This window comes from Syzygium oleosum, unplaced genomic scaffold (assembly GCF_021117445.2).
Source record: "Syzygium oleosum isolate NSW1041296 unplaced genomic scaffold, Sole_v2.1 Sole_v2.15, whole genome shotgun sequence".
NCBI classification, from domain to species: Eukaryota; Viridiplantae; Streptophyta; class Magnoliopsida; order Myrtales; family Myrtaceae; genus Syzygium; species Syzygium oleosum.
Genome location: NW_026607499.1, coordinates 1,222,865 through 1,294,953, shown reverse-complemented (window position 1 = coordinate 1,294,953; position 72,089 = coordinate 1,222,865). Strand labels below are relative to the sequence as shown.

The window sequence follows — 72,089 nt, the reverse complement described above, 5'->3', positions numbered from 1 at the left end:
TTGGACTTGCTGGGGAGTTGAGGACGATGGACGAGTCGATTTATACCGTGGTGTGTCTTGATTGCCAAGAAAATTTTGGAATGCGATGCGCTAAGTTTTGCGGTTGACCTTGCAAAATTTTGAGTTATTCTATATCTTTGTTTAACAAACCAAAAGATAAGTGTTCGGGAAGTCTTAAAATTTATCCTAAAAATGTAATTGAATCCTAAAACTTTTAAAAGTGCAATTGAGTCATAAGACTTGTCACAAAAATACAATTGAATCCTGAAACTTATAAAAAATACAATTAAATCCTAGAACTTGTCAATATGATGTAATCGAGTTCTAAACTAATCAAGTTTGTGTAATTAAGTCCTAAAAATTGTTAGTATTTTCCATTTATCAAGTTAGACGAAGTTAATTGAAGGATTTGATTACACCAACTTGACTAGTTTTAGGACTTGATTGCACCTTTTTAAAAATTTTAGGACTCAATTGCACTTGACTAATAAGTTTTAGGACTTAATTACATCATTTTGAAAGTTTTAGGACTCAATTGCACTTTCGTAATAAATTTTAAGATTTTCAATGCACTTATCCCAAAATAAAAATATCACCAAAACCTTAATCATCAATGCGCCAAAATTGTGAAATTTTTTATAACAGCAGGTATTGATTTAGATAATACGAGAGTTTGTTTTTCTCATCATAGTTTTGGATTCAAATCTTATTGGGAATACTTTTAAAAGTAAAATCTTGAATCCACCATATTGAAGTGGGGGAGTGCATCCTTGAGATCGCCCATAGAAGTGAACCGGTCAATGTGTGTGAAAATTGGACCGGACGCCATATCACCGCTTAAGCAAAAAAAGAAAAGTTGCTCAGCCACTGTTCCTTTGCCCCCGATGGAAAAGGATTCCAGGGTACTCAAAATCAAGAGCGAGAAGAAAATATTTGTGAAACTATTTAGCTACAAAGAAAAATATTCACAATGCAAGAGTAAGAAATGCTTTGAATGACAATGAAACTAGAATGAGAAGAAAATTATATGCCGAACCACATTGAGTTGCTTTAGTGACTAAAAAAATAAAAATTTATATATGATTTTGCAAAAACATTGCAAATTCCATTATGCATAGTGCTAAAATATACATGCTTAGGTAGGTTTCATCTCTGTAAAATTTTGAAAGAATTAATGATAATGGAAGGAAGATGTCAATGAACAAAGACTATTATCATTTAATTATCATTGATAAAGCAATAAGGAAAATAATCGTCACGAGTAATATAATTTCACACATCTATTTCCTCCAGATAATTCCATAATTGAAATTGTTAGTGAAGCCAGAATTATTGGCGATTTCAAATATGGTTGCATGTAACAATTCATATCATGTTATCCCATTCGAAACGGGACGAATGCGATTCAACATTTGTAGATAGTTAGACGAGCATCAATGGGGAACAAATGGGCCGACGTCCGAATCAAACTCTTAGTCCGCTCCCTTTCAATTCTCTTACAATTCTCTTTCAAGTGGTTCCAAGTGTTCCGGTTGATGTTCAAGATCAATTCCAGGAGTTTGCTTGCCGAATTCTTCTTCTTGCATCCACTTTTCAACATCCCAAGTGTCTCGCCAATTTTCATCAGAAGATTGCAGGAATTTGAGTATGGTGGAACCCATGTTCTCTCTCCATTGCTCGAATGGTGGTAGTCCCAATTGAGCCATCAGCCACTTCTCATACTCAAACTATCAAGCACATGAAAATAAGGTCAACTTCTTATTATATGGGGAAAAAAAGTTCAAGGAGCCTCATTTTGTAGTTAATAAGGGGGTCTCAGCCAATATAGTTGAACAGATTTTTGGGGATAATACTATTTTTGAGATCTGTTGCGGATTTTTCCTAATGTTTAGGAGAAATTACTACATACAAGTGCAATATACATACTAAAATGAATATGGATTGTTGTAAATTGTCGGTCCCATGTAGATTTTACCAGATCTGATAGGTCCTACTTGATAGGATCGTCCAAATTGAGTTTAGTATGCATATTAGGTTCATGGAATATTGACTCGTTTTTTTTAGACTGTAATTCTTATACGTAACAAAATAAGTTTAACTGGGGAAAGAATAGGTTTACTGCCGAGTTAAGAAAATAATTTGCACACTACAATCGACATATAGAAGAATTCCGTTACAAAATAAACTCCAAATACATATATCATTTATCTAATGGCGAATGTATGTATGTGTATATATAATGAACCTAATAATAATCCACAAAACATTTTGTCTTTTTAATTTGTTGAGGTGGCCAATTTGCTGAAAAAGTCTACGCACCATGAATTGAGGAATGACCAGTTAGTTCCAACCTTTTCAATTTCAAGCCTGAGTGTAATGCTTGGGCCATCCAAGCCCTACGATGCGCTGGTAATGTTCTTGAACGGAAGACATCATCTCTTCTTCACTTGGCAACACCAATTCTCCAGATAACACCTTGGCCACCCACTTCGACTGTAACTCGCTAATTTGCGTCGCAACTGTCTGATCATGGTCAAGATCGATAGAGAGAATGTGAAAATAGGGATTTAAACCAAAGAATTAGTGAACCCAAACCCACGCTAGCACATGTAATTGCTTCCATAGTTCTAAACTCATGTTCTCATGAGATGTCTAAGCCATAAGTACGGCATAAAACATCCAAACTAAGTGTTTTCTTTCCCTAATCTTTCTTTGTATTTTCCCCTATTGTCAAAGATTAATTCCTACATCTGTGAACTTAGACACTAGTTAATGGAGAAATAGTTGTTTGCTTGGCTCAAAACATGTACTATGTTAAATTATGACTTGAGTTTGAACGGTTTATGGAATTCGATTTAATTGGATAAATATCCAAGTTTAATCGCATTAAGGAAAATTCAAGAAAGGAGCTTCTTTTTCGGAGGAAAGCAGAAAAATATTTCTGGCACTGTAGGACAAAAAGATGGGCACACATATTCTACAATTTATGTATTTCTTTTATGGGGTAAAAATGTCTTTGTAGGAGGGAAGGATTTTATTTTATTTTTGGTAGGTGTGGCTTGCGGAAGTCATACTAAAGAAAAGAGGAAATCCTCCGTGGGCCCCTCTTGCATCTTGGTATAGCCGCACGGTGAAGGATAAAATAAAATCAAGGGTTTCTTTGCCAATGGTAGCCGAACAGTAAGAGCTTTTCTTTCTTTGAAGCCGCCGCACGAACAGCAGAGCCGCACAGTAGACTCCAAAGGGGCGAATGCGAATAAAGGGAGGAACGGCATAGTAACCTCTCCTTGATCGCGTGCGGTGGAGTCGAAGATTTTTGCTTGGATTATTTGTTGCTGGCTCTCCCCGTGGATGTAGGTACCGATATTCGGATCGAACCACGTAAATCTTAGGTGTCCTTTATCGTTCCTCGTTTATTTCTCTGGTATTTTCAAATTGACTTAATTTGCAAGATCCTGTCGTTTCCGCGTTATATTTCCAACAATTGGTATCAGAGCTTGAAGATAGGATTTTCTGGATTGTGATTTGGGGCTTTTGTTTGTCTGATTATTATCTGGAAATTCTGCTATTGCAATTATGTCTGGAGCGAAAGTTGAGATTGAGAAGTTTAACGGGAGGAACAACTTTGGGTTATGGAGCGTCAAGATGCGTGCGCTATTGACAACCCAAGGTTTAGCCAAGGCATTAGACGGCGAAGATGGGTTACCCATTGCAATGAAAGCGGCTGATAAAGCAGAGCTATTGGAGAAAGCAAAGAGTATAATCCTGCTGAATTTATCGGATGAAGTGTTAATAGAGGTGGTTGAGGAAAAAGATGCCGCAGCATTGTGGGCAAAATTACAGGCACTCTATGTAACGAAGGGTCTGAATAATCGCTTGTACATGTTGAAGAGGATGTTTCAATTTCGATATACTGAAAGTACATCGATCAAATCACATCTAGATGAATTTAATAAACTCATGATGGATTTGAAGAATATCAGTAAGATACTTGATGATGAAGAACAAGGCATGATGTTGTTGGCTTCTTTGCCTGAATCATAGGAGCACTTTACTGATTCACTACTTCGGGGGCGTACTACGATTACCTCAGAAGAGGTAAAGTCTGCATTATTTTCTAAAGAGTGGCAGAGAAAGTTGTGAGATGATAGTCTAGCGCAGGAGGTAGCGTGGGGACCAGTGATTCGAGGTAGATAACAACATCGAGGGTCTAGTAGCAGTAGAGGTAAAAGCAGGTCAAAGTCACGCAATAGAAAGTCTAAAGGACGCGTGAAGTGCTTTGAGTGTCACGAGGAGGGGCACATCAGGAGAGATTGTCCGAAGCGAAGAAATAGAGGTGACAAGCAGAATGCCACAAGCAGTGTGGCAAACGTTGCTGAGGAGAGCACTAGTGATGCAGAGGCCGTCTTGTGTGTGACTACTGGTTCGTTAGGAGACGAATGGGTGCTAGATTCGGGGTGTTCTTATCATATGACGCCTCATAGGAACTGGTTTACTACTTACCAGACTGCAGATGGTGAGTTCTGATGGGGAATAATGCAACCTGCAATGTTATGGGGATAGGAACAGTTCAGATTCGGATGCACGATGGGGTGGTACGCACACTGACAGACGTGAGGCATGATATCGGGTGTAAGTACACCACTGAAGGTGGAGTGCTGAAGGTCTCTTGAGGTGCCATGACAGTGATGAAGGGGAAGAAAGTGAGTTCTCTCTATCATCTACTGGGAGAGACCGTGACCGGAGCTGCTGCAGTTTCATCAGGTGAGTCAGATTCTGACTTGACTCAGTTATGGCATATGCGTTTGGGGCACATGAGTGAGGCAGATATGATGACGTTGAGTGATAGGGGGTTGTTGAAGGGTCAGAAGACAGGAAAGCTGGACTTATGTGAGCACTGCATCTTTGGGAAGCAGGGCCGGATTAAGTTTACAACAGCTGTTCATTCAACCAAGTGACCGGTTAAGTACATTCATTAAGACGTCTGGGGCCCATCTCCGGTTCTTTCGAAAGGAGGTGCCCGATATATGTTGACATTTATCGATGACTACTCTAGAAAGGTATGGGTTTACTTTCTGAAGCACAAATCTGATGTGTTTGATCGGTTCAAGAAGTTTAAGGCATTGATTGAGAAGCAGTCAGATAAACAGATCAAGTGTCTGAGAACTGATAACGGCATGGAGTTTTGTGGTAAAGATTTTACCGAGTTTTGCGAGAAAGAAGGGATTGTGAGACACCGCATAGTGCCCGGGACACCACAGCAGAATGGCGTTGCAGAACGAAAGAATAGAACTTTACTAGAGCGAGCTCGGAGCATGCTTTCGCATGCAGGAATAGGCAAGGAATTTTGAGCCGAAGTAGTGAACATGGCATGTTACTTGATTAATCGATCTCCATCATCTGCTATAGAGTGGAAGACTCCTGAGGAAGTATGGTCGGAGAAACCTGTTGATTACTCTGGATTACAAGTATTCGGATGTCCTGCATATGCTCATGCGAGTGATGGTAAGCTTGAGCCGAGGGCGAAGAAGTGCATATTTCTGGGTTATGCACATAGGGTGAAAGGTTATCGGCTGTGGTGCATTGATCCCAAATCACCCAATTTTCTAATTAGTAAAGACGTGATCTTCGACGAGACTACAATGCTTCAAAGGAGGAGTCTTGAGACACAATTAGCAGAGCAGACAAATCATGATGTCAGTAGTGAGATGGAGATTCAGGTGGAGACTCCGGAGACCTCGAAGGTAACAGAAGTTGAGATTACAAATGAGGCCGCAGTTCCTGAAGTCGGTGATAATGAACAATTAGCAGAGCAGCAGCACACTATAGCCGCGGATAGACGGAGAAGGCAAATTAAACCACTGGTACGTTATGGTTATACAGATATTGCTTATGCATTGACTATAGGTGACGAGGTGGAGACAGATGAGCCTTCGTCTTACTCTGAGGCGATGGCTAGTTCTGAGTCGTCACAGTGGCTAGGGGCTATAAGTGAAGAGATGGAATCACTCCATCGAAATCAGACATGGGAGTTGGTCAAAGTACCTACGAGCCAGAAGATTGTCGGTAGCAAGTGGGTCTTTAAACGGAAGGAGGACATTCCCGGTGTCGAGGGAGCGAGATATAAGGCGAGACTTGTGGCGAAGGGGTATACACAGCGGGAGGACATTGACTACAACGAGGTGTTCTCTCCTGTGGTAAGATATACTTCTATTCGTGTTTTACTTGCCTTAGTTGCTGCACAGGATCTCGAGCTGGAGCAGTTAGATGTGAAAACAACGTTTCTTCACGGTGAGTTGGAGCAGCGGATTTACATGAGGCAACCAGAGGGATTTGCTATTTCGGGTAAGGAAGATTATGTTTGTTTATTGAAGAAATCGTTATATGGGCTGAAACAGTCTCCTAGGCAGTGGTATAAGCATTTCGATTCTTTCATGGCTAGTCAGAACTATTATAAAAGTTAGATGGATATCTGTGTTTACTATAGGAGATTGGAGGATGGGTCTTTGATATATCTGTTATTATATGTTGATGATATGTTAATAGCAGCTAAGAATATGTCTGATATTGTTGTGCTGAAGAGGCAATTGAGTGCTGAATTTGAGATGAAAGATTTAGGTGCTGCAAAGAAAATATTGGGTATGGAGATTTTGCGTGACAGAACTGTAGGAATTTTACATCTTTCTCAGAAGAAATATATTGAGAAGATTGTTGCACGATTTAATATGCAGTCAGTGAAATCTGTAAGTACACCTTTAGCGACGCACTTTAAACTTTCAGATAAGTTATCACCGCAGACTGAGGAGGAGGAGGAGCATATGTCCCATGTTCCTTATTCTAGTGCAGTGGGTAGTATTATGTATGCTATGGTATGCACTAGGCCTGATATTTCACAAGCAGTAAGTGTAGTTAGCCGTTATATGAAGCGACCTGGTAAAGCTCATTGGGAAGCTGTGAAGTGGATCCTTAGATATTTGAAGGGGACAGCAGACGTTGGAATTGTGTACCAAAGGGACAGTAATGGCAGTGAGACCACTGGTTATGTGGATTCGGATCACGCAGGTGACTTGGATGAACGCAAGTCTTTAGCAGGGTACGTATTTACGTTATCAGGTGGTGCAGTTAGTTGGAAGGCATCCTTACAGGATCACATTGCCTTGTCGTCGACTGAGGCAGAGTACATGGCACTGACCTTTATAGCAAAAGAGGCAATATGGCTAAAAGGTTTGCTCTCGGACTTTGGGTTAGATCAGAATAGTGTTGATATACACTGTGATAACCAAGGTGCGATATATCTGGCATATAATCCGGTTTATCACGAGCGAACGAAGCATATCGACATCAGGTACCACTTCATCCGAGATGTCTTAGCGAAGGGTATGGTTGTTGTTAAAAAGATTGCAACATCAGAAAACCCAGCGGATATGATGACAAAGTCTGTTCCTTTGGTGAAGCTCAAGCTCTGCTTGAGCACAATTGGCGTCTGTGGAGGATGAGCGCCCGTTGGGGCATTGGGAGAGCTATAGTATGAATGATGAGTACTATAATTTGGCTACAAACATCGAGCCAAGGTGAAGAATTATTAAATTATGACTCGAGTTTGAACCGTTTATGGAATTCGATTTGATTGGATAAATATCCAAGTTTAATCGCATTAAGGAAAATTCAAGAAAGGAGCTTCTGTTTCGGAGAAAAGCAGAAAAATATTTCTGGCACTACAGGACAAAAAGATGGGCACACATATTCTACAATTTATGTATTTCTTTTATGGGGTAAAAATGTCTTTGTAGGAGGGAAGGATTTTATTTTATTTTTGGTGGGTGTGGCTTGCAGAAGTCATACGACAGAAAAGAGGAAATCCTCTGGGGCCCCTCTCGCATCCTGGTATAGCCACACGGTGAAGGATAAAATAAAATCAAGGGTTTCTTTGCCAATGGTAGCCGAACAGTAAGAGTTTTTCTTTCTTTGAAGCCGCCGCACAAACAGCAGAGCCGCACAGTGGACTCCGAGGGGGCGAACGCGAATAAAGGGAGGAACGGCACAGTAACCTCTCCTTGATCGCGTGCGGAGGAGTTGAAGATTTTTGCTTGGATTATTTGTTGCTAGCTCTCCCCGTGGATGTAGGTACCGATATTTGGATCGAATCACGTAAATCTCTGGTGTCTTTTATCGTTCCTCGTTTATTTCTCTGGTATTTTCGCACTGACTTAATTTGCAAGATCCTGTCGTTTCCGCGTTATATTTCCAACATACTAAGTGTTAGCTTTTGTTACAGTATATCAGTTGACTTTCTCCTTGCAAAACCTTAATCTCTAGTTAGTCTACATGATGGGAGAAAAAATGAACAAATTTCATAAGAAAATTTACCAGAGAGGGTATGCCAATGAAAGAGAGCTGAGGAGCTAGGCTTGGTGGGAAAACATGTTTATATAAAGGCCCCACTCGGTTGTTATGCACACTCACAAGTCCCTTCGTCTTCAGAAATGGAAAATGGTAACTATATCTGCAACATGTATATCAAGCAAGGTACATATATCATCAGACATCAAGTTATTTGTGGAATTTTGAAAAATAAATGCTCAAGTAACTGCAGAAAACTATAAGTTTTTTGATACCCAGTGCAATGGATGATAACATCTGCATATATGGACGATCCATCTTGAAACACTAATATACCATCGTCTTCAGCATGTGCTATCTACCAAAAGACAAAACAAGCTGATGTTTGAGAAAGGGAATTATATCTTTTAAGGCTGCGAGTTGCAATTAGAAAGCAGTGATGAAGTTAAATGGAAGGTACCATGGCATGTTGGAAGACCCCAGCAGGTTTTCTAAACTTCACAGCTTGGGCATATGTTTGTCTCGAGGCTTGATGAACTTCTCTGGCAAAAGGTAAGATGTCTTTGGCCATTTCGGTTGCGCTAATCCCTTTCCTTATGACCAACACAATCTGTCGAGCAGAATAGCGAAAAACATAACAAGAGTGAGCTATAAGTTGAAGGCACACGCGATATTGTCGGTCAGGAAAAACGGCTTGCGATGTGATTAATGAGTAAAGACCCAACTCAAAAAATCACCACTTAAGTACTCTTTTAAAGACTCGATCCATGTATTTATAAGGCCGAAGTAGGAAACCCTCAACTAGGTGTTTGTTTCAAGGATGAATTAAGCCCGTAGCCATCCTGACGAAGGCGCTGAGTAGTCGTCGGGGCGAGAAAATATAGAAAAACTACAATCCTTGTAGGTTTCTAGCGAGAACGGTAAGGGGCAGTGATGCGAAATTTATTAGTGGTGCGTTTCTGGACCAATTGGACAAACAGAAGTCCAAACAGAAAGCGAAACGGTGATGCGATGCAATTAGATGGTTTTTTTTCTATTATTTTAGTATATTTTTATGAGTTAATTTTAAGGGTCGTTTTTGTAATTTTGCTATTAGATGCTTATTAACTTTCTTTTATGATTAGATTTCCTATTATGATTAGGTTTTCAATTCAGATTAGGTAACTTTCCTATTATGATTAGGTTTTCAATTCAGATTAGGTAACTTTCTTATTATGATTATATTTCCTATTGTAATTAGGTTTAACCCCTATAAAAGGGTGTTTAGGGTTTGTTTTGAAGGATAACATTATTATCATCAATATTGAATTTCGAGATTTTTCTCTCTAAGCAAGGTTTTGCTTGAATTATTCACTGAACGCTGCGTCAGGTGGTATCAAAGCCTATGGCAACCGGTAGTGGTCTTCGTGACGATGCTCAGGAGACTGGAGCCCATACGTCAAATTTCACGCGTCTTCCTAATCTGCATTACACGTGAGAGAAAGTGTTGAAGTACGCCAAGTTAGGGTTTATATACTCTTTATATATATATCATTCGCGCGTCAAGTAAGAGGCAGGCGATTACTTTCTTAAATTGTTCACGTTTTGGTCAATCTTTATACACCATTTTGATTGACGACGTGGTCGAATCCTTATGAAGATTACTGGCGTATATATGCACCATTAACATAAAGTTCTCAGCAATTTCTTTCAAATTCATTCAAATTCGCAGGTTCTTTGCTTTTCTTTCTACCTCATAGATCGCATACATCAGATTTCCTAAGTCCGCCAGCATCGGTTTCGCTTTTGTCATGTTATGGTCCATAGTGTACACCTAAATGAAGGTCAAGGCCCACCATCGACTGCTTTTGGTTTGTCCCTATATGTTTTTGAATTTTGATAAGCTTGGATAAATTGCCTTTAAAACTTTAAGGTGTAATCTATATTAAATAAAGCTCACATGCAAATGATGATGGATATAAATTATTAAACCAAATCGGTATTCGTTGAATTTTATTTGTAATCTTATTAAATTGTCGATCATGATTGAGATGAGGTGGATCGACCGACGCAACGTGCACAGATTGGATTTAGCCAATTAATTATTAAACTTTTTTAGACTTTCCCCAGTAAATTAACGCGCCGATGCCATACGCAAGAAAGAAATCTCCTATAAGCGAGAACGAGTTGAAGTACAGACCCAGTAAACCCTCCCGATCCGGGTCCCGAAACCATGGCGAAACTGCAGGTAAAGGCGGCGGTGATCGGAGCCGGCATGTCGGGTCTCGTTGCAGCCAGGGAGCTCCGCCGCGAGGGGCACCAAGTGGTGGTGTTCGAGAGCAGCAGTGATGTTGGCGGCACGTGGCTGTACGACCCTCGGGTCGAATTCGACCCACTGGGATTGGATCCGGGCCGTGATGTTGTCCATGCCAGCATGTACCGGTCGCTCCGGGCGAACCTGCCGAGGCAACTCATGGGTTTCTCGGACTACCCATTTCTCAAGCAGGGAAGCGGGGACCCGAGGAACTTCCCAGGTCACGAGGAGGTGCTCCGGTTCTTGCGCAGCTTCGCAGAGGATTCTGAGCTGATCGAGTTGATCCGGTTCGGGCACGAGGTGGTTCGGGTCGAGCAAGCCGTCGAGGGGAGGCGGGACCACTGGGCCGTGGAGTGGCAGACCCGTGGTGGGGAGGAGGCGGTGGGCGTGGATTTTTTCGAGGCTGTGGTGGTTTGTAACGGCAAGTACAGCCAACCAAAGATTGCTGAATTTCCAGGTACACCGTCTGATCTAACATTATCCTTGTCGAATCGTTTCTCTTCGTTGATATTGTCGAACAGAAGAAAGAGAATTCGCATTATAATGGAGCTTTGGATTTGGGCCGGTCAACCAAATTGGGCTTGACTTCTCTCCTACTCATATCAACCCTTTTCAATCACAATACTCAATTACAAATATAAAAAGAACCCTTCCCAATCGCAGTCCCAGATGTGCGAAACTCTTAAGAGTTTTTTCTCCAACCCCTCATTCTTTATAAACTTATTTTTTTCGTCAAAAGAGGGCACTTTCAATCTTATTTACCTACTAAGAAAATTATCACGTAAGCATTAATGTGGCTTTTCTTAAATTATCAATTTTTAATATCTTGTTCGATCAAGAGAAAATTTAGAAACTTGAGCGTTTGATAGCACAATATGTTTTTTTTTTACCCAAAGGTTAAAACTACATAGGAAAAATGACACAAACAGTCACTGAACTTTGGTCCAATGTTCAATTTGATCCCTGAACTTTTAATTTGTTCAATGTAGTCCCTGAACTTTAACCTAATGTGCAATGTGGTCCATGAACTTTTAATTTGTTCAATATCATTCCCGAACTTTTGGTACATGTTCAATTCAGTCCCTGGACTATATGAAAATATTCAATGCAGTCCTTTCCATTAATTCAAGTTCAGGGACTGAATTGAACATGTATCAATAGTTCAGAGATAACATTGAACAGATTAAAAGTTCAAAGATCACATTGAACATTAGCCTAAAGTACATAGACTACATTGAACAAATCAAAAGTTTAGAGATCAAATTATACATTGGGCCAAAGTTCAGGGACTGCTTGTTTTATTATCCCAACTGTATGTGATAAAATAAGGTTTCCCATTAGAAAGAGGCAACCATCCTTAAAACTAGAACCATTTATAATTATTGTCAAGACAATAGTGTAATTATGTTCAAATAATTGCATGTTATACATGATCAGTTGCCAAGTAAATATTGTTATCACATACTATATTTAATATCATATGTTATATGGATTAAATTAATTTTTTTTGTGTTACAAAAGGAGGCATCAAGCCTAAGAGAAAATCAAAATACTAAAGACCGCTAGAGGTGAGCATGGTTCCAGGCTAGAACTTAGAACTTGAGAACTGGACTGGTATGAACCTGTTCGGTTCCAGGTTCAAATGTATGCAAAGTAGGTTTCAAATTCCAAAAATTGGGCCTGTTCTAACGGGTAGGTTTCAGGTTCTAGGTAGGTGGAACCTGACTTGAAACCTGGAACCTAAAATATATTCTTGTGTTTTTCTTGGTTTATGTCTTCGCCGATCCTGCGGTATTCCATGGCGTCCGATGATGAGTGTATAATCTGGAAACATTAGTATGAGCTTCTCTTTTATGACTGAGACTTTTACTTTATTAATGTTTCATATTTTTCGTGTGTCTAAATATAAGTCGTGGTCAGTGGATTGTAATAATAAGTGGTGACTATAAAAGATGATGATTCTCTTCAATCGTTCAATTAATAATTCAGGTGGAACTTGGGTAAATTCTATAATCGATCTTGAAACCTGCGACAGGATAGATTCCAGATTTCAAAAAATGATAAACATGTTCCAACCGGTAGGTTTCAAGTTTCAGATGGAATTTGTACGGAATCTAAAACCATTCAACCCTAAGTACCACTTTCCATGTACGTAAATTTTGTATGCATCTGGTACATGTGAGCTCATTCTGTTTTCCTTATTGGATCTTGTAAGTCTCACATGGGGTCACAACATTTAATGGCTGAGAACCACTCACGACGGCGGCCACCACCGGCCTCCCTTAGGTTCCTCTTTAAGGTGTGATGCAATCCTTTTTCTCTTGTCCTCAACTACATATCGAAAGACAACCACCCAATTTTTTCCCTCTTTCTTCGAGGCCACTTATGAATGAATTCATTCGTTAACTGATTTGCTTAATTTGAAATTGAGTTGGCAAGCAGGTGGACTTAAATTTTAAAAATTAATCAACTTAGAATGTCATATTGCGTTATGGAAAGTAAAATACATAAACTTGAAGCATATGCTTCTTCGGAATAGTTCTCTCTTCCTTTTACTACAAATATTTGTGTACCATACGACTGTGAAGTCTCTTCTTTCTTGTTCATTTTACTTTGTTACTAGAAAAATATTTTTCATAGGGAGATCAACATGGCCAGGAGAACAGCTGCACAGTCATAATTATCGAGTTCCTGAGCCATATAAAGATAAGGTATGGCTGATATGCCTTGTTTATTTTTCGAGAACATGATTTCGAATTGACTTATGAAATTTCTTGGATGATATCGAGTAATCAATTGGTTTTTGCAAACCGAGCTTCTAAAGGGGTGTACTAAGTGTTAATTATGATCACTAGCTCTCTCACATGTTTAGAGAGGTGTTACAAGCTCCATCTTGTAAAGCACTGACTTTCTTGTAAGTATCGGCATCTATCATCCAATGATGCTCTCTGCACTTGATGTGTGATTCAGTTAGTTCCTGACTCCTTCACTATTCTAGCTAAAAACTTTTGGGAGCAACCCAACATGTTCGGGAGTAGATTTGAAATATCCCGAAGATTGCTCATCATGAATACTAAATAGGAAGGAGGTCTATTATGGTAGGACGCTGAAAAGGAAGAAATCTAAATAAGAAGTATTATTTAGAAAAGATATCAGGATGTAATCAATTCTAGTAATTGCCCAATTAGAGGAATTCCAATCAATCGAGGAGATTTTTGATTTGGAGGTAATTGTCAATTAATTAGGGAGGATTCCTAACTTGAGTGGAGATCTACTGCTACATACAGAAGGGCTTGGGTAGAGGATTTTGTGTGCACCAGAAAATACTCTAGAGAAATCACAAGAGTCTTCAACAATGTGTGTAAATCCGAGAGATCTTCAGAGTTCATCAAGTGAGGATGTGTTTTGTAATAGTTGTGAGGATTTTTGGGAGAAGAACACTAGAAGTGCCAAAAGTTGTGTACGACGCTCACTTTAGTACCAAAAGTTTTTTTTTGGCTCGCTTTAGTGCCAAATCGGAGAAAAACAATATAAACATACGAGGAGTGTACTTTGTCTAGATTTTCTCGCCCCAAGGATTACTCCGACCATTTGTTGAGATGGCTAGGGGTTTAACTCGTCCTTAAAACAAACATCTATTCGAGGGTTTCCTACTTTGGCCTTATACATGGGTCAAAGTCACTACAGAACATAAGTGGGTGATCTTTAGAGTTGAATGGGTCATCACTCATGGATCACCTCGCAAGCCTTTTCTCATGACTTACAATAACGCGTATGTGCCTTCAACGTATATCTCACTCTAAATATGTCGATGTATGAACGCTTTTCACTATTTTGCGTGACAGATTGTGTTGATAATAGGAGGAGGGATTAGCGCTGGCGACATAGCCAAAGACATCTTACCTTTTGCCAGGGAAGTTCATCAAGCCTCAAGAGAGACAAATCCCCAAGTTGCAAAAATGAGAAAGCTCGCTGGGGTCTTCGAACATCCCATGGTACTTTACATTTTACATTATCCCTCTTTTCTAATTGCAACTAAGTTCAGATGAAAATCCAATTGAAGCCTTAGAGATATAATTCCCATTCTGAAATATTAATCCTGTTTTGTCTTTTGAATAGATAGCATGTGCTGAAGACAATGGTGAATTAGTGTTTCAAGATGGATCATCTATATATGCAGATGTTATCATCCATTGCACTGGGTATAAAAAAACTAATAGTTTCCTGCAGTTACTTGAGCTTTTACTTTTCAAAATTCCACAAATAATTTAATGTCTAATGATATATATATCTTGCTTGATATACATGTTGCAGATATAGTTACCATTTTCCATTTCTGAAGACGAAGGGACTTGTGAGTGTGGATAACAACCGAGTGGGGCCTTTATATAAACATGTTTTCCCACCAAGCCTAGCTCCTTGGCTCTCTTTCATTTGCATACCCTATCTGGTAAATTTTTTCTTGAAATTTGTTTTTTTTTTCCTCCCATCGTGTAGACTAACAAGAGATTACGGTTTTGCAAGGAGGAAGTCAACTGATATATGATAGCAAAAGGTAACACTCAGTACATGTTTTGAGCCAAACAAACAACTTTTTCTCCAGCAATTAGAGAATCGCTCACTGATTAATCAATGTTTAAGTTGAAATATACGAATTAATCGTTCATAATAGGTGAAAACGCAAAGAGAATACGGGAAAGAAAACACTTCATCTTTGGATGTTTTATGCCATACTTATGGTTTAGACATTTCATGAAATCATGAGTTTAGAATTGTGGCAGCAATTAACTGTATTCGCCTGGGTTCCAGTTCACTAATTTTTCGTTTAATTCCTTATTTTCACATTCTCTTGATCGATCTCAACCGGGATTAGACTTTTCCGGCACAACCTAGCGAGTTACAGTCGAAGTGGGTAGCCAAGGTTTTATCTGGAGAATTGGTGTTGCCAAGTGAAGAAGAGATGATGTCTTCTGTTCTAGAACATTACCAGCACATCGAAGAGCTTGGATGGCCCAAGCATTACACTCACAGGCTTGAAATTGGAAAGGTTGGAACTAACTTGTCATTCATCAATTCATAGTGCCTATACCTTTTCAACAAATTGGACACCTAAAAAAATTTAAGAAAACAAAATGTTTTGTGGATTATTATTAGGTTCACTGTTAGTGTAAGAAAAAATTTGTACATTTACCGTTGGATAAATGACATGTGTGTTTAGAGTTAATCTTTCAACCAAATTCTTCCATATGTCAATTTTCCAATGCTGAGTGTGCAAATCATTTCCTAAGCTGGCAGTGCACCTATTATTTTTCCGGTTGGACTTATCTTTTTAGATATAGAAAATACAGTCTAAACAATGAGTAAATATTGCATGAACCTAGTATACATAGTAAATTCAATTTGGACCATGAGATCTTGTAGGACCTACTTGAGACCGACCATCTTTAATAATCTAGATTCAGTTTAATACATGTATTACCCTCATATGATAGTTTCTTGTAAACAGTAGGCAAAATCCATAATAGAGGTAAAAAGTAGTATGATCCCAAAAATTTTTGTTGAACTATATTGGCTGAGATCATCTTATTAACTATACAATGAGGCTACTTTAATTTTTTGTTTCCCATAAGAAGGAATTGATCTTCTGTCATGCGCTTGATAGTGTGAGTATGAGAAGTGGCTTGTGCATCAATTGGGAATTCCATCCTTGGAACAATGGAGAGAGAAGATGGCTGTTATTGGACTCGAATGGTTGAAAGTTCGGCAATCTTCTGACGAAAATTGGCGAGACACCTGGGATGTTGACAAGTGGATGCAAGAAGAAGGATTTGGCAAGCAAATTCCTTGAATTGATTCTGAAGATCATTCGGAATTATTGTAACCACTAGAATGAGACAAGAGAGTTAAAATAGGATGACAAGTGGTATAAGGACACTGTAAGTGCCAAAATTTTCGTATGATGCTCACTTTGGTGTCAAAAGTTTTTTTTTGTATCACTTAAATGTCATTTTTTTTAAAAAAATTTTCACTTAAGTGTCAACTCTGATTTGGGTTGCTGAAAATCCGACGTTACCATATTTTATTAATTTCTCCAACCGATGTGACTCGCCGGTGTGCCTAGTTAGCATATATACCCCTTAATGACATCATCTACGTGTTTTGCCCCAAATTCGAAATCTAAATTAACCATTCACCCAATTTGCCAAATATAAACCCTAAATCAAAACTCTAATTCGTTTTGGTGAAGAGAAACGCAAGGAAAGGAGTAGCCCAGGAGCTGAGAGTGGCGGCATCGTTTAATTAGCTCAAGCATGCCGGGATTTCGTTGGCCACCTTGAGCTCATTGCAGCCAAAACATATCACGAGAGAGCATACACACAAATCTCACGTAGGAATCCTCTCTTGAGGAACTTTGAAGTTCAATCGTCGGTGATCCTTATCCATTGCTTTCCATACGTTGTCGCCACCGTCAATTGACGTCGTCGTTGCTTCCAAGTCTCGCTAGCCTGTGGCGACCTCCCCGTGCTAGCCGAGGCCAAAAGGTTTGAGGCTAATGGATTGCTAAGTCTAAACTTAGGACTTAACTCAGGCTCTTCCAAGCCCATATCAACTTACGACTTAAGGTTCAAGTTATTAACATGCAAATTAATTTTATCTACGAGTCGTCACTAATCAGTTTAGGGTGGATCGATTAGAAACCCAAGTAAAGCAACGAGGGAATTGCCTTACTGCTATAAACCAGAGATTCAAATGAGTTCAAGGACTTGATTACGCTAGTTACACAACTAGTGCCCTTTCGATACATAATCTAGTTCAAACATCACTTAAAGGTGTTCATGCAGTCTTCCTAAAGATTGTGAATCCTAGTGTTCTAGTCCTAACTAGGCTAAGGAAATGCCAAACAATGCATCAGAAGTGCGCAAACAACAACCTAACATGCCTCTGATCGGCCATATGTAAGGTCAAATTAAACACACAATTCAAAACGTACGAAGGAAACAACATGCAATTAAGCATGTCATTAATCACACACAAAATGCAAGATAAGGCAATTCCAAAGCCCAATTTCCATTTTTTTGATTTTCGGATTTTTTTAATTTTGTAATAAAAATATTTTTAATATTGAAATAATTATATTATATTATATTGTATTATAAACGGACCCAGGTCGAATCTCCGGATCCACCTTCGGGCTTGGACCCGGGTTAGGATCGGCCTAGGTCGGCCAAGACCTACGGACCGAGTTCGACTTGACTCTGTAGACTTGGCCGACCTGATTCCTGTGCCTAGGCACATGAGGCTTGGCCAGTACCGAGAGCTAACGTCTGGCTGCTAGCCGATGGCTGCCTCGGTGCTTCAGGCCGAGGAGCCCCCCTCATGGTCGGCCATTGCTTGGCCAGCAAAAGTGATCGCCGGCTGAGCCTCAGCCAGGGCCTCTTGTGCCCAAGCTTCGGCGGAGGCTTGGCCGGCCACCCTTAGCCTCCATTCGGCCTCGACTAACCACCACACGGCCACCACCAAGTCCACAGCTCGTCGCCCGGTCCCTATGTCGCCGACCAAGGACCAAAAATTCAGATCTCATTTAGGCATTTCATCGAATGGGTGGTATGCACAATGGAACGAAGAATTCCCAATCTTGGTCGGGGCTCGAACTTATACCGACAATCGTGACACACCACCTATGGTGAAACTAGGACTAGGAAAAAGGAAGGCATGGGCCGGAGTTCGCATGAGTCAGACGGCTGCAAGCTCCGGCTCGGTACACCAAAAAACAGGGCAAAATAGGGATCCAGAGGAGATTAACTAGTTTGGCTCTAGCTAAGGGATCGTCGGCCGGCTCACAAGTGACGACGAAGCTAGCTGGGTCTCTCTCTCGCCTGTCTTCGCTCACTCTCGCCCATTTCTCTCTATATCGCTCTGTTCTCTCTTGGCTTCCTATCTTTATTTTTCCTTCGAAAAAAATGGCTGACCTTTTCTCTCTCCTCTCTCCTCGACTTTTATGGTGGCCGGCGGCCACCTGCTCTCTCCCTCTCATCCGCTCAATCTCTGCTCTATTCTGCTTCGCTTATTTTCGCTTGGTTGAACGGCAGCCAACCTCTTGCTCGGCTGTGACTCGTCTACAGCGATAGAGGAGAAAGGGAGTGGGAAGGAGCAGAGGGGCAGGGCCGGGGGAAGGAGGAATGGGTTGGGCCCGCTCGTGCGAAGAGGAAGAAAAGAAAGAAAAAGAGGGGGTCGGGCCTATCGGGGGGAAAAAGAGAGGGGGCCGGGTCGACCCGGCTTGGTTCGATTTTTTTTTTTTTTTTTTTTTTTTTGATTTTTTACAAAGAAAAATTTATTCTAATAAATCCTCTTAATCCAGATGTACCTAATGCCTATGCCATGCAAAAATAAAAAATATTTTTGTTTAGGGATTAAAAATTTAATTCCAAATTTTTGTGCAATAATTTTTTAATTGGGTAATTAAAATTTAGGTGTCAGCATGGCCAAGTCTCTCTTCTCAACTGCTTTTCTGATCCAAGTGTTCGAAGTGCCTCGTGCTCGCTCATTCTCGGCGCCGATCACTCGTGCTTGATGTTTTGCTTCAAACCACGACATCTTTCCAATCTAAGGTACTCAAGAGCAAGGCTATCCTTCAAACCACAACATCTTTACTTCAATATTGTTGAACAATGCTTGAATGAGAGAGAAAGAGAGAGCGAGAGAGAATGAGAGATTAAATTACTCTAGCATAGTGCCGTTTTTTTATTAAAGGCCATCTCATCGTCCACGTGGACTTTCTTTTACTATGTAAAAGCCAGTTAGACACAACATTTAATTAAAAATGTCACGTAATATTTTTGGTCGGAATATGTCGCTGGAGGTACTTAAGTGATCGTTGTTTTTCCGATCTAGTACTTAAGTGAGCCGATGAAAACTTTTGGCAATAATGTGAGCATCGTAGAAAACTTTTGACACTTCTAGTGTCTTTATGCAAACGACAAGGAGTTTGATTTGGATGTGGGGAATAATGCTCATCTAATTATACAAAAATTTTGAATTGCATTGGTTGCATTGAAGTGGAAATACGTCTAGAGATACATGTATACCTCTCCTACTAAGCACTTATGCATTAAGAACCTTCCAATTTATTAAAAAACTTACATACTTTTAGCGAGACAATTCATAATCTTTTTCTCGCTCAAACACCTTCCAAGAATTTACCCACAATTAATTCTCATTTACTCATGATTTGGACTACCAGCGATCAATAGTGCAAAGTAACTTACGTTCAAGTAAGTGTGATTTACATTTGAGTGATCCTGGTTATCAAAAAAAGAATTCGAATCGTCCTCATTTCTATTGGGAATACATCCTCATTCCGGTAATCCCGATTTTGGTCAAGGTTTCACCTATTGTCAAACGGCTATCTTAATCTTCTTCAGAGTCTCCAATGGGCTAATTGAAGACTTCTATATAAAGAGGATTAGCGAAACTAGGAAGAAATTGGATGAAAGAAATACTGAGAATACTGTAGTTGCGTTTCATTGTCTAAGATTAGATACCTTCCTCGTTCTTTATCTTATAAAGTTTTTGTACTGCATTATAATTGCAAATAGTCAAGTGTATAATTGCAAGAGCAATTGTTGTGTCCTGGTAGTGTGATTTATTTTTTGAGAGGAACAACACTCTTCAGTTGTAACTTGCATTGCTGATTAGTAGTGGTATCCAGCCTGTGTTAAGGCTGTTATCTAGAGAGTGGACTTAGGCTTGGGAATAAAGCCGAACTACTATAAATTGCTATGCTTTACTTCTTTAGTTCATCATCTACAATATCTATTCACTATCTTCACACACGCTATCTTCACACATGCTGACTTGTTTTTGCTTATGAAATATTCCATGAAAGTTTTCCATAATCCTTGATCAACCTATTCAATCCATCCTTCTATATTGATCAGTTAGCCCCAACAATTTCCATTACATAATGTTAGTAAGATTTTCATACATTATGTCATCATCAAACAACGTGGCTACGTGCAATTACTAATTTTAACCTTACCGAATGTACTAGGGTTTGAGTCTGAACCAAATTAACAAAAAAAGGTAAGCGATTACTTTCTCAGATTGTTAATGTTTTGGTCACCTTTAATAGACCATTTTAATTGATGAGGTGATTGAATACTTGTAAATAATACTGATGTATGTATGCACGATATGTATAAAATTCTTAGCAAAGAAGAGAACATGCCTTAGGTTGTCAAAGGTCATTATGAGACTTTAGAAAAAGAAGATACATGAGTGTAGCACTTCAAGATTTATGAATGTAAGTGTGCACGATGTGCACCAATATAAGGCAAAATGGGTGCAAGTTTGTTTGGATTCTGCTACATATGAATTAGTTCTATAGTTCATCATCTACATTTGACTTAGTTCTATTCCTTCATGAGATTGAGAGATTATTTCAAGAAGAATTATTAGGCCAAAAACTATGTGAGTTATTGGGTATAGTTAGGGGTTGGGCAACACCTCGAGTGGTTGGTTGACTCAAGTATAATTGTAATCTCCTATGTGTCACTTGATCTATAGTAGAATTCTTTACTACTCTCCCCATGGATATAGATCACACCAATCGAACCAAGTAAATGCGGTATACTATTAATTTTTTTGTTTTGTTTATGTAATTGTTCGATTACTTATTTCCGCAATAATTAGTATTAGAGCCATGCTATGCTAAGTTGAAGCGAATCGATGACGACAAAAGAAGGAAAAGTGAAAATCGACAGTTTTGATAAGAAATATTGTGATTTCTAGAAGATGCACATTGAGAATTGATTGTATCAAAGGAATTTGCACTTGCCCCCATTTAGGTAGAAACCAAAGTCTATGAAGCAAGCTAATCGGGAATTGCTCGATTGACAAGTGTTGGGTATTATTCAACTGACATTGCCTCGTAATGTCGCGTTTAACATCATGAAAGAAAAGACCATCGCGGGTTTGATAAAGGCCTCGTTAGACATATATGAGAAGCCTCTGCGATCAACAAGGTCTATTTTATGCAATGTCTATTTTGTTTAAATATGGGCGAATGTGCATTGATTGATAATCATATTAATGAATTCAATGTGGTCATTAGTCAATTGAGTTCAGTCGAGACTAGCTTTAATAATGGGGTACATGCTTTGATTTTATTATTCTTATTGCTTGATAGTTGGAATACTAATGTTACTACTGTTCATAATAGGTCAAGAAACTTAACGTATGATGAGGTTCGCAATTTGATTCTGAGTGAGGACATCTATAGAAGAGAATCTAATGAGTATCTGCTGCTTTTTTCGAGTAGTTTGAGTAGTGTGAATATGAACCGACGTAGTCCATCTAAGACTAGTTATGTTGCCTGTGGGAGTTGTGGCAAGATGGGCATCTTGGAAGTAATTGCCTTAAGGTGAAGAACAAGAATGTTAACATAATTAGAGTTGAGTCTACTAATAATATTGTTGCGATAGCTGATAGTAATTAAGATAGTACCGATTGTGTATTGTCTGTCGATGAAGATTTATTGTTTGACGGATAAATTGTGGATTTCGATTATTCACTTTACGGTACAACAAACAGGAATTGATTTGCTACTTATCATTGCATGGATAGTGGTAAAGTGCAATTGGGAAACAATGCTAAGTGCGATGTTATAGGTATTGGTGATGTTTGAATCAGAATGCATAATGGTATCATGAAGACATTGATTGGAGAGAGACATGTTCCATAATCGAAGAAAACTGTAATTTCCTTGAGTGTCTTGAATTCAACTTGGTGTCGGTATACTTCAAAAGGTGGAGTTCTGAAGGTTGTTAGAGGAGTCTCAGAGATAATGAGAGGAATCAAGCACAGTGGCCAATATTAGCTTCAAGGAGAAATAGTAATGGATTTTGCCATAAAGATGTTAGATGCATTGGTTCGAAAGTTTGAATTGTGGCGTATGTGTCTAGAGTACATTGGTGAGAGAAGTTTGAAAATTCTAAGTGAAAGGAATTTATTGTGTGGTTATGTGGTTAAGGAACTGAATATATATATGTGCTGTGACTTAGGCAAACAGCAGAAAGTACAATTCAGTACCATTGTTAGAGAAACTATGAAGATTGCAGAGTTGATTTATGTGGATGTTTGGAGGCTACCGTAATTTCCTTTGAGGGAGATTGCTACATTTGTGCTAATAGTTATAGATGACTACTTGAGGAAGACCTCAATATTTGTGATGAGACACAAGTTTGATGTTGTTAAGATTAGGCAGTTGAGAGCTTTGATCGAAAAAGAGACTGGTAAGATGATCAAGCATGTGCGGATTGACAGTAGCATAGAGATCTGCTTGGATTTGTTAAACAAATTGTGTGTGAACTAAGTAGAATGAGACTCCACAGTAGTGCTAATGAACCACTATATTTTGTAGAGCTAATGATTAAATTAATACTAGAGATGGCTAATAAAATGCTCTCTACTGTTAGTATAGCTAAGAAAATCTTGGTGGATGCACTTAGTACAATGAGCTACTTGGTGAAAAGATTTCCATCGACTGCCATTAGATGTTGGACTTCTAAAGAAGTGTGATAAGGTAACGTTGCTGGTTATCCTCTTCTTAGAATATTTGATTACTCATGTTATGTGCTAGTAAGTGATAGTAAACTCGATGAGAGGACAAGAAGTGCATATTTCTAGACTATGCACAAGGTAAACAAGATTATCGGTTGTGGTACCCAGAATTAAATTCACCCGTAATTAGTAGAGAAGTATCATTTGACGAGTCTCTAATACTTTTGGATAGGAATAATTATAGCAATGTTTATATGGATCTAAAAAGTGTTCAGCTTAACGTGTAGTTACAACTAGAAACTTCTGAGGTAGTAGGTACTAGTAGAGTAATCAACACAAATGGTGCTCATAGTGAGGTGGAGCGTGTAGAGCCACCGGTTGCTTTAGCTGCTGAGTTTGACCATGTGCGTGTTTGATCTCCTAATAGATATGGATGCAATAGTGGTTTTGTTTTATTTGTGGTTGAGAAGATTGTATTGAAAAATCCTTGTGGAGTAGTTGAAGGAGCGAGAGCAGTTGGTATTATAATGAGGTCCATGATTAAGGTGAAGTTCAAGCGTGGCTTGGACTACAAAGATGTCTGTGGCGATTGAGTCTATGAGGGGCTCTAGAAGAGTAGTAGCAAAGTTCAAATTGTGACTTGGCTCAAAAATCGAGACAAGATGGGAATTGTTGAAAATATGGCTCGAGTGGTTTTCTAGTTTGGATAGGTTTCCTCTTTTAAATTTTAAATATTTTTATATAAAATAATTGGGTCTTCCTTGTGAAGAGGATCCGAGATGAGCTTATACTCGCGAATTACATCCTTAGTGTTGAAGCCAATACATCTTATGTTAAGATTTTGTCTAATTTCTTTGCGAAATTAAGAGATTATTTCATTAGGTATTTTAGGGTTGAATACTGTGTGGGTTATTAGTGGGTGTAATGGGGATTGGGAAACATTCAGAATATATGTGTGATTCGAGTGTAATTGTAATTTCCGTTGTATCACTTAATCTATAGTGGAATTTTACGCTGCTCTCCCCATAAACATAGGTTACATCAATCAAATCAAGTAAATCTAGTGTCCAATTGTTTATTTTATTGTTCTGTATTTTATTGTTCAGTTGCTTGTTTCTGCAACAATGGTCAACATTCATCACCCAGATTGAGGAAGTGGGAGAACCAAACTTTAATGTTCCCAGACAATAGGATATCCATACCCAAGGAGATGAGTCTACAGGGGTCGGAATCGCCAAAAGTTGACACTATTGATGCCCATGATGAGAATAGAAGAAAGATAGCGTTGAAGCTATGGTAGCTTCCTCTGGTGATACAAACAAATCGAATCCAACCGATGAGAAAAGACGACGGTGGCTGCCGGTGGTCGAGCTAGGATCAACGGACGCCATCGGAATCTAGGTGGAAGTGGGGAGCAACGGACAAGCACTGAAGGAGTTTTGGCCGAGCCATCGCCAGGATGAGAAGATGAACAGTAAGAGGAGGGATTGAGCGGAAAAGAATGTAAACGAAAAAAAAAACGAGAAAAAAATACATAAGAAAAATCTGAAAAGTTAAACATCATCCTTTGTCTACAGCCTTTGTAGAACGCCAACGATGACTAGACCATTACGTCAGAAATTTTGTGGAAAATTTGACGGGGAGAACTTGATTGCACTTCAAATTTAAGATTTCATTGATTCTATTACCTAACAAATCTCTCACTTTTACTTAAAAAACTAGTTAATCAAAGTAAGAATCTTCTTAAGGAGATTCCCTAACAAGTATGCCAGGCAATATCAATTATCATATTCTAAAATGATAAACCTAAAGCAGATACTGACCTTTGTAAGATTCCACACGCTACATTACAGCCTACAGGTCGATTCAGCCTATAAAATATATATGAAAGCACGTGAAGGAAGAAACATAATTTTGTTACGGAAGAAACCAAATTCCGAGACTGATTTCACATGGACGCAGCCTAAACGAAGTTAGATGTCTCGGAAGTGAGTCAAAACACTCTCAAACCCTATCTCAACTCGATTAAGTACTGAAATTACTCGTATCCAAAAAGAATTTTCCCGAATTTGATTAGTCTATGAGTGAAGCTCACTGAATTATGTCTATGTACCAATACATTATATATATAAAAGAAAGCATTTCCAAGGAGGTCGAATATTTGAGCTACCTAAGTCAACTGGTTTTAAAGGGGGGAAGAACAGCATTGGTGCCAAAACTTGTGTACGGAGGCCACTTTGGTGCCAAAACTTTCAATCGGATCACTTAAGTGCTAAAAATTGTGAAAAACGATCACTTAAGTGCCACTTCGCCGGAAATTCGCCGTGACATTTTTTTATTAATTTCTCAAGCTGATATGGCATTTCTTTTATTTTTTTTTTCCTTTTCTTTCTTTTTTCCTTTCTTTTCTTTTTTTTTTCTTTTCTTTTTTTTTCTTTTCTTTCTTCTTATTTCCGATGGCCGGCGTCCGGCCTTGCCGGGCCTCGCCTTCCTCTGGGCGAGGTGAGCCCTCGCCGGGGTTCGCCCTGCCCAGGCGACCTCGACCCTCGCCTGGGCAGGGCGAGCCCCAGCGAGGGCTTGCCTCGCCGAGATCCGGCGAGGCGGCCCTCGCCGAGGCCACGGCTGCCTCGCCGGGCCTCGCCTTCCTCCGGGCGAGGCTGGCGAGGCAGCCCGTGGCCTCGGCGAGGCCGGCCTCGCCGGATACGCGCGGCGAGCCCTCGCCGGGGCTTGCCCTACCCGGCGACCTCGACCCTCGCCTGGGTAGGGCGAGCCCCGGCGAGGGCTCGCCTCGCCAGATCCGGCGAGGCCGGCCCTCGCCGAGGCCACGGCGGCCTCACCCGGAGGAAGGCGATGCCCGGCGAGGCCGGCCATGGCCGGTGGCCGGACGCCGGCCATCGGAAATAAGAAGAAAGAAAAGAAAAAAAAAGAAAAGAAAGAAGAAAATCAGAAAAAAATATTTAAAAAATTGAATTATACACATGGAAATGCCACATGTCATTAAAATTTAAATATAAAAGCCACGTATTAAATTTGATCGGAATTTCTCGCCGTTGGCACTTGAGTGATCGTTTTTTCTCCGATTTGGCACTTAAGTGATCGCCGGCGTAAACTTTTGGCACTTAAGTGATCCAAATGAAAGTTTTGGCACCAAAGTGGCCTCCGTACACAAGTTTTGGCACCAATGCTGTTCTTCCCCCGGTTTTAAAGATAAGCTCAACTTGATTGAATAATCAAGTAATTCAAGCTTGAGAATAATTTAGATTAGTTTGAACATCCCAAAAATCGAATTTGATTAGCTCATTGATTACCTAACTTGTTTAGACCTTCCTCCCTATAAATTGACCTACCAATGCCACGACAAGAAAGAAGCTCCCGAAATAGAAAGCGAATTGAAGTACCGACCCAGTAAACAGCCATCAGGATCCGGGTCTCGAAACCATGGCAAAACTACACGTAAAGGCAGCAGTGGTCGGAGCCGGCATGTCCGGCCTTGTCGCAGCCAGGGAACTCCGCCGCGAGGGGCACCAAGTGGTGGTGTTCGAAAGTAGCAATGATGTCGGGGGCATATGGCTACGACCCTCGGGTTGAATCCGACCCGCTGGGTTTGGATCCAGGCCGGGAGGTCGTCCATGCCAGCATGTATTGGTCGATCCGGGTGAACCAACCAAGGCAACTCATGGGTTTCTCGGACTACCCGTTTCTCAAGAAGGGAAGCGGGGACCCGAGGAGCTTCCCGGGTCACGAGGAGGTGCTCCGGTTCTTGCGCTGCTTCACAGAGGATTCCGGGCTGCTTGGTTTGATTCGGTTCGGGCACGAAGTGGTTCGGGTTGAGCGAGCCGTCGAGGGGAGGCGAGACCAGTGGGCCGTGGAGTGGCGGACGCGCGGTGGAGACGAGGCGGCGGGCGTGGATGTATTTGAGGCCGTGGTGGTTTGTAACGGCAAGAACACCCAACCAAAGATAGCTGAATTTCCAGGTACAATCGTCTGATGTAATATCATCCTTGTCGAATTGTTGGTATCTGTTCCCTAGCTTTTTTGGTCCAAATTTGTTGAAGTCGGTTTTAATATTATGGACGTCAAAGGTTACGTGAGATTAAACGAATATGCTAGTGGACATCATTTTCAATTCCAGGTATATTAATATTTTTTAGCGTAAAATCTATCACATGCATTTTGATATTGTGATAAAGAAGAAAGAAAACATGCATCATAATGGAGTTTGGATTTTGACCGGTAAACGAAGTTGGGCCTGACATTTCTCTTGTTTGTACCGATCGTTAACGGCTCCGTTTATTTTGTAAAAACTAAATAAATTAAAAATATTTTTTTAAAATTTATCACTTATATTGCTAAAAATAATTAACCATTAAAAAATATTTTAAATACTGATAATAATTTATGTCTAAATGTTTTTGTGAATGATGATAACATTTTTCCTTCATTGATTTTGATAAACGATATAAACAATCATTTCTAGAAAGATATCTTTCAAATCATTTATTTTTTCGAAACAAATAGAGTCTTAGAGTTTTTGACCAAAACCCTTGTTTCTCAACGAAGGAGTTTTTCGATAGAGTATTTGGGCCTCGGTAAGCAAGCCAATCCGCGAATCTATTTGCGTCCCCAAAAGTGTGCTTCAGAAGCCACTCTTGTCCATTTAAGAAATTAATCTGTTTGATCAAGTTGCTCTAATATTATATTGAAGATTATATTATCCCTAATACAATTAGCATAATTGTTGATGACTCGACTGATATATTATATGCTTATAACCTAATAATTATCTTATAATAATTACATGTAAATAGAACCGGAATTCATTCACACGCTATGCATATGTAGTTTCTAGTTTAATTATTTTGTAAATGTATAATTTATTCTTTTACATAATTTCAATTAGGGATACATCATTTCGTTTAATAAATTTTTATTTCTTTGTTAGTTGATCATATTAAATTTTCTTACTAAAGTTATAAAATTCACTTGTAGGATGACTTAAATAATTGGAATTCGATTATATTTAGATAATTTGGAATTTTGATGAGATATTAAAGATGATAATAATATCTACGTTAACAGAAATAGGTTTTGAACAATTGCAATTTGATTATACATTAAACTATATTATTACGTTATGCGTATAGTAACATTAAATTATGGAAATTACCAAATTTTATATTCGATCAAGCGATTAATATTTATGCTATCATATTATGAAAAATTCTATATTTAATATATTAATAACATATGATAAGAGTTATAATTTGATTTGTATTACACCAGTATTGCAATCAATAACTTATGCAGATATAATCCATATATAGTTATATGTCATCATTTGTAAGCTATCAGCCGATCGTTAGATATCTCACAAAAATATCATTAGAACAACTTCCATTATTCTACTACATACAATTGTCGTTTTTCAAAATCGAGATTATTTGAGTAGCTATAAAATTATAATAAATCACAAATTATAGAAATAATCAATTATTGTAGTTCTAAGATTATTATACATGATATTTAATTATTAAATTATTGTGTATTGTTATCTTAAACCATGAAACTTTTATTCTATCGTAATATTTAATTACTATATGTCCATTTAGATGATATAGTTACATAAATTACTGTAGTTAGTAATTAATTATGCATAACCATACACGTTATGTAGTTATACTAATATAAGTTTGTCTTATAACCGTTAATAATATTGTTATACTGATTATTGTACCTTGGACTATTTGATTATCAATTTATTCGCAATATAGATTGTTCGAGAATTTCTTACCATAATTTCCAAATTAAATTATCAAATGCTGTTTTAAGAGAATTTATTTTAACACACACGATTTCAATCTTTGCTGAAATTTTTTTTTTCTCTATCAAAAAGACAAATTTTTACTTATTCTCCTAATTGATTGCGATATAAAAAATTGAAAAATGAAAAAAAGCCACATATATGCTTACCTGGCACAAGGTGTTATCAATGTTAAGATTTAAAATGCCCTCATTTGGGAATAAATTATTAAAGAATGAGTGTTTTGGGGAAAACTCTGAAACTTTAATGTTTTTCGATTTTTATCTTGGATAGCATAAGAGATATCTTATGTAAAGACGACATATACTACAAATATAATGACACAACTCGACTAATTCTTAATATAGTGAGTATGTTACAGGACTGTGGATCGATAAAGAGTAATGAAGACACTCTGCCTTGATCTATCTACCATGATATTCACATATAAACTCGTCATCTAACCTAAAGCAAGCATTCCTGAAAAGAGAAAAACCCAGACTGCAAATTTTTGTCAAACTAGACTCTGGAAAAAATAATATATTCTATTTTAATTCATAGAATGTCATAGCTCGTAAGAAAGCAGAGTTAGAAAATGTGAAATAGCTAACTTCTATGCTATAAGTTCTAAAGGAGTTATAACTCCATACTTGCGTTTATCTTGGAGTCATCTGAGTAGTATTTTATCGATATGCGTCGAAGTGGAGTGGTGAGGATTATTCATGTGTTCGAACTTGTAAAACATAAACCCCATGATCATGAAAATAGAGTTACACAAGAGTTAACAGATCTGGTCAATTGAAAATTGAGTTGTCAAACAAGCGGACTTAAATATTTACGTAATCAACTTAGAATGTCGCATTTGGTTATGAAAAGTGAAATACCTAAGTTCAAAACACATGCTTCTTTTGAGTAGTTTTCTTGTCTTTTTACTACAACTCTATAATGGAAAAATTATCTAGAAAAGTTCAAAACCCGTTGGACGACGGCCAATTGAGTCAAAAACCTTTTAATTGTGCCATTTAGTCCTAAACCTTTTGACGATTTGTCAATTTAGTCATTTTGGCTAATTTTGTCCGGAAATCACTAATGTGGACGCTATCTGGTCGTCTTATGTAAACAAACGGTGCTAAGGTGGACAATTTTTTGCAAAAAATTAAAAAATTTCTAAATTTTTTATTAATAGTTATAAGATAGAGTAGCAAGTGTTATTTACTGATTGATTGAGGCCTAGCGGCCATATGGAAAAATAAAGAAAAAGAAAACAAAGAAAAGAAAAAAGATGGGTGAAGGCGTCATGAACCTCGCACAAGGGCCGGCGAGGGCTTTGTAGCCCTTGCCTAGTGGTTGACAAGGGGACACCGGCCTTGTGGAAAAAAAAGAAAAGAAAGAAAAGAGAAAAAATCATAAAAATTCAGAAAGTTTTATAAAAAATTACAAAAATTGTTCATGTCGTTTCGGTATGCCACGTAGAATGGCCAAAGGTCTACATGTCGCGACTCCCCGAACCGGCCTCGCCGCCTATGTGGTTTGGCTATGGATTACTAAGTTAAACCTAGCTCGAGCTCTCCCCACTCATACCACGCGACTTGGGTTGAAGCTTATTAACATGCAAATCAATCTCATCTAGAGTCGCCACTAATCGATTTTTGGTGGGTCGATTAGACACCCAAGTAAAGCACGGGAGAAATGCTTTACTTCTACGAACCAAGCGATTCAATGGGCACGGGACTTGATTACACTAATTGACCAATTAGTGCCCTTCGTACCTAACCTTGTTCAATTACCGCCTAACATGTTTAAACTAATTGGGAGTCTCAAAATTCAATTCCTAACTAAGCTAAGGAAAGTAACCGTCCCAATACCCGAACCTAACATGCATGGTCAATCACGTTCGAAGTTAAATTAAACACGCAATTTAAAGTGCACAAACCAAACAACGTGCAATGAAACATGACTCTAATCACATAATAGGGCAAGAAAAACCAATTCCAAAGTCCAAATAATACTTTTGATTTTTTCGAAATTTTTAAAATTTTTTTAAAATACTTTTTTAATATTAAAATAATAATAAAATATTAAAATATTATAAAATCGGATCCGGGTCGGATCTCCACATCCGACCCGGATCAGGACTGACACGGGCGCACCGACCCGGGTCCGCCGCGAGGCGGGCGCGGCGAAGGCCCACTTCGGAAAAAAAACTACAACCCAAAAACAATTAATTAAAAACACCCAGGCCCAGCCCACTATAAATAAAAACCTAAATAACACTTCAGCCCAAATTGACCAAATCAGCCCATTCACGAAATGAACCAAGAAGAGCCCAAAGCCATCAAAACACAACAAACCTAAAGTCAGCCCAAGCACAAAACCCTACCCGATTTCGACCCGTCCGCCCGACCCGGTTCTCTCTGACCCGCTCGGAACCCCATTTTCATTTCTTTTCTATTTTTTTTTTTCACGTGGTCTTTCCTTCTTCCCCTTCTGAACACTTCTCTTTGACTTTTCTTCCCCTCTTTTTCTTTTTGGGTTTCTTTTTCTCTTTTCCATTTTGTCTTTTCTGGTCTTCATCTCCTTCTTCGTGTCTTCCCAGAACTCCTTCCCTATGTGCCTTTTGCCCATGCACGTGATCTTCTTCCATGGCCCTTCACCGAGGAACTCTTCATGCCATCACCGTGACTTCACCAGGAGCGCCCCACCGCCGACCGTCGGCTTGGACCGCCAGCGCCGCCGGCGGACGGTGGTCTTACGCCGCTGCCGTCGACCAACAGCCCGACGACCGACTCCATCCACGGAAACGACACCGACGAACAAAAACTCCATTTTCCGGCCCTCAAACTCCCGACCCCAACAACAGACCTTACGGTTGAACAAACAAGCATAAACGCACACGAAATGGGGATAGAGGGTTCAAGGTCGTGGCCTCAACCGTGGGCATCGCTCCGGCAAAAGGGGGTAGCACCCCGGCAACACTTCCAACCACGGCCGACTCACGCGAGTGCCATAAAACACATGAAAATCGCGAAAAATCTTGATAGCAGTAACCATATTAAAACCAATCCAGCATATAACAGAGCTTTGGGGTGCCGGTTTTGCAAAAAAATAAATTTGGAGCTCTCTCGAGCATTTTGTCAAACAGGTGGTAGCGGGGTCGAGAAGAGACTTAAGATTGGTCTTGAATGTGATTTTTGGCTCAAATGTGATGAGTAAAACTATAAACAACCTCACTACACCACAAATCCATTACAGTTTACAAAGAAACTCTAAAAATCAACACGACCAGATTTTACATTGTAAGCTCATAAGGTTTCAGTGAGGTATTTTATCGAACATGTGGGAGGCGACTGAGAAACGGAACTACAGGTTCGATTTTGAGAGAGCTCAAGGCTTGTTTTCAACATACAATGCTCAGAAAAGGTTCATGGAGTGTCGATCGAATGTTAACCTATGTCGACGGGGCCGAGCAATCACCGAACGGACTCGGTGTGCCTGACACCCGAGAGGCAGGGGAGAGGAGCAGCCAAAACAGGGGAAAGCTATGGATACCCACCTGGTTCGTGACCGACCGAGATGAAGCGCGGCGACTGGAAGCTCGTCGGCACCGACGGCGACTCGGGCGGCCCTCCGGCGAGCGGGTGAGGCTCTCTCTTCCTTTCTCCCCCTCAAGATCTCTCTCTGTGGAGCTCTCTCTTGCCCTCCCGGTTCTCTTCTGCGTTCCCCCCTTTAGCTCTCTCGAGCTCTCTCCCTCGGAACTCCCTCCCCTTTTTTTTTTCTTTTCTCGGTCACTCTTGCTCCCCCCCTTAGTATGTGCAGATCGTCCCCTTTTGATGAATGGACTGCACGGTCAAAGAGAGCACTTCATCATGTCAGTCAAAGAAAGAAGAAAGTCTCTGTCGTTTTCTCCTTTTTCTTCTTTTGTGTAAGTGTGCAGAGAGAGAGCCCAGAGGGAAAGGGAAGAGATCACGTTTTTGTCTTGGCTTTTCCTTCTTTTTCATAAGTGAAGGAGGCAGAGCCCCTTTTGGTGAATGGGTTGAACGATCAAAGAGGAAAGCCCTTCACGTGCTTTCTTCCTTTTTTTTTTTTCTTTTTTTTTTAATTTTTATAATAATTTTAAATAAATAAAAATAAAAAAGAAGTAAAATAAAGTAAAAAATATATTTCATTAAATCTATTAATGTAAATGCGCCTAATGTCTACATGCCACACAATTTAATGAAAATATTTTTGGTTTAGGGGTTAAAAAATTAAACCTTAATTTTTATGCGATAAAACCCTAAATGAATAGGCAAAATTTAGGTGTCAACACTACATCAGCGATTTTTAACCAAATTGGCTGGAATGACTAAATTGACAAATCGTCAAAAGGTTTAGAATTAAAGTGACACAATTGAAAGATTTAGAAATAATTTGCCGCCATATAATAAGTTTACAACTTTTTGGAAAAGGGAAAATGACACAAACAGTCCCTGAATTTTGGCCCAATGTGCAATTTGAATGTAGTCCATGAACTTTAATTCAATGTGTAATGTGGTCCTTGAACTTTTAATTTGTTCAATGTCATCCCTGAATTTTTTGTACATATTCAATTCGATCCATGAACTATATGAAAATGTTCAATGCAGTCCTTTCAAGTTCAGGGACTGCATTGAACATTTTTATATAGTTCAGGGACTGAATTAAATATGTACCAAAAGTTTAGGGGTGACATTAAACAAATTAAAAGTTCAGAGACCACGTTGAATAAATTAAAAATTCAGGAACCAAATTATACATTGAATCAAAGTTCATGGACTGTTTGTATCATTATCCCTTTGGAAAATTATCCCCTACATAACTATTATCCAACTGTGAAGCCTTCTCATATTGTTCACTCGATTTCTCACTAGAAAAATCCTTTTCACAGGTAGATCAACATGGCGAGGAGAACAACTACACAGTCATAATTATCGAGTTCGTGAGCCATTTATAGATAAGGTACGTCAATATACCTTCTTTATTTACCTTGAAGATGATCTCGAATCTACTTATGAAATTTCTTGGATTATTTGCAATTATCAAATGATTTACGTAAACCAAACCTCCAAAGAGAGTGTTAAGTGATGATCATTTAGAGGCAAGTCTTTACTTATTATGACTTCGCAAGCCCTCTCTCATGACTAAAGAGGAGTTACAGCCCCACCATATAAAGCACTGAATCCTTGTCAATATCAGCTTCTATCGTCCAATGATACTCTCCACATTTAATGTGTGATTTGATTCATTCTTGTTCCCTTCACCATTTCAGTAGAAACCTATAAGGGGGGTACTTTGTCTAGATTTTCTCACCCCAACGAATACTCCATGCCTTCATCGGGACGGCTAGGGGCTTAATTCATCCTTGAAACACATGTAGCTGAGGGTTTCATCCTTCAGCCCGATATACATGGGTCAAGTCCATAAAAGATTATGTAAGTGGCGATTTTTTGAGTTGGATTGGTCCTTACTTATGAATCACTTCGCAAGCCTTTTCTCATGACTTACAATAACATGGTACGTGCCTTCAAATTACAGCTCACTCTTATCATGTTCGTGTATGGATTATTTTTCACTATTTTGCACGATAGATTGTGTTGATAATAGGAAAAGGGAGTAGCGCAATCGACATAGCCAAAGACATCTTACCTTTTGCAAGAGAAGTTCATCAAGCCTCAAGAGAAACAAATTCCCAAGTTGTGAAACGAAAAAACCTTGCTGGGGTCTTCCAACATGCAATGGTACCTTGCATATAATTTTATCCCCCTTTCTTATTTGCAACTAAGTTTCGATGAAAATCTAAGGCTCCGTTCTTTTCGCAGAAAATGTGACATTTTTAGAAAATATTTTCCAGGAAGCTATTATCTAGGATAATGACAATATTTTCCGGTGTTCAGCTGAAACCTAAAAATAAACTTGAAAAAAAATTTCCGTCGTTTGGTATTTGATTTGATTTCGGGGGAAAATTACCAAACAATTCAAATTTTTAAATTAATTTTCCTTTTCTTTTCTTTCTTTTTGCTTCGTCTTTGGCTGGTCGCCGGCCACAGCGGCAGTTGGCAACCGGCAACTAGCAAGCTCGAGCCTTGCCAGCCTGTGATGAGGTTCGAGCTCACCTTTGGCCAGTCATTGGCCACCCCCGTGGTTGGCGATTGGCTGAGGAAGAAGCAAAAAGAAAAAGAAAGAAAAGAGCAAAAAAGAAAATTTTAAAAATCGATTTTTTTAAATAATAAAATAAAAATAAAATAAAAGGAAAAGGTGTTTGGTGAAATAAAGTAACTTGGTCTAGAGGTGAAAGAAAGAGGATGTGAAAAATGGACAACATTTTCCTCACTTTTGAATGTATTTTTTCTATTGGGGGAAAAATCTTTTCTTGACTAACTTATTTTCTGTAAACCAAACGCCGAAAAATCCAAAAAACATTTTCCTGAAAGTTATTTTCCGTGAAATGAACGGAGCGTGAGTGCAGCCTCAAAAGTCATAATTCCCATCCTCATAATTAAGTAATGTGATCATCCCAAATCTGATCACAATCTCATTAATCTTGTTTTGTCTTTTGGCAGATTGCAAGTGCTGAAGAAAATGGTAAATTAGTGTTCCAAGATGGATCGTCTATATATGCAGATTTTATCATCCATTGCACCGGGTATAAAAAAACATAAAGTTTTTCGCAATTACTTATGCGTTTATTTATAAAAAATTCCACAAATAATTTTCACCTATGGTTGATATTATATACATATACATAGGCAAAAGAACACTACAAGTGCCATAACTTGTGTACGGCGCTCATTTTGGTGCCATAAGTTTTTTTAGATCACTTTAGTGCCAAAATTTTTGAAAAACGATCACTTAAGTGCTAAAATTTTTGAAAAACGATCACTTAAGTGCCAACTCCGGTGCCGTACACAATTTTTCGCGGAAATCCGATGTGGCATTTTTTATTAATTTCTGAAGCCGACGTGGCTTGCCGGAGGCTCGCCGGAGATTAGCACTTAAGTGATCGTTTTTCAAAAATTTTAGCACTTTAATGATCGTTTTTAAAAAATTTTAGCACTTAAGTGATCGTTTTCAAAATTTTAGCACAAGTGATCCAAAAAAACTTATAACACTTAAGTGATCGTTTTCCTCCGACTTGGCACCAAAGTGATCCGAAAAAAGTTATGGCACCAAAGTGATCTCCGTACACAAGTTATGGCACTTATAATGTCCTTTTGCCCATATACATATCTTGCTGATATATATGATTCTCATGTTGCAGATATAGTTACCATTTCCCATTTTTGAAGACGAAAGGACTAGTGAATGTGGATAACAACTGCGTGGGGCCTCTATATAAACATGTTTTCTCACCAAGCCTAGCTCCTTGGCTCTCTTTCATTTGCATACCCTTTCCGGTAAATTTTTTGTATACAATTTAATTTTTTCCCATCAGGCAGACTAACTATCATAAAAAAAAAAATCGAAAACTTAATTAGGGAAAACACACTTTAGTTTACCGTAGGCACTCTCCAGTCCCCACAATATCGTTTAGGAGGACTCCTTTTTCACACCAGCTCAAGTGAGAGCACTTCTTGGCTATGGAGAGCCTTAACAGGGATGTGGTCTTGTCTCCTAGGTGTAAAACACGGCACTCCCTAGATAATTCTAGAGACTACAATAATACTGGATGTGGCCCACAATTTTCCGGTCTTAAAGAACGATTTTGAATAGTTAACGAGACATAGAGTAGCCTAGAAACATCTAGAATGCTTAGAAAATAGGGGGTGCGTCTGTTTTCTTCAATACTCCCCCTCACTGACTACTCATTTCTCGATGTGGACCTAGCAACCATGCGAAGTCGCTTCTGGAACTCTTCAAACTTTGTAGTGCCAAGTCCTTTGGTGAAATTACTACAACTTGACACTTGTCTTTATGTACTCCATCTCTATCTTCCGGTAGCACCTTTTTCACGCAAGAAGTGATCATGTACTTCTGCATACTTAATTCTTGCATGAAAGATCGAGTTCTCCGCCAACCGTATGGCCAATTGATTATCACAGTGGAGCTCTATTAGATATTCAATAGGTTGATCTAGATCCTTATAAAGCTGTATTAACCACGTATTTTCTTGAATCGCCATTGCCGCTGCTATGTACTCAGCTTCTATGATTGATAGTGACACTGTTGGTTGTCTCTTACTGCACATGACACTACCCCCGGTCCAATTGAAACATATACAATAGTTGAGTATCGTGTATCATGGTCACCTGCGAAGTCAGCATCGCAATATCCTTTGAGCTCACAGTTTACTCCTTCATTATATAGAATGCTAAGATCAAAAGCTCCCTTTACACACCTTAGTATGCGTCTAACTGCATTCAAGTGTGGTTTTCGTGGTTTTCCCATGATCTAGCTTGTTACTCCCATTGCGAAAGCAATGTCACGTTGTGTTATAATTACGTAGATTAGATTGCCCACTAATTATCTATACATAGTTGAATCTTCTAATTCTTTTCCTTCAATCGCATATTGCTTTATATTTCCTTCCATAAGCATACAGATCTGGCTTATAATTAAGCTATCCAAACTTTCTCCAAGAAATCCCATGCATACTTTTGTTGACACGGGAATAAGCCTTCCTAGGTTTGCTCTACCTTGAGTCATAAGAAGTGTTTTAGTTCTCCAAGCTCATTTACTTGAAACCGCACGGAGAGGTGGGCTCTGATTTGATATATCTCGTTTTCATAATCTCCAGTGGTGGTTAAATCATCCGCATGATTAGTATTGTTGCGAGCCTTAGGCCTTCTTCCTTCATAAACAGGCTTAAATTTGCTGGTAATACTGAGTAGCCACTTTGCACTAGAAATTTTGTGATGTTCAGGTACAACACTCTTGGAACTTGTTTCAAATCAAAAAGCGCTTTCTTTTTTCTTTTTTCTTTTTTTTTTAAAAATTGCATACAATAACTTGAATAAGTCATACTCTTAAAACCATTTGGCTGCTCCATGTTCATGTCTTAATCAAACTCTTCATGTAAGAAGGCATTCTTCATATCCATCTACCACAACTTCCATTAGTTGCTTACTGCCAATGCTAGTAAGACTCGAACTAGAGTAACCTTTGACGCTAAGCTAAGGCTTTGTCATCAGCTAGCCCATACATCTAAGAGAATCGTGTCATATGGTTTGAACACCATAAGTCAACTATCCAATCATCGTCATAATAGATTAGTTTATCATTCACCGTGACAAAGGATGTCGCATCATCTGACACGTTGATAGGGGAGGCTGCTATCTCTCCTCGTTCATCTGCTACGATGGACACTTGGAAGTCTAATTGATGTATAATAGCAAAAGGTATCACTTAGTATTTGCTTTGAGCCAAACAAACCACATTTTCTCCGGTAGTTAGAAAACCCGCCCTTGACTAACTGATGTATAAGTTCAAAGACGTAGGAATTAATGTCTTACAATAGGTGAAAATGCAAAGAAAGAAAATGGGAGAGAAAACACTTAGACTTCGGATGTTTTGGGCCATACTCATGGTTTAGACATTTCATTAAAACATAAGTTTATAATTGATGGATTCACGTGGGTTCCAATTCATTAATTCTTTGGTTCAATTGCTTATTTCCACGTTCTCTCGATCAATCTCGGCCATGATTAGACTGTTGCGACACGCCTTAGTGAGTTACAGTCGAAGTGGGTGGCCAAGGTTTTATCTGGAGAATTGGTGTTGCCAAGTGAAGAAGAGATGATGTCTTCTGTTCAACAACATTACCAGCGCATCGATGAACTTGGATGGCCCAAGCATCACGCTCACAGGCTTGAAATTGAAAAGGTTCAAACTAACTTGTCTTCCCTCAATTCATAGTGCTAGACTTTTTCAATGAATTGAACACCTCAAAAGTTAAAAGACAATATCCTTTTTTTAAAATTATTAGCTTCGCTGCTAGTGTTACAAAAAATTCACACATTCCCTGTTATATGAATAATAAGTGTGTTTGGAGTTAATTTTGTAGATGAATACTTCTGTATGTTAATAATCCAAGGGCGGAGTGTGCAAATTATTTCTTAAACCGACAATGGACCTATTCTTTTTAGTTGAAATTGTTTGATTAGATATAAAACGGTGGTCTAAACAATCAGAAAATATTCCATTACCTTAGTATGTATAATAAACTAAATTTGTACTGTCAGATCCGGTAGGATCCACGTGGGACCAACCATCTTCAACTGTCCAGAGTCAATTTAATATAAATATATATTACACTAATATAGTAATTTCTCCTAAACAGTAGGCAAAATCCACAATAGAGCTCAAAAATAGTTTGATACCCCAAAACTTCGCTGAACATTATTGGCTGAGACCATCTTATTAACTATACAATGAGGTTGCCTTGATTTTTTGTTACGAAGAAATTGATCTTCTTTCTTGTGCTTGGTAGTATGAATATGACAAGTGGCTTACGGGTCAATTGGGACTACCACCATTGGAACAATGGAGGGAGAAGTTGGCTTTTACCGTACGCGAATTCTTGCAATCTTCTGATGAAAATTGGAGAGACAATTGGGACGTTGAAAAGTGGCTGCAAGAAGAAGGATTTGGCAAGCAAATTCCTGGAATTGATTCTGAACATCAATCGGAAAAATTGTAACCACTAGAAAGAGAATTGCGAGAGAGTTGAAAAGAGAGCGACAAAGAGTTTGATTTGGACGGGAGGGGGGGGGGGGGACGGTGCCAAAAAAGTCATAAACCTTTTGTATTAGTGCCAATTTAGTCCTAAACCTTTTGTTGGTGTCAATTCAGTCCTAAACCTTTTGCATTGGTGTCAATGTAGTCCTAAATCTTTTTTTGGTGCCAATTAAGTCCTAAACCTTTTAAATTGGTGCTAATTCAGTCCTAAACCTTTTGTTTTTGTGCCAATTTAGTCCTTCCGGTCAATTTTGACCTGAATTTGCTGACGTGGACGCCCTGCGGCGGCGGCCGATCAGCGCGCAACGTGGACAAACTTTAATAATATTTTAATATTTTTTTGAATTTTTATTTTTTTTTCCTTTTTTTCTTTTTTTTTCCACTTTTTTTTTTGGTCTCTCCCTCCTTCCTCTGGCCGGTCGCCGGTCCGGCGACCCGCGATCGAGGCCGTGAGCCTCACCTCAGGCCATTGGCGAGGCGTGCCCTCGCCAAGGAGCCTCACCTGTGGCGAGGCTCGACCTCGCCCGGATCCGGCAAGGTCGGGCCTCGCCCTCGCCGCGGCCTCCGGTGAGGGCTTGAGCCTCGCCATGGTCGAGCGAGGCCTGACCTCGCTGGATCTGGCGAGGTCGAGCCTCGCCCAACCAAGGCGAGGCTCGCCCTCGCCGAGCGAGGCCGCCCTCGTCAGTGGCCGGCAAGGTCGAGCTCGTCGGCCTTTGGCCTCTGGCCAGTCGCTGGACCGGCGACAGCCAGAGGAAGGAGGGAAAGACCAAAAAAAAAAGTGAAAAAAAAGAAAAAAAAAGGAAAAAAAAATAAAAATTCAAAAAAATATTAAAATATTATTAAAGTTGTCCACATCGGCGCCGGTGACCGGCAGGCGTCCACGTCGGCAAATTCCAGTCAAAATTGGCCGGAAGGACTAAATTGGCACAAAAACAAAAGGTTTAGGACTGAATTAGCATCAATTTAAAAGGTTTATGACTAAATTGGAACCAATGCAAAAGATTTAAGACTGAATTGGCATAAAAAAAAAGGTTTAGGACTAAATTGGCACTAATGCAAATGGTTTAGGACTTTTTTGGCACTTTTCCCGATATGGGGGCATTTAATATCCGTGGACACTCATCTGTCTGTAAATTTTGAACTGCATTCGTTGCGTTTCAATTGACAAAACATTTAAAATGACATAATACAAATTGCTACATACAATCATTTCTCGAAATTGCAAATAATGTCTTGCATTTTAAGGGCACATAAAGTTTCTCTGAATCTGGCTTCGGTAACAATTTCAATTATGAAACTATTTGGAGGAAATAAACGTGCTGATAGTGTGAAACTCGTGAGATTATTGGCCTTCATGACCTAGTAATTGCTTTATCAACTCTAATGAAAGGAAAATCGTCTTTGTCTATGACAACTAGCTAGTTCCTCGTTTTAGGACAACCCTGTCAATACATACATATTCAAATGTTAAGATAATGAAAAAAGGATATAGGTCGTTCTTATTAGAGTGGAGAATACAATTTGCAATGTTAACCCCTCTCGGATCGATTATTTTGATGAGGTATCTTACCATAATGAAGATGAGAAGATCTCAAATATCCATCTACCTCATGAAAATCCATATTTTGCTTTTCGCTAAACCTTCTTTCTTTTCACCTATAAAATCATACGAGATAATTCATCACACCTCGAGAGATGTCAAAGAGTATATCTAGTCAATCCACTTAGACCAACATCCCATTCCTATTACTCAACAGAATCACTTTGTCAATTTCCAAATTCCCTGAGAGTTTCTGCATCAGTAACTCCAACAAATCTATATTCATCTTCATTTTGGTGCTATCCATCTTGCCCTTTCTTTCCATCATCGTAAAGGTGTCCCAACAGTGGCCCATATTGCACTACTTGATACTTCGTTTCTCGGCTACCAACATGCCTGTATTTTGTAGTCGAAACCACCCTCAATGTCGAAACTATGTTTATAACACTATTCCCCAACTTCAACATGGTTCTCTCAAACACATGTTTGCTTACCGCCCTAAAAGTTCAGTTGCAAATTACTGGAGCTCCCCGGACTCCAAATTCAATTGTGGCAACCCTTCACTACCATATGGTGTATAGAGTTTAAAACCATGCTAACCAGGCAACTTCGTGCAAAAATAGGGTGAGCACTTAAGATAAATTTCAATTCGTAATTATTGATAATCACTTAGAATAGAGCTCTACTTTAAACCAGAAAGCTTAACAAATAATGTTAGATATGAATTATGAACGCAAACCAAGCTATTAGCTTACACAAAATCTAAGCATTGCAATCTCGGTTTTAAGTCATTGCAATCCTAAATTGGCACATGTGCAATTGGTTTAAGACTTTTTTGGTAATTTCCCCGTTTACCAAATGTGAAGGGAAAGCAGTGCTCGTCTTCGTGGGGATGGATCATGGCGATCGGGAGCGACTGGGATGTCCACATTGCTCGATCCACATGCACAACATTCTCAACTTCGATCAAAATTCTGTTTGTAATCTTAATAAATTGTCAAATTTAACTGTGAACAGATGGATCGATGTTTGAAGACACAATGTGCACAACTTCGATGCCCAACTTCAATCCAAGGTCCTCATTCAGACAAGAACTTAGCAATATCACCTTCTATATTCTTAAATTGGCTTCCTAAAATAGATAATGACATGTAAGATTCCACACACTACGCACATGTCGATCTAGTCTGTATATATGCAACAAATTCCGGATTCGATTTGACATACACGCGGCATAAAATATGATATATCTCGTAAGTGAGTCAAACATTTTCAAACTCCATATCTAATCGATTAGGTATTAGAATTACTCGTATCCGAAAGGAAATGATCCGAATTTTATTATTTCCAAGAGTGGAGCTTAGCTTACTGACTTAGATCTAAATCTAAGCAACCTAAATCTCACTGCTTTTATATAAAAGCTCAACTTGATTAAGTAATCATGTAATTCAAGCTTGAGAACAATTTAACTTAGTTTGAACATTTTAAAAATGCCAAAAGCCATCAAAAACCCTAAACTATGCCCGTTGTGATATATTTACCCTAAATTTTTTTCTGTAACACAAAAATTCCATACTTGTACCTGTGCGACATATTTACTCCCATTCAAAGTTCCGTTAATGAGAATCGTTAAAAATATGCCTAGATAGATGCCAAAAAGCAAACGATATTGACATGACGCCCACGTAGCTTAAGTGAAATAAAAATGATATTGTTTTGGCTAAAAAATCATATGACGGAACTTTGACGAAAGATAAATGTGCCGCATAGGTACAAGTTTGAGGTTTTTTATGTCACAAGAAAAATGTTAGGGTAAATATGTCACATGAGTATAAGTTCAAAGTAAAAGTGTCATTTAGCATAATTTAAAATTTTTTGTGGCTTTTTCCGTTTTAAATATCGAGATGTGCAGCTCATTAATAACCTGCATTGTTTAAACCTTCTCTGGTGATATTACCTAACAATGCCATATACAAGAAAGTATCTCCTATTAAAGAAAGCGAATTGAAGAACAGAACCACTAAACCATGTTAAAACCATGCCAAAACTGTACGTAAAGGCAGCCGTGATCGGAGCCGGCATGTCGGGTCTTGTTGCAAGCAGGGAGCTCCGCTGTGAGGGGCACCAAGTGGTGGTGTTCGAGAGTAGCAATGATATCGGCGGCACGTGGCTGTATGACCCTCGGGTCGAATCCGAGCCACTGGGGTTGGATCCGGGCCGCGATGTTGTCCATGCCAGAACATACCGGTCGCTCCGGGTGAACGTGCCAAGGCAACTCGCGGGTTTCTTGGACTACCCATTTCTTGAGAAGGGGTGCGGCGACCCGAGGAGCTTCCCGGGTCTCGAGGAGGTGCTCCAGTTCTTGCGCGGCTTTGCGGAGGATTTCAGGCTAATTGAGTTGATTCGGTTCAGGCACAAAGTGGTTCGGGTCGAGCAAACCGTTGAGGGAAGGCGGGACCAGTGGGCTGTGGAGTGGCAGACGCGCGGTGGGGAGGAGGCCGCGGCGGGCGTGGATGTTTTTGAGGCTGTGGTTGTTTGTAATGACAACCACAACCAACCAAAGATTGCCGAATTTCCAGGTACATCGTCTGATGTAACATTTATCCTAGTTGAATTGTTTCTCTTTTTCCTTTTTTGTCTGAAATTGTTGGCATCGGTTTAAAGTTTATGGACGTCGATGTGCTGGTAGACATCACTTTCGAATTCAGTACCGCCACAGCATTCATTTTCGTCTATGTATAGAATATACAAATACATATATTAAATGCATAGTGTGAAATAGAGCTCCAAAACAGCACACGTGGCTATTGGAGTTGGCGAATACTTCGGAGACTCTTGTTTATCATACCGGGTACGCCCACATGAGCTTAGAGAAATCGAAGTATGATCTGACGACATGTGACCCCTGCGCACGAAATGCGGGAGTTCAGGGGCAGTGCTCCCAAAACGGGGGTCCCGCTAACCGGACAGCGGGTGGGGGTTTCGCTCGCCGGTGAGCGGGCGGGGGCTCAGGGGCAGCGCCCTCGAAACAACATCGGTTTTTTAGCTTATGTTTTAAACTAACCCGTTTGTTGTGAGATTAAAGGGATTGGCCTAAGTTTTAAGCTAACCCGTTTGTTGTAGGATTAAAGAGATTCAGATAAGCTTGGGTTTTGGGCTCATTTTAAGTCTTATATATTGTACTCGTACGAGAGATCATTGTAACGAGTGGTTGTGGTTGTAAAACCTAAATATCAAAGTGGAATCCCTTTGCAGGATGTGGCCCTATTCTGAGGTGAACTTGGGTAAACTCGTGTGTCAAATTTTTTATTATCTGTGTAATTATTTTGATTCGGTTCGGATATAACCCCATCAGTAGCAATGTTTTATACGCCGTCAAATTCAGAGAAGTCCGACCAGCTCCTCCGGTGACTGATAACGCATCGAAGAAGCACAACAAGAAGAAACAAACCCCGAGTCCTTCGCGTGGCAACGCCAAGAGCTTCTTCTCCTATGATTCTAGTTCGAAACTTTCAAAGGACGTGCTGCAGAAATACTTGAATCTGGCCAAGTCCCTATATGTGGACGTCTCCAAGAGGTATTGCAACGCTATGAAGTTCCCCTCTATTGAGTCTGCTGCTGGCAATGCTGACGTCGTCTCCGGTGACGGCGGACTCTTCGCCAAGGATGGGGAAGGGTTTCGAGTGAGGTTGAAGCATTCGCTGGAAAAAAAGCAATTTGACGGGTGACTACGGTTGTTCTCAGCTCCGTCTCGACAGAGAACATGATACAGCGACCAAGAAAAGCATCAATACTGCCTCCGTTCATCATCTCAACGAACAATATGATTGCTCTCAGACATATTTCTCTCTCTCTCCCCCCATGACCACAATTGCCGTCTTTATCTCTTGTAATCGGGCGATTAAAGGTCCAAGACCTCCGATAGAGGACGATGTGTAGTGTCGACTTAGATAGGCAAGTCGCTTGCGGTTGGTGAGCGGGTCGTGGCAGATGTGAGGCCATCACAACGGCAGCGTGATGGGGGTGTTATTCGACGAAGAATCTGCATTGGTCGAGTTAGAGAGAGAGAGAGAGAGTGGTGGTGGTGGCCGATTGCGGTGTTGGCTGCGAGAGATGGCAGCCGAGAACAATGGCAGCAATGGCAAGACGCCGAGACTAGCACAGATTAACGGGAGAGAAAATGAGAGTGAGAGTTGACGGGAGAAGAGAGTGGTGGGAGACAGAGACAGAGACGTCAAGAAGAAGAAGAGTGAAATACATAAACTCGATACCTATTCTTCCTTGGGATAGCTTTCTCATCTTTTTACTACAAATATGCGTACTGTGACATCCCGACATTTCGCTGATTTGGGATTTATGAAATAAATTATTTTACGAATGTGCTCGTAGTTAATTCTCGCCCGGAACTGATCATTCCTGGGGTACTAACCGTTAGGGAAAGGCTAACTGGGAATTTAAAATTCGTACGACTAAAGATAATTCAATCGTAAACGGACTTTCGATCATAAAATCGCCGAGGTGACATTTTGAGCCAAGGTAGGCCGATCCAAGGATAACGAAGGGTCAGTTGGCCACTTTCATAGTAGGGGATCGCGGGTGATTCCACCAGACCACGAAATGAATTGACGAACGATCCTGAACTTATTCTGAACGATCGTACTCATCGGACCTAGTGATCGATCCTCACGATTTTATTGGCAACCGAAGTCAGTACGGTCTGAATAAATTGTACGTGACTCGATTTAGTATCAGTCACGGGTCGTATAGACGAATTTCCCAAAAGCCACCCGTTAGTCTGAGAAACGCTCGAGTTACGTTATGTATATATAATTTAAATTTTTATTAGAGACCAAACCGAGCATCAGAAAATTCGGAAAGTCACGACAAGACCTTTGGATGACGTTGTAATTAGAACGTGCATCTCTGGATTTCTTCGGATTTTTCAGAAAAGTTCAATTTCGGTGAGAAACGAAGAAACTGACCATTTTACCCCTAAGGATTAACAAAGGGCATGTTTTATGGGCAAAGGGCATTTTGGTAATTTTGCCCTAACTTTTTTATTGGACAATTTTGCCCTTGAACTTTTTGAGAAATTACGAGATTGCCCTTGGATATTTTTGGTAAGATTCGATCTGGGCCGTCGGTTTCAAGATAAGATCGAATCCGGACCGTCAGATCAAAAATGTGAGAGAGGGGCGTTTTGGTAAATTGCCATTTTGGTCAAATGGGACTATTTAGTCAAGACCAATCTTCTCTCTCTCCCTCATTGCCTTCTCTCTCCCCCGTGAAAATTCCCCCCCTTTTTGCCGTGAAGCCCCCCACCGTGAGCCCTCTCCGGCCATCTCTCCCTCCCCCCGCCGCCGCGCCTGCCCGGATCGCCGCCGTGCCGCGCCATCCTCGTCGCCGCGTCCCCACTAGCCCCATCCCGCCGTCCCTCTCCCTCTCGGTTTCTCTCTCCCCTCTCTCGGCCGTGGACCTAGCCGCCCCCACCGTGAGCAGCCGCTGTCCGCCCCAAGCCGATCACCGCCGCCGGGAGCCATTCATCGTCGCCGCCGTTCCCGATTGAGCGCCACCGCTTTCCGTTCTAGCCGCGGTAGTCTAGAACGCGGGTAAGTCGCGCTCTAAACCCAACTTAGGACTTCAGGTATCAACGGGCGATTTTTGGGCGAAATCTGGTATAAGTTAGGTGCGGAATTGCATGAATTAGGAGGGGAAATTTTGTGGCGGGCCTTAAGAATTAATTCGGGCAATATTTATTGGAAATTAGAGGATAACAGTGACTGTGGTCTACTGTTCATGGGGCCGTGATGGGCCGATCGGGATGCAAGTTGGATTTTTAGAACCGGGAATTTATGGTGAAAAAGTCCCGTGAAGGACCGGAATCGATTTGGCGTCGTTTGGTTAGAGAAAAATAGCGATTTCTGTGTTTATTGTGCGTTTGGAGTATAATTGAGTTGGGATGGTGAAATTGAATGTGTGATTGTGCAATTGGTTGATTTAATTATGCATGTTGGGTGCACGCGTGGGCCAGACTATTTTAATTATTATTACTGGCCATGTTGAATGCTGAGTGTGCATGGATTTCGTGCAATTAATGCGTGCACGGGCCGCGTGTGAAGGGCCAATTGTGTGTGGCAAATGCTTGTTGAGCATGTGCATAAATAAGAAAGTGAATATGAGATGGCATGTGTGATCGTGAAATTTGTGCCATCCTGAGGCGTGTACGTTTACGCGGGACGATGCCCGGTATTACCGGAAGACTACCAGCCTGAGGCGTGTACTTTAACGCGGGTTGCGTAGTAGGTGGCAGGTGTTGAGCCTGAGGCGTGTACGTTTACGCGGGCAAGAAACATGGCCTGAGGCGTGTACGTTTACGCGGGCCCGGAAGTGATGTGAAAAGAGGTCGCAGTGTACCTGAGGCGTGTACATGTACGCGGGTCACTGGCGAGGAATGTGGATGAGATATGATGAGAACGGAATGAGTGCATGACATGAGAATTGTGCATGCTTGTGATTGTGCTGATGTGCCTGCTATGTGATAATGGTATGTGTGTGATTGCGTGTTGGGTGATTGTCTGGAGGTACGTGATAGCCTAGATGGGGTTTAGGGGTGAACTTACTGAGAAGTGTTCTCACGGTTGTTTCAACCAAAAATTTCAGAACCCTGACAGGACTCATGAATCCTCCACCACCGTCACCAGTGCATTTTGGGGTATCAGTGCACACCGAGGTCGATGTTGCAGAATTCCCTATGCCCAATAACATGACCTGGATTAGGTATACTACTACCGTATTTGTAGAGGTAGGACTACCTTTGTGGGAGACCCATATATATACTACCTGGTTCTTCCGGGATGCTGACGGGATGAGTTCGGGCCCGTTAGGGGTTTTGACGTTCCGTTTGATTTGGTTGGGGATTGGGACCCTTCTGCCATACCCCCGATAGACGGAGAATTGACTAGTGTGGATACTAGTTTAGCTTAGTCGGGTTTGCATTCAACGCCCGCAGCTCAGGGATCTTCAGAGGCTGAGCATAAACCCGAGCCTGAAGCGTCGCAAGCTGAAGACGATCCGATGGACATCGATTTGGAACCGATCCCCGAGGAGGAACCAGAGGAAGTGGAGCCCGAAGTGGAGCCCGAAGTTGAGCCCGAGGTAGAGCCTGATGGCGAGTCTGAGGAGTCGGAAGAGCCGGTAGGAGACCCGAAATATATACTCCCGTTTGAGGAATATATGGACCCCAATTTCGTGCCGGAGTACAATTTCTTTGATTTTCTGGCTGAGGAGTATCAGAATGCAGCTCCAGCTGAGTCGGGTGACATTGATCATCCGATTGTGATTGAGGCGGAGCCGGAGTCTTCGGAGGAGCAATCGGATCAAGGGAGTTCAGATTCTGGTGATGATGAGTCAGACTCAGAATGGACGCCTAGCAAGGGGCGTAGGGGTTAGTACAGGGATTCCTAGTAGGTTTTTGGAAAGTAACATTTTTGGGGATAGAAAGCCAGGTCATCGATCTTTTTGGTATATAGATGGTTTGTAATACGGTGTACAAGTGTATGCGATGGTTGTAAATTGTGGCGGTTGTAAGTTGTGAATATTTTATAAGTGGGTAATGAAAAGAAATATGTGTATTCTCCCTGAATATTCTCCCCAATTTAATTGTCTGGGTGATTTGTGGTTCCCGCTGACGATTTAAATCTCTGATGATCGTATTTGAGGTCGGCGATAATTCCTGGGATGTCGCAAAATCGACCAGTGGCAGATGTCGCGAGCTCGATAGGGTTCGGGTCGTTACATGTACTACACGATTGTGAAGTCTCATCTTTATTGCTCACTTTCTTTCTCACTATAGAAAAACCCTCTTCACAGGGAGGTCAACATGGCCCGGAGAACAATTCCACAGTCATAACTATCGTGCTCCCAAGCCATATAAAGATAAGGTATGACTAGGGCCGTCAAATGGGTGGATCGGGTGAATTTTTGGTTGGGTCCAAAATGGTCCTACCCAAATTGACACATACCCCCGACCCTTACCCGTCCCATTTACTAAATTACTTCCTTATTTAATCCAATCTATGAAAATCTACATCCACCTAGTTAACCAACTTTAAGTTCTTCATGAATATATTTTATTTTGATAAAATCGCTATTTCGACTATATCATGCTAAAGAATTAGTTTTCAACATTGCACATAACTTTCAATTTTTGTGCTGATTCACATTGAAGAATAAGATAAAAGTATGTTCTTGGTAGTGAATTTATAAAAATTTAGCAACCAATAACATGGAGGAATTGAAATTTTAATTAAATGGAATGTAAGATATTGAAAAAGATGATTTATGCTGACCTTGGGTTGTAATGGCAAGAAGTAAGATTATAATATTACATAAAAACAATAATGTTAAATGCAACCAAAGAAAGATATACTCCAATAACTAACAAGCAAAACTTACAATATTAATCCAAATAAAAATAATACGGAAAAAAGAAGACGTCTTGACATTTTTAATAAGGGTGAGACTTTACTTAAGAAAACATCACAAGCTCTCTCTCACGAGTAGAGAGGTGTTACAAGCTCCACCATATAAAGCATTGACATCCTTATCGGTATTACCTCTTATTGTCCAATGATACTCTCCCCACTTGATGTGTGGTTTGGCCAATTACTGCCTGACGCAGCGTTCAGCGAATAATTCAAGCAAAACTTTGCTTAGAGAGAAAAATCTCGAAATTCAATATTGATGATAATAATGTTATCCTTCAAAACAAACCCTAAACACCCTTTTATAGGGGTTAAACCTAATTACAATAGGAAATCTAATCATAATAGAAAAGTTAATAAGCATCTAATAGCAAAATTACAAAAACGACCCTTAAAATTAACTCATAAAAAAATACTAAAATAATAGAAAAAAAACCATCTAATCGCATCGCATCACCGTTTCGCTTTCCGTTTGGATTTCTGTTTGTCCAATCGGTCCAGAAACGCACCACTAATAAATTCCGCATCATTCTCCTCCACTTGAAAAGAACTCGTCCTCGAGTTAAAATCAGGATCTGGATATAACGGCTCTGTGGACTCATGAAACGGTGACAAATCAGCAACATTAAAAGTGTTGGATATGCCCATGCTATGTGGAAGGTCTATAACATAAGCATTATCGTTGATCTTCTTGCTGACAGCGTAAGGTCCATACTTCTTTGGCTGTAATTTACTGTAAGATCCAGCTGGTAATCGCTCTTTACGAAGAAAAATCATGACTTGATCACCTACCGCAAACACCTGCTTTCGCCTGTGCTTATCTGCTCCAGCTTTATACTTCTGATTATCTTCCTCCAGCTTCTGTTTGACTTAATGATGCACTTCCACAATCTGTTTAGCCATATGATCCGTTGCTACACTTTTATCCGCTTGCTTAGGCAACTGTACCAAATCCAGAGTATGTTGAGGCGCCTTTGTATAAACAACAGAAAAAGGCGACCTACCAATAAAACTATGAACTGCATTATTATAAGCAAACTCTGCTTATGATAAAGCAACATCCCATTGCTTCGACATTTCTCCACAAATGCTTCGAATCAAGTTTCCCAGAGTTCTATTAACCGCCTCTGTTTTGCCCATCAGTTTGTGGGTGAGCTGTGCTACTGAAATTCAAAGATGAATCAAACAGCTTCCACAAAGTCCGCCAAAAATGCCCCAGAAATTTGCTATCCCTATCTGAGGTAATAGACTTGGGCACACCATGCAAACGAACCACTTCCTTAAAGAATAATCTGGCCACACTTACTGCATCAGAAGTCTTCCTATAAGGAATGAAGTGCGCCATCTTGAAAATTTGTCAACCACAACGAAAACAGAATCCACGCCTCTTTGTGTCCGTGGTAAACCAAGCACAAAATCCATGAACAGATGTTCCCATATATTGTTAGGAACAGGTAAAGGCATATACAGACCTGTATTCTTAGATTGACCCTTAGCAGTCTGGCAAACATAACACTTTTGTATGTACCTACTGACATCTCTATGCAACTGGGGCCAGTAAAAATCGCTCCCGGACTGCAGCAATAGTTTTATTACGACCTAGATGCGCAGCTAATCCACCATCATGTAAATCGCGAATTACCATCTCTCGTAATGATGTCCGAGGAAGGCAAAGCTGATTGCCACGCATCAGATAACCATCCTGCACATAAAATTCTTATACGGAAAGTTGACCAAAGGCGACATGACTCCTAAATTTTTCCAAAGTCATCATCATCTCGCATAACGATCTTTCACTGCTTGAACCCTAGAATTTCCTGGCTCAACGTAATCAACAAGCCAGCTCTCCTACTCAATGCATCTGCTACAACATTATGCACACCTGACTTATGATGTAATCTGAAAGGAAATTTTTGCAAAAATTGACACCATCGCGCATGCATATCTTTGCTAATCCTCTTCTGACTATTTAGATACTTCAAAACTTCATGATCAGAATAAAGGACGAATTCTTTCCCAATCAGATAATGCTCCCAGGTCTTCAAAGCCCTTATGACAGAATAAAATTCTTTGTCATAAGTGCTCCACTTCTGTCTCGCCTCGCTAAGCTTCTCACTGAAATAGCAAATTGGTCTGTGCTCTTGAGATAAAACAGCTCCTATACCAACTCCACTAGCATCACAGTCAACTTCAAACAGTTTATCAAAATCAGGTAAAGCTAATATGTGCTGTACATAACTTCTCCTTCAAAATAGCAAAACTATTCTCAGCTTCCTCTCCCTATAGAAATTTGCCTATCTTCATACATTCAGTAATTGGGGCTGCGATAGTACTAAAATTCTTAATAAATCGCCGATAAAAAGTAGCCAACCCATGAAAACTCCTAACGTCAGAAACTAGTTTAGCAGCCGGCCACTCTCTGATTGCTCTTACCTTCTCCTCATCTACCTCTATTCCTTGAGCAGTAATAATAATTCCCAAGAATAACAGTTTATTAGTTAAAAAACTGCACTTCTTAAGATTAATATACAACTTATGAATCTGCAAAGCTGTCAACACCTCCCTTAAGTGCAATAGATAATCCTCCTCGGTCTTACTATAAATCAGGATATCATCAAAATAAACTACAACAAATTTGCCAATAAAAGATTTTAGAACCTGATTCATAAGCCTCATGAAAGTGCTTGGAGCATTGGAAAGTCCGAAAGGCATCACCAACCATTCGTACAACCCCTCCTTTGTTTTGAAAGCTGTCTTCCACTCATCTCCAGGCCGAATCCGAATCTGATGGTACCAATTCAAAAACCACTTAGCACCGTGTAACCTATCTAGCATGTCATCCAATCTCGGAATTAGAAACTTGTAATCCACGATTATTTTATTAATGGCCCTACTATCTACACACATCCGCCAACTCCCATCTATCTTAGGAGTCAACAAGGCCGGAACAGCATATGGGCTCATGCTATTCTGAATGTGTCCCTTTCGCAACAACTCATCTACCTTCTCGTTTAGAATCTCGCTCTCTTTTGCACTCATCCTGTAGTGCGATAAATTTGGCAGACTAGCATCAGGAATTAAGTCTATATGGTGCTAATATCACGCATGGGCAGCAACCCACCTGGAATCTCTTCAGGCATCAGTTTGCTAAATTCCTTCAATAAAGGCTTGACTGCTTCAGGCTGCTCCTCCACTTGTAATTCAGCCTCAGTCTCAATTGCTTGTTTCACGACCAGCACGTGAATTTGTCGGGTCTCCTTAACCTCAGCTTCAAATTTCCTCGTAAGGGTAAGGAAATTATTTTCAGCAGATTGTTTTCATTTGTTCTTCAGTGACAGCAACGTATACTTCACTCCATCCTTCACAAGGTTATACTAATTGCTCCTTCCCGAATGCTGAGCATCTACATCAAATTGCCACGGCCTCCCAAATAACACATGACATACATTCATGTCTACTACATCACAATACAGCTCATCATGATATTTTCCAATGGAGAATGGAATTTCACATCGCTCAGTTATCTAAATGCTTTCCGCTCCAGATTTAATCCATCCTAACGTATAGGGATTAGGATGCTTCTCCACGGGTATCCCCAGCTTCTTCACTGCCTCCTTCCCAATGATATTCTACATACTTCCACTATCAATAACCACAGCAAAGATCTTTCCCAGAATGATGCACCTGGTTCGGAATAACTGATGGTGCTGCGATTCATCTTCCTATTTTGGGGCCAACATCATTCTACGCACCACACAGTTTACTTGCTCCTCTTCTTCATCTTCAAAATCATCGTCCTTACCATCCAGCACACAGCAATATCCATCCTCCTCCTCTTCTCTCGCTGCTACGTTTACGGTCTTTCTCTGAGGGCATTCATTATATCGGTGCCCAAGCTGATTACACCTGTAACACTTTATCGCGGCTGGTTTAGTATAAGGGTTAGGGTTCACAGTTTTTTGTGCTTGCGTTCCCTTATCCCTCGACTTGTTCATAGGGCGTTTTTCTACCGCCTTATCTTCCTGATTTCGCCCTGCGTTAAAGCGATTATTGAAACTGCTCTTTTCTACCGAATTGCTCGAACTGCTACCTCGATAATTTTCGTAGCCTCTTCTTCTCTTGTCTTGCTGCATCAATTCTGCCTTCATCGCCATATTCTTGGCTTCAGTTAAATTTCGCAGAAACTGCACTCCAATTTTATCTCGAATGAAGGGTTTCAAACCATCAAGATATCTGGCCACCTGCTGTCCCTCCGTCTCTAATAAATTATTCCACTCCGCCAATCTCATAAATTTGGCCATATACTCATGCATAGTCTGATTGCCCTGCTGGCAACGTTGGTACTGCTGGAACATAATTTGCTCATAGTCAGGTGGAAGGAATTCTTGCTTCAGCAGCCTCCCCATCCTAGTCCAAGTTCGAACTCTCTCTTTCCCTTCTTGTTCCCTCCTATTCTGTAATCTCTCCCACCGTACAGACGCACCCCCCTTTAATCTACAGGCTACTAATCGCACCCTTTTCTCACCAGGGGTCTCCATATAATCGAAAAATCTATCTATATCAGCAAGCCAATCCAGAAATTCTTCGATACCCAGACTACCATTAAAATAAGGGATATCGACTTTCAATTTAAAGTCGTTACCTTCACGATCGTCATAGCGTCGTCGCCCATCTCTCCTATCATGCCTTCTCTGAAGTCCTCCCTGACGATTTCTGCCATCATAATCAGCACGTTCCTCATCAAGATTTTCAGTTTCTTCTTCTTCCGAACTCTCTGAAAACAGAGGGTTATTCTGCCTGCGGACAGGAACAGGCCTATCAACAGGATCACCGTGAGCAAGATCTGCACCCGGCCTTCTGTCATTCCGCCGATTCCGGTTCACATCAACGCCGAGACTTTCGAATCGTTCTGTTAACTCATCAAATCGTTCTTCGAAATGACGAAGACTTTGATCGAATCGTTGATCCAAGCGTTCCATTAAACGCTGCTCCAAACGTTGCAGCGCGTCGTCCCCCCCCTCACACCACCTCTCCACCGCCCCTTCTTCCCTCTATGAATCATGCCGCCACCTTCGTCTCCTTTGTTGACAAACGCAACCCTGCAGACCCATCAATTAAGTTAGTAATTTCCTTAATAAGATTCTTACATTTATGTAACTAGTTCCTTTCATAAAAAAAAAAGGGAGATTTGATAGTTAATTATTCGGAGATATCATATTTTGATTATTAATGATAGTTAACGTTCTTGGTCCTTTTTTTCTAAGTTTATAAGAGATGAGATTGTTTTGGTGAAATGAAAGGTGGATACGGAATTTGAAATTTCATTTATTAATAGTATATAGATAATAAAAATATAAGTTGACGATCCAATTCAATGAAGCAAACAGCCCAATCTCTTTGTTTGAAGCTTTCCTAGGAAGCTTCCACTTGGGGAAGCACTGTTGATGGCAGTGTGTCCTATCTGCACTACGAAAGCTGTCCAACTCGATATGTTACGAGTTAACTAAATTTTATTTTGACTAAAGATTGATCATTGAAGTATCGATTATGATTTTCCTATCAAAATTTCTTGTCTATCCCTCCTGTGGTTTATCTCGTAATATATAGGAAGTACTCACACCACTCAGCGAATTTGTTTCGGCATCATCAAATGCATGTGATCGGGTTTAGACTATTAAGTTGTAAATCAACTTATCCGCGCTTATTAAAACAAAGGAATAAGTGCAGTGAAAATCCTAAACCTTGATACGAAAGTGCAATTAAGTCCTAAAACTTTCAAAAAGTACAATCAAGTTCTAAAACTTATCACGAAAGTGCAATCAAGTCCTAAAATTTTCTAAACGTACAATCAACGAGCGGACTTGATTGGACAAATTTGACAAGTTTTAGAACTTGATGACATTTTTTGAAAGTTTTAGTAGGAGTGAGCAGTTCCTGGTCCAATCCGGTCCAACCCAAGAACCGGGAACCGGACCGGGACGATCGGTTCCCAGTTTCTAGGATCGGGGACCAGACCGTCTAATCTTGGGACCGTGCATGGACTGGACCGGACCGTCGGTCCAGTTCCAATGGGACCAATTAGTAAAGGCAAGAGGGAACCGGGAAGCATTTTCGGGACCAATATATGAAAGCATTTTTGGGTTGGTCCCGTTGGAACCGAATAAAAATGAACTATCAAATGCTTCTTTTGTTATTTAAATATATATATTTAAAAAGTAAATAGATATATATGTGAAAAAATTAGAAAAATATATATTTATCGGTCTGGCCCGGTCCGGTCCAGTTCCCACTCTAGAACCGGGAACCGGACCGCCCGGAAACCGGTTCCATTTTTAGGAACCGGGAACCGGACCGATATTCCCAAGAACCGGACCAAACCGGTCAGTCCAGTCCGGATCCGGTTTGGGCAGTCCATCTTGCTCACCCCTAAGTTTTATGACTCAATTATATTTTCGTGACAAGTTTTAGGACAAAAATACACCTTTTGAAAGTTATAAAACTTAATTGTACTTTTGTAACAAGTTTTAAGAATTCTAAGACACTCATCCCTAAAACAAAGAAAAGATAAGAACAAAAAATAGATAGATGGTACCGGTAGGCCTCGACCTTCGTTTTGGCATACGCTATTGACCATAACATGAGAAAAGCGGAACCGATCCCGAGATGATAGGGAGGTCTAATGAATCCCACTCACCGGACTCCTGATCTGATATGCTTCGGGTTCATAACCAACCTTAGTATAGGCTAATAACATATTCAAATGATGAGAATTAAACTTAAGTCACTGAATCCAAACAAACTCGCTCCCATTTCCACCAAAAATTGGTGCACATCATGTAGTCTTTCATTTTAAAATTTTAAGGTGATACAATCGTATACCATTTTTCTAAAAAAATTACCTAATCACTTATAAGCCTATCATACGATTGCTAATTTAATTATAAACTTTTCAATTTTATCAATTTAATCCTAAACATTTTCGTGAAGTTCTAATGTAATTCTTTCCATTAATTTTCGCCAGAAAAGACTAAGGTGATAGTCCAGTCATTGATAGCCGTCTTATGTGACACGGCTCTCCATGGACAACAACAATGGTTGCCGACTGTCTTGGAGGCCCACCGGAGGTAGCATCGAAGCAGAAAGAAGGCTGAGTGGTGAGAAGGGTGTCACAGCTGTGATGCACGAATGGAGATGAAACCGAGCGAGGAAAAACTGTAGGTGACGAAGATAATGGTAATAGGGAAAATGGATGGGTCAATAGGAAGAAAGTTGTTTGGTAAAAAAGAAGAGAGAAAGTGGCCAGAATTTCCAAGTTGGCTTTTCTTTTCATCAAAAAGCCATGTAATTGTATAAAACTAATTAAAAATAGCCACGTTGGAATAAATATCTAATTAAAAAATCCATGTAGGACTTTTGGCCAGAATTTGTAGCCGGAGGCTCTTAAGTTACCGTCATTTCTCCGATTTGGCACTTGAGTGAACCAGCAAAAAGTTTTGGTAATAAAGTAAGTGCCATGCGAAAATTATAATACTTCTAGTGTCCTCCCAATGTTAGAGTTAGAAGATGGACAGTAAAAAGAAAAGAAAAGAAGAAAGAAAAGAGAAGTAAAACTCCGGAAGATAAAAAAAAGTGAAGCAATTAAGGGGGATTTGGGCATCACTATTGGTGGCTTCCCATGTTTTTTTTTTTTTTAATCTGGGAAACGAAACCGTTCGGCAGTAAAGAGGGTGCTTTTTCAAAAAAAAATGTAACAAAGCTATTTTCGTAAGGAAAATGGCGCCGTTTCTATTATTAATGGTCCACGTCAGACACCGATCGTGCCACATAGGACAGCTAGCGATAACTGGACCGTCATGTCAACATTTTCGATAGAAATTGGCCGGAAAGACTACATTAATATTATACAAAAAGATTTATGATTAAATTGATCAAATTAAAACGTTTTAAATTGAATTGATAGCCTTACAATAGGCTCAGGACTCACGTGTAATTTTCCCCTTTTTCTTAAGTCATACTTTATTTTTAAAAACCTTAGGCAATGGTAAAGCCCATTATCTTCTTTGATAAGAACTCTTTGTAGGTGTCCATGCATAAACCAATAATCTCCACAAGTATTCAATCATGTCATCAATCAAAATGGTGTATCAAAGGTGACAAAGCATGAACAATTTGAGAAAGTAATCGCCTACCTCCTCTTCTTAATTCAGTTCGGACTCAAACAATATCACATATGATAAGGTTCAATTAGTAATTTCACGCGGCCACATTGTTTGATGATGGCATAATGCATGACAATCTCACTAGATTTTTTTTTTGCCAAAAAAAATTTCCATTCATTACCAAAATGATACATGAAAGGATTTATAGAAAATCTCAAAAGTCACAATAACAAAGCAAGCCCAAAGAGCTCCAAAACAAATCGAAAATCAGAAATCAAGGCATATCCTCAAAGCATGAACGGCAGAGATAATCCCACGCTCGTCCTTCAAAAACATATCTGCGACTGCATCCAAGCAAAAGGATCAGCGACCGATCACCAAATCACACAGTATCATTAGTGATAAGCACACACCGAGATTTCCATATGTAGTTATGGCTTTGCCTTTTAGGGGGTGCGCCTAGGTTCGGTGTCCCCAACATCATCGCTGTACGAAGACAACATAAACATGTTGGTGACACTTATGTGAGTGAGCCCTTTAACCAGTGCGAGGCACCAAAGCTTTTAACTAAAACATGTTGAACGAGCATAAATTTGACATCGAAACTGCTATGAACAACAGTGAAATTTGAGGTGGAGTACTTATTCATTAAAACTCCAAAATCTAAAATTAGATCGGAGAGAAAAGCTCCCAAATATAAGATCAGGAGAGCAAAGTTCCCAAATCTAAAACTAGATCAAAAAAGTAAGGAAAGAAACAAAAGTAAATTAAAGGAAAAGCAACTAGGAGGCGAGGGACTAGAAGGGGAAGAGTCAAAGAAAGGTTCAGAGAAGGAGCGAGAGGGAAGGAGAGAGGGGGCTGGGAGAGGATAGGTAATCTCACTAGATTAATGTTATAAAAACGAAATTGATTCGAACTCTCTTTCTGATAATCATGATGATGAGAATTTTTTTTGTTCGAAATGATGATGCGAATTTAAATCACCCTGCACCTAACTCACTTCTCACTGCTGCTAGCTAGGAGCGCAAATCATGAGTAGATGAATTGAGAAGTAATTGTAGGTGAATTTAATTATAAAATGTTTGAGCAGGATGAACATTGTGAATTGTCTTGCTAAAAGTATGTAAGTGTTATGTACTTCGAAAGATGGAAAAGTATCCAAAAAGTCATAAACTTATTGAATTGGTACCAATTCAATCATAAACCTTTCAATTGGACTAATTTAATCCTAAACATTTTCACATTAGTACTAATTGAGTTCATTTGGCCAATTTAGATCGGAACTTCTTATGTAAACACCAGCCATCCTACATAGCATGACTGGTGTCGACGTTGACATTTTTTTTTATAATTTTTTGGAATTTTTTCTTTTTTTTCTTACATTTTCTTCCGTCGCTGGCACAAGCCATGGCCAATGAAGGTCACCCTTGCCACCACAAGAGAGGGCGAGTGTCGGCAAGGCCGCCTTCGCCTCGGTGGCACTCACTGGGCGTCACTTGCGGGAGGGTTGGCCTCACTAGCCCACGCGATGCCCAGCAAGGTCGCCTGGGCTTGGGTAAGGGTTGGCCACGCCAGATCTAGTGAGGGTGGCCTCGCTAGCGCTCACCCTCGTCAAGGGCGACCCTCGCTCAGGCAAGGCTAGCCCTTGCCGGCCATGGCCTTTCCATGAAAGAAAAAGAAAGAAAAAAATTCAATAAAATCAATCAACAATTATTAAAAAAAAATGTCCAAGTCAACGCCAGCCGTGCCACGTAGGAGTTAGGATGCTTGGCATTTGTGTGTTAAAATTGTGAAAAGAAAGTTTGTGTCAAAATTGTCTCTCGGTTGTTTGTGCTCTTTCTTCTTCTTTTTTTTTTGGCCAAAAATCCCAAAAATAAGGGAAATTTCAATAATCATCTTCACATTTCACATCTTTATCACTTTTAGGGCCTATTTGGTTCAACTTTGAAAATGCTACTTGGGGGAATGCAAATACCTTTGGGTGAAAGCCCATTGGGGAAATGCAAATGGTGTTTGGTAAAAATATTTTGTAAAGCTACTTTGGCCAAAATATAGTGTTTGGTGAATTTTTTTGCAAATGGACTTTGAGAATTATCTTATTCATTAAAAAAAAAAAAAAACCTACCCATCGCCGGAGCCGGCCGCTGCGATGGCCTACGGCCGCCGGCGAGATAGATCTGCACCGCGGCCGTCGCCCGAGGTCGGGCGACCCCTGCGGCGAATCTGCCGCAGCCGGCGAGTCGCCCGAGGCCGGCGACCCTCGGCGGGGTCGCGCGACCCAGCGGCGACGGCTGGGTCAAGCGACCCAGCGACGGCGTCGCACAGGCGGTCGCCCGACCCAAGCGACCTCGCCGGCCCTTCTCTCTCGCCGGCCGCCCTCGCCGGCCGCCTGGTGAAGAAGCGCTTCAAACCAAAAAAAAAGATACGTGAACAGTAGCATTCGTGGAATGCTAGCATTGGCCAAATGCTAGGCCAAATGCTGAACCAAACACCCCGTATTTTGGGAAGGGGCTTTCGAGGCTCAAAGCCCCTTCCCAAAGCCTCGAAAGCCCCTTCCCAAAGCTGAACCAAACACCCCGTTACACTTGTTTTGTTTTAAGATTATAATTTACGTCCTCGCTTTCGTAATATGGGTTAACAACAAAGTAGCAAATGGCCACTTTCTTTCCCAAACTATCCTCGACATTTTCATGTGCGCCACCCACCTAAAAATCGTAGACTTCAATATCCAAACTCTAGCCCATTCGTCGCCACCACCACTCTCCTCGACCCGCGCCCTTTCCGGCTGCTGAAGCTCCTCTCTTTCTCTCTATCTGTCTCACTCTCAAAGGCAAGGACCACCGCCGCGATTACACATCAGCAATTGCCGGGGCGTTTGTGACCTCATCTGCGACGACATTAGATCCGAGGTCGTGCAATTCCGAGGACGTCGCGAGGCCAAGATCTCGTATTGAGGTCGGGAAAGTCGTGCACGACTGTAAACTAACTTGGGCACAAGTAAGCTGAAGAGAACGTAGGCAAATTATAAACGGAGAACGCAAATGATCGCTTAAATTGCTTCCAACATGTAGTATCCTAGTTTTCACAAATCAATATTCCAAAGTGCAATTAATGTTGTCCGGCCCTTCTTCTTCTCCTTCTACTTCTCCTTTCAACCATTTTTCAACATCCCAAGTGTCTCTCCAATTTTCGCCAAACATCATCAGAAGATTCAACGATGCAAAATACATGTTTTGTCTCCATTTCTCCAGTGGCGGTAGTCCCAACTCTCCAGCAAGCCAATTCTCATAATCAAACTGCCAAAAACCGAAAAAACAACGTAGGATGATGATCATACACTTTTAGAAGGACAATGTTCGATAATGAAAATGGCAGACTCAATTAGCATGTAAATAAGGTTTCGGGGTCTAATTAGCAAGATAAGTTACGGTAATCGAAGAAACCAATGCCGCGATTCTATACTTTAAAATGTCCAATTCATGAAGATCTTTCAATTTTCACATTGTTCAATTTCGAAATGAAATTGGGTTTGATTTACTCAAATGAGCAGTGCAATTGGATTGGTATGTACCTTTTCCAATTGGAGCCTGTGAGTATGGCGCTTGGGCCATCCGACCGCCTCGATCCGCTGGTAATATTCTTGAGCCTGTGAGGTCATCTCTTCTTTACTTGGCAAAAGTATTTTCCCAGATAATATTTTTGCTACCCACCTTGATTGTAACTCGCTAAGGAGAAATGCAATAGTCTGTTCGCATTTTCAAAATAGATAAAAGTCGCAAAGGCTAAACCATGTCAATAAAACAACCCAGAAAAAAAATTTGCGAAAATATTATTTATCGAGTTAATATATTGTTGGAATTATAAACATATAATGTTTCCCCAGAAAATTTTTTACATGAGCTAAATTGTGTACCCGATATGGTATGGCGATGAAAGAAAGCCAAGGAGCTAGCGCAGGCGGGAAAACGTGCTTATACAAAGGCGCGACGCGGTTATCGTCCACGTTCACAATTCCATTTGTTTTGAGAAATGGGAAGTGGTACTTGTACCTGAGAAACATGAACAATACGCATGCCTAATAAAGAAAAATACCGATAAAAATTGCAATATTGATATATATGAGTGCTGGGATATACGTATGCCGTACCCGGAACAATGGATGATAGCATCTGCATATGTCGACGATCCATCTTGGAAAACTATTTTCCTATCGTCTTCAGCGTAATCGATCTACGCAAAACAAAATGACGTTTTTGACGGGTCACGCCATGATCGGAATAATTTTGGCCAATTGTTTCGACGCTAGAAGTAACACAAGCGGAATGAAATTTAGAATAATACCGGGGAATGTTGAAATAGGCCGCCATGAATCTTAAACTTGCTGGTTTCTTTTGAAGCTACGTGAACTTCTTTCGCGACATGTAGGATGTCCTTCGCAATGTCGACCGCGCTCGGTCAATTTCCAATGATCACTACAATCTGTAGTGCTCAAAAGGCGGATGAATGAGGTAGGCGCATCCATAGAATATTTGACCCGAATTCTACCGAGATAGCTTCGTCATTAAAAGAGAAAAGTACCAAAAAAGTCATAAACCTATTGCATTGATACCAATTCATTCTTAAACCTTTCAATTGGATCATTTTAATTCAAAACATTTTCATATTGAAACCAATTTGGTCCATCTGGCCAATTTAGGCCAAAAATCGCTGATGTGGACGCCGGCCATCCTACATGACACGGCCGGCGAACGGTTGGCGATAACGTGAAATTTTTTTAATGAAACTTTAATATTGTTTCCTTTTTTTTTCTTCCTTCTCCTACCTTGGGCCTATGGCCGATCGCCGGCCACAAGCAAGGGTCACCCTCTCTGGCTCTGGCGAGGGTTGGACCCTCGCGGCCTGGGCAATGGCCGCAACGCCCCCGCCGGCCCTCGCTTGTGGCTGGTCATCACTGACCATGGCCGAGTACCGGCCACGGGCATAGGAGAAGGAAGGAAAAGAAAGGAAAAAAAAGAAAATATTATTAAAATATTCAAAAAATTATGAAAATATTATTAAAAATTATCCACGTCAACACCGACCATGTCACCTAAGACGCCCAAAGTCCACGGCCTAAATTGGCCTAAATTGGCCGGATTGACTGAATTGGTGCCAATATGACAAGGTTTAGGACTAAACTGGTCCAACCGAAAAGTTTTGGACTGAATTGGTGCTAATTCAATAAGTTTATGACTTTTTTGGTACTTTTCCCTCATTAAAAAATGCAAGATAATGTTCATAACCGGAAAAGGGGTTGAAAAGCAGGACGATTCTGATATACCAAAAGAAAAATTGGATTCTTTCCCTTGGCAACAGATTTCTGAAGAAGTTGATAAAGGGTAAAAAACTGCTGGTAAAAAGAATTAGCGATAACTTGTTGGTAAATCCACACTTTCATGAATTACCTAGTTTGCAAATTACTAACTTTTCTTATCTTTTATCAATTTTTTTTCGTTTCTTAACAACTCTTTAAATTTATCAGCTCTAGTGTGAATTTACAAATAAAAAATTGGTAAGTTAGTACAAATATTGCTAATTTGCAAATTATGAAAAAAAAATTTGGGCATTTCATAAAAGTGTTGCTAAGTTGCCAATAAGATATTCGGAAAAAATCTAAGTGCAAAGAGGGTGTGATTGGCAGATAATCGACAATTATTATTTATAACCAACAAGTTTTTGACAGTTACCAACATGTATTGAAATTCACAAGCACAAAAAAAATTCGTATTTCATGGCACGGAACAGAGAACATCATACCTTATCTTTGTATGGTTCGGGAACTCGATAGTTATGGCTATGTATTTGTTCTCCTCCCCAAGTACTTCTACCTATAATACGTTGCAAGGTAAGCATGACTTAGCTCAAAGTAGAACAACTCGAGAACGGATAGTCTTAACATTATGAAGAGTCTTCTTCATAGTATTTGAATTTTTGTCAAGCATATCTAACGAAGAAATGTTTTAAATTTCGAAATATTAACAAAATCAATTTTCAAAATGTGTTAATTGTAGATTTAAAAGTGGGCCTACTTCCCTAAAAAAACCTTTAACATGAGGTCCAGTCTCAATTATGTCTCGAACTTTTTTTATCTCAAAAAAACCCTAAATTTTAGGTATAACTCCAAATCGATCCCGAACTTTTTGGTCTCGAAAAGGAAAAAACCACCAAAAACCTCAAATTTTGCCATCGTGACACATTTACCCGAACTTTTTTGTGACACCAAAACCGAACTTTGCTTTTTGCGACACATTTACCCCAATGTATTTAGTCCATGGGCATTTTCGTCTTTTTGCTTTTTTTTTTTTTTTTTTTTTTTTTCCTTTCCGGCAAGGGAGGGTCTCGCCGGCGTCGGGCGAGGGGCCCTCGCACAGGGCGAGCGGGTCGACCTCGCCGGCGCCGCGAGGCGGCCCTCGCCGAGATCGGGCGGGCGACCGCCGCCGTCGGCAGAGTCGCCCTCGCCGTCTCGAGGGCCACCTACCCGGCGTCGAGCGGCTGCCCTCGCTCGCCCGGCGAGGCGACCCTCGCCGGCGTCGCGAGGTCCGCCTCGCTGGGCGACGAGCGGCCCTCGCCCGTCTGGCGAGTCGACCTCGTCGCATCGCGAGGGCGGCCTCGCCGCGTCCGAGCGAGGTCGCCCTCGTTTGGGCGAGCGGGCGGCCCGCGGCGCCGAGGTCGACCTCTTTTCCTCTTAGAAAAACCTTTAACTTTCGGTCCAATCCCAAATCTGCCATAGATTTTGTTTTGTCTAAATAAAATCACCAACATTCAATATATTCTCAAATCTACCTTCATGGTCTAGTCCAAACTTGACATGGCATTTCCACATCGATGACAAATCCACATCTACGAGGTGACATGGAAAATCATCTCCAAAATAAAAGTGTTATAGGATATAAAAATTATGGACGACTAACAATGATTTTGGATAGTTGGTTAATGGGGGTAGATTTGGGTCTAGAGTAAAAATTGGTGATTTTTCTCTTAAACAAAAAAAAGTTCATGGTAGATATGGGACTAAATTGAAAGTTTTGGGTTTTTCCTAGACAAAGAAAAGTTCTGAGTAGATTTGGACTGGATATAAAATTTCGCTTTTTTTCTAGATAAAAAAAGTTTGAAGCAGAATTGAGACTAGATGTAAAATTGGGAGATTTTTTTTTAAGGGAATTAGGCCTATAAAAGGGATATTTATTCTTGTACCGTTTTTGAATAACTGAAACACGAGAAACGCGAGAAGCAACAGACGCTGTGGGGTCCAAAAACAAAACCCAGCGCCAAAGTAGTAATTTATATAGGACGACAAAATAACGTGGTGCAAGATGTAGACATCTACATTGTCTTTTTTGCAAATGAAAAATTACATAAATAATCCCTAAATTTTGACTTAATATATAATATGGCCCCTGAACTTTTAGTTTATTAATTTGATTCCTGCAATATGGTGCTTAAATTTTTAATTTGTTTAATATTATCCCTCAACTTTTGGTATATGTTATCCCTAAATTATATGAAATTGTTCAATTTTGTCAATATTAAGCTAAAGTTCAGAGGCCACGTTAAATAAATAGACTAAAATTCATGGACCATTTATGTTATTATCTCTTTTGTAAATAATGAAATTCTATAGCAGTGTTCACTGAAAAAATTAAATAAAAAAAAAGGGGAAAAACAAAGACGGTTGTGATGTACCTGGAAATTCAGCTAGCCTCGGCTCGGTGTACTTGCCATTGCAGACCACCACGGCCTCAAACACCTCCGCACCCGCTTCGCCGTCACGCCTCCGCCACTCCACGACCCACTCGTCATTCCTCCCCTCGACGACTCGCCGCTCCACCCAAACCACTTCGTGCCCGAACCGGACCAGCTCGACCACCCCGGAATCCTCCGCGAAACCCCGCAGGAACCGGAGCACCTCCTTGTGACCCGGGAACTGCCTCGGGTCATCCCCAATGCCGTGTTTCACTTCTAACGGGTAGTCCGAGAACCCCATGATCGGCCTCGGGAGGTTCACTCGGAGCGACTTGTACATGCTGCTGTGCACGACCTCGCGAGCCAGATCGAGGCCCAACAGATCGGACTCGACCCGGGGGTCGTAGACCCATGTGCCCCCGACTTCGCCCCCCTTCTCAAAGACCACCACGCGGTGTCCTTCTCGAAGGAGCTCCCGGGCCGTGACCAGACCCGACATGCCGGCTCCGATGACCGCGGCTTTTACGCTCCGTTTTGCCATGGCTTTCTTTTTGGTGCATAAGATTTTCTTTAGAGATCCTTATATATACACACGATAACGATGGAACTATTGGGTGGCGGGCTAAGATTGAGCTTGTTTTTCCCCCCTTTTTTTTCATTTTTCTTTTATAGATATTGCTAGCTCCAAACTGAGTGGAAAAATCAAAGTCATAGTGTGCAAAATCCTACTTTCTATCGCCGAGCACGTGCTTAGACCAAATACTAGTTATTTAATGTTGTAATGATGATACCGGAAAGAAAATGTTGATAGACAAATCAAGATTTGCAACAACAATCGAAATTTTTACTTTAACTCTCACGCTTTTGCGTGAGTAATGCGAAATTGTTATTATGATTATTCATCCCCAAAGGCTTCATCGGTTACTAAAAGTTTGGCCATCGATTTGCTTTCAAGATGATGAATCTAGGCCGTCAAGAGTGATAGCACAACTATAAAAAGGTCGCTCTGACTTTCGCAAGATCATAAGTTTGAACACGTGTCTTGCACAAATCTCGGACCAATTTAGTTTTTGGGCATTTGACGAGAGATTTGCCGACTTCCGTCGCACATATTGACAAGGTACACGGCCGCGTCTCATGTTTTATAGATAGAACAACCTTAGTAAAATATTAGTATAGGGACTGAAGCAACACGGCTTCACTCAAGATAAGAAATCCATGCCACGAGAGGATTAACGCACATTTCCACCGGAAACCAGAGCTAAGCATCTGTTCTCTAGGCGCCCTGCACAGCCACGAGTGGCGCCATCGCCATCGCCGTCGCCGTGGCCTCCATCGTCCCGGAATCGGCGGAAGAAGCCTTGTCCTCCTGATCGGCTCGGCGAGGGCACGGCCACCCTCTCTTGCTCCACTCGCGGTGGCGGTGGTCGTGGCGGTGGTGGAACCCTCGGCTCACGAACACTCCGAACAGGGTTCCCAGTGCGAAGGCGGCGACGGGCCTCATCGTCGTGCTCGTCTCGGAGATCCGATCGGTCTGCCTTGAAATCGCAATAAGGGAAGCTGGAGAAGAAATTGTTGTGTGTGTGGGTGTGGCGGGGGGGGGGGGGGAGGGATGAGTTTGAAAGCTTGGATTGAGACAATTAGATCAAGGGTGGCCTTATTTATGAGTTGGACGAAAAGTCGTAGACAAATGTGGGGAGTTTCGTGTTGCCCAAGCGGCCGTGGGGGACCAGGTCAATGCATATTTGCCCCTTCTCCAAGTTCAATATTTTACTATACTTTGATTATTATTTATTCTTATTCATTGAGGTAGACATTAGATGACGACGTTTCGTCATTGGTTATCTGATACTATGTTTTCTTTATTCTTTTTTCCCGATGAATACTGTCTTTAAAGTTGGAAAAAAGCCTCTAAAACCCTAAACTATACCCGACACATTTATCTTAAATTTTTTTTTATGACATAGAAAATCACAAATTATGTCAATTATGACACATTTACCCTAAACTTTTTCTTTGTGATATAAAAATCCCTTAAACTTTTACTTATGTGACACATTTACCCTCCTCCATCAATGTTCCGTTAAATAATTTTTCAGTCAAAGCAATGTCGTTTTTATTTCACTTAACCTATGTGGGCTCCATGTCAACACTATTTGCATTTCGGTGTTCATGTAGGCAGATTTTTAACGGTTCTTATTAAGAGAACCTTGATAGAGGATACATGTATCACACAAGTACGAGTTTTGGATTTTTTGTATCATGGAAAAAAGTTTAGCGTAAATGTGTCACGTCGGATATAGTTTAGGATTTTTGGTAGCTTTTCTCTTTGAAGTTTATATTATGTGACATATCGATGTGCGCATAACATCCTCACTCATGAAACTAATTACACGATTAACAATAGTGCATATGATTATTGTAAGTAAGGTACATTTAGCTCACTACAAAAAAACATGTTTTTTGCGACGGAAATTTGCGACGGATTATTTTCGTCGCAAATTTGCGACGAAAAAATTCCGTCGCAAATTTGCCACGGAAAGTTGGTCGTCGCCAGTTCCGTCGCTAATTTGCGACGACTAATTTTCCGTCGCAAATTTGCGACGAATTTTGCAATGGATTTATTTTCCGTCGCAACGAATATTTTATCCGTCGCAAATTGCGACGAAATTGGATTCGTCGCAAATTTGTACCGGAAAATTAATTTTGTGATATGCACCCCACCCCACCCATCAATTTCTCTCTCTCTCTTTCAGTAGTGATTCGTCAGGTCGCCCGCTTTTCTCTCACCTTCTCCTTCTATCATTTCTCTCAATAATCCGTGCGCACAGAAATCAATCTCGGTGAAGCTTTTCCACAGGTAAGTATCGTAGCTAATTAAGTCCGTTTAAACGTGCAACTAATATGGTCCTGTCCTTCTGATTCATCGTCAGATGCGAATTTTTTTTTTATTGACATTATTTTTTGTTTTTGTTGTAAATTGGTGGCCGGTCGCCGACCGGCGACCGGCCACCAATTTGCGACGGACGGTCTTTCTCCGTCGCAAAATACCGTTCGTCGCAAATTTGCGACGGACGAAAGGGCGAGGTGCCGGTCGACCTCGCCGCGGTGGCGGCCTCCCCCAGATCTGGGCAAGGACAACCTGCGTCGCCCGATGGCCGGCGAGGCCGCGCGATATGGCCATGGCCGCCGGTCGACCTCGCCGTCGCCCGTCGGGCGACCTGCGAGGTCGACCCACGACCATGGCGACCCCTCTCGGCCTCGCCCGGATCGAGCCGCCCGAGCCGGCCGTGCCCGTCAAGCCGATTTGCCATGGCGAGGCCAAGCGGCTCACAGGCATCAGCCCCGGATCGCCACGGACCGCGACCGGGAGAAAATTATAAGAAATTTTTTTTAAAAAAAATTCGGAAAAAATAAAAAAATTTAAAAAAATAAATGTTAAGTGATTTTGCTTTTATTTAGGTACGTGTCCAATTGAAGGTCTCGCAATCCAAGTGAACTTTGCAATTCTCTTCAAATTGACCACTTTCTGCTACCAAGATTTCAGTCAAATATCTAGGTAAGTGTTCTTTTACTTGGTAATTTTTTCATTTTTTAAAATTTCGTAGTAATTGTTGCATGAAAAACAAAATTTTAATTTTCATAAATTTTTTTTTAATTAACAACAGTAGATATGATATTTTAAATATTTTACGATATTTTTTTATTTTAATACAGACACAATCCAAAGAAATAGGGCTTGGATGTATAATAAGAACTTACCTGGACGTCAAGGATTGACCGATGAGTTTCGGACTGGATTGAAACTATTTTTAGACTTTGCTAGTAGTAAATATGAGTTCATGGATGGAAATAAGTTAATGTGTCCATGTAGAAAGTGCAGTAATGGTAAATTTCATGTGTGTGATACAGTTAGAGAACATCTTTGTAGATTTGGGTTTACTCCGAATTATTATAATTGGACTTGCCATGGTGAACCATTTATATCTGATGAAGGATATCGAAGAAGTGACCAATTTTTAGGAGGGGAAGAAAGTAGCTATTATGACCAATTGAACCCATACGAGAGGATGGTGATTCATGCAGCTGGTCAGAATTTTGTTTCAGATTCAAACCATGCAAGTACTAGTCATGCATCACAATTGGAAGACATGGGAGTAACGGGTTTTGATGAGAATGTGTGTAATGGAGCTTTTTCATATAATCAATTCTGGGAAGTGTTGAAAGCAGAAGATGAACCTTTATGGCCATGTTATGATAACCACACTAAGTTATCTGTGACAACGAGACTGTAAATATCAAGGCAGAGCATAATGTGTCGCAAGATTGCTTCAACTCTTTTGTTGAAGTAATGCGGGAAACAATGCCTCGTGATAACAGCATGCCAAGTGATTGTTACGATATGAAAAAGCTAGTGGATAACTTAGGTCTTCCGGTTGTAAGGATTGATGTATGTAGTAGGGGTTGTATGTTATATTGGAGAGATGATGAAAATGCGAGAATCTTGCAAATTCTCGTAGCCAACCTAGGTACAAGATTAACGGGAGCGGGTCGTAATCGAAGCGTAGACCATGCAAGCAAATGTTTTATCCGCCCTTAATCCCAGTTGCAAAGGCTTTATGCATCTCAAGCCACAGTGAACACATGACTTGGCACGCAAATCATGAAGCGAAAGAGGATCTAATGTGTCATCCTTCAGATGCAGAGGCATGGAAGCATTTTGATAGAACGTACCCTGAGTTTGCGATAGAGCCTGAGTTTGCGATAGAGCCTCGAAACATCATGTTAGGTCTCTGCTCTGATGGATTTGCCCCATTTGGGAAATCAGGAAAAAGTTATTCATGTTGGCCAGTTATCTTAATGCCGTACAATCTTCCACCTGGTATGTGCATGAAGACACCTTATATGTTTTTGACATTGATCGTGCCTAGCCCGCAAAATCCGAAAAAGTTAATAGATGTTTATATGCAACCATTGATTGAAGAGTTACAACGGCTATGGGAGGAAGGTGTCCTTACATATGATGTTTCTACCGATCAAACATTTGTAATGAAGGCTGCTCTTCTTTGGACGATAAATGACTTTCCAGCTTACGGAATGTTATCTGGATGGAGTATAGCTGGGATCTTAGGATGTCCGATATGTTTGGAGAGATCAAAGTCATTTAGATTAAAACATGGAAAGAAGCCCAGCTATTTTGACTGTCACAGACAATTTTTACCGATAAATCATACCTTCAGAAGGAATAAAAAAGAGTTCATGAAGAATAGGACTGAAAGAACACGTCCACTATTGAGGTTGACCGGCGATCAAATTTGGGAGCGGGTGCAGGACTTTCCAACTGTTGTTCAGAACCCTCACGGTACGACTTTTGCATACGGAAGTAGACATAAGTGGACAAAATGCAGTATATTTTGGGATCTACCGTATTGGAAGGCCCATCTTATTCATCATAATCTTGACGTCATGCACATAGAAAAGAATGTTTTCGACAATGTCATAAATACTGTGATGGATGTCACCGGAAAAACAAAAGATAACTTGAACGCAAGAAAAGATATGAGAGATATTTGTGATCGACCAACACTAGATGTGGATGCAAGCAGCAGAGGACCAAAATCAAAAGCAGTTTATACATTAGATAAGGAGCAGAGGCGAGTTGTTTGTCAATGGTTGAAATCTGTGCGGTTTCCTAATGGATATGCTTCGAACCTCGAAAGATGTGTTGATTTGAATGAATGCAAGTTGACAGGTTTGAAGAGTCATGATTGTCACATATTGATGGAAAGACTAATTCCAATAGCTTTCAAGGAAGTTCTACCGAATTTTGTTTGTGGCTCCATTACAGAGTTAAGCAATTTCCTACATGATATTTGCTTGACAGTGTTAAAAGCATCGCACATTGACAAACTAGAGAGAGATATTCCAATTATTCTTTGCAACTTAGAAAGGATATTTCCTCCATCATTTTTTGATTCGATGGAGCATCTCTTAGTTCACTTGCCTTATGAGGCCAAAGTTGCAGGTCCCGTACAATTTCGATGGATGTATCCATTTGAGAGGTAAATTTTTTTTAAAATAAAGTTCAAATTACTTTATTATATATTATGTTCCGATAAACTTCTTTCTATTGCAACCAGATTCTTATGTCATTTGAAGAAAAAAATGAAGAATAAGGCACGTGTTGAAGCTTCAATTTGTAATGCATATATTGTGGAAGAAGTTACAACATTTGCATCATACTATTTTGAGCCGCACGTGCAGTGCAAGAGGCGGAGAGCAGGCAGAAATGATGAGGGCCCCATTGATCCCAATTACAAAGCATTCTCTATTTTCAATTATCTGGGTCGACCAAGCGGCACATGTCAGTCTCGTTACCTAACAGGCGAAGAATTGCATGTAGCCCATACATATATTTTACTGAAGTGCCCAGAAGTCGAGCCATACTTCGAGTAAGTGTAAATTTGCAAATATATGTATTGTGTGTCAAATATTTGCT

General features: G+C 40.4%; 4 protein-coding genes and 2 pseudogenes across 9 annotated transcripts in view; 3 read left to right on the top strand and 3 right to left on the bottom strand.

Annotated features, from left to right (window-relative positions):
• Positions 1–49, bottom strand: part of LOC115687156 (uncharacterized) — a 2,177-nt gene extending 2,128 nt beyond the window's left edge. For 4 of the 5 annotated variants that reach the window (XM_056318356.1, XM_056318358.1, XM_056318357.1 and 1 more), the window contains exon 1: positions 1–49. This exon is cut by the window's left edge and continues 272 nt beyond it. The gene's annotated coding sequence lies outside the window, so the exon portion shown is untranslated. The other variant, XM_056318360.1, reaches the window with a different exon arrangement.
• A 1,414-nt stretch (positions 50–1,463) lies between these two features.
• On the bottom strand, positions 1,464–10,144 carry LOC115687198 (flavin-containing monooxygenase FMO GS-OX-like 2; annotated as a pseudogene).
• Positions 9,784–16,631, top strand: LOC115687151 (flavin-containing monooxygenase FMO GS-OX-like 2). Its single transcript, XM_030612624.2, has 7 exons — positions 9,784–11,090; positions 13,274–13,344; positions 14,479–14,628; positions 14,753–14,835; positions 14,948–15,083; positions 15,507–15,680; positions 16,296–16,631. The coding sequence occupies exons 1-7, from the start codon at positions 10,553–10,555 to the stop codon at positions 16,479–16,481; spliced, it is 1,338 nt and encodes a 445-aa protein (XP_030468484.2). The 5' UTR covers positions 9,784–10,552; the 3' UTR covers positions 16,482–16,631.
• Positions 16,632–26,627: 9,996 nt separating this feature from the next.
• LOC115687197 (flavin-containing monooxygenase FMO GS-OX-like 4) lies at positions 26,628–39,648 on the top strand (annotated as a pseudogene).
• A 3,616-nt stretch (positions 39,649–43,264) lies between these two features.
• On the top strand, positions 43,265–49,172 carry LOC115687196 (flavin-containing monooxygenase FMO GS-OX-like 3). Its single transcript, XM_030612676.2, has 2 exons — positions 43,265–43,805; positions 49,096–49,172. Exons 1-2 carry the CDS (start codon positions 43,265–43,267, stop codon positions 49,170–49,172), a joined length of 618 nt encoding a protein of 205 aa, XP_030468536.2.
• Positions 49,173–60,890: 11,718 nt separating this feature from the next.
• Positions 60,891–66,232, bottom strand: LOC115687150 (flavin-containing monooxygenase FMO GS-OX-like 3). 2 transcript variants are annotated; one of them, XM_030612623.2, is made up of 7 exons: positions 65,591–66,228; positions 63,665–63,735; positions 62,210–62,347; positions 62,016–62,098; positions 61,782–61,917; positions 61,440–61,613; positions 60,891–61,164 (listed from the first exon to the last, which is right to left on the bottom strand). In XM_030612623.2, the coding sequence occupies exons 1-3, from the start codon at positions 66,129–66,131 to the stop codon at positions 62,324–62,326; spliced, it is 636 nt and encodes a 211-aa protein (XP_030468483.1). In that variant the 5' UTR covers positions 66,132–66,228; the 3' UTR covers positions 60,891–61,164; positions 61,440–61,613; positions 61,782–61,917; positions 62,016–62,098; positions 62,210–62,323. The 2 variants fall into 2 exon arrangements, with proteins under 2 accessions (XP_030468483.1, XP_056174137.1); XM_056318162.1 differs by lacking the exon at positions 63,665–63,735 and having other exon boundaries at positions 65,591–66,232.
• Between the last annotated feature and the right edge of the window lie 5,857 nt (positions 66,233–72,089).

Coding starts and splice junctions, on each gene's coding strand:
- LOC115687151 (XM_030612624.2), top strand. CDS start 10,553: ATGGCGAAACTGCAGGTAAAGGCGGCGGTGATCGGAGCCGGCATGTCG. Junction 11,091..13,273: donor AAAGATTGCTGAATTTCCAG/GTACACCGTCTG, acceptor TATTTTTCATAG/GGAGATCAACATGGCCAGGA. Junction 14,836..14,947: donor GTTATCATCCATTGCACTGG/GTATAAAAAAAC, acceptor TACATGTTGCAG/ATATAGTTACCATTTTCCAT.
- LOC115687196 (XM_030612676.2), top strand. CDS start 43,265: ATGCCAAAACTGTACGTAAAGGCAGCCGTGATCGGAGCCGGCATGTCG. Junction 43,806..49,095: donor AAAGATTGCCGAATTTCCAG/GTACATCGTCTG, acceptor CCCTCTTCACAG/GGAGGTCAACATGGCCCGGA.
- LOC115687150 (XM_056318162.1), bottom strand. CDS start 66,131: ATGGCAAAACGGAGCGTAAAAGCCGCGGTCATCGGAGCCGGCATGTCG. Junction 62,348..65,590: donor GAGGCTAGCTGAATTTCCAG/GTACATCACAAC, acceptor TGAGCACTACAG/ATTGTAGTGATCATTGGAAA.